This window comes from Medicago sativa, chromosome 5, assembly GCF_051527215.1.
Source record: "Medicago sativa cultivar Bolivia chromosome 5, Bolivia_mono, whole genome shotgun sequence".
NCBI lineage: Eukaryota > Viridiplantae > Streptophyta > Magnoliopsida > Fabales > Fabaceae > Medicago > Medicago sativa.
Genome location: NC_140753.1, coordinates 28,001,300 through 28,065,478, shown reverse-complemented (window position 1 = coordinate 28,065,478; position 64,179 = coordinate 28,001,300). Strand labels below are relative to the sequence as shown.

General features: G+C 33.1%; 6 protein-coding genes, 1 long non-coding RNA gene and 3 pseudogenes across 8 annotated transcripts in view; 4 read left to right on the top strand and 6 right to left on the bottom strand.

Moving 5' to 3' along the window:
* Positions 1 to 1,708: 1,708 nt before the first annotated feature.
* On the bottom strand, positions 1,709 to 3,921 carry LOC146921521 (ribonuclease 3-like). Its single transcript, XM_085714911.1, has 4 exons — positions 3,740 to 3,921; positions 3,371 to 3,526; positions 2,454 to 2,652; positions 1,709 to 2,095 (listed from the first exon to the last, which is right to left on the bottom strand). The coding sequence occupies exons 1-4, from the start codon at positions 3,842 to 3,844 to the stop codon at positions 1,872 to 1,874; spliced, it is 684 nt and encodes a 227-aa protein (XP_085571037.1). The 5' UTR covers positions 3,845 to 3,921; the 3' UTR covers positions 1,709 to 1,871.
* A 6,114-nt stretch (positions 3,922 to 10,035) lies between these two features.
* LOC146921520 (ribonuclease 1-like) lies at positions 10,036 to 12,119 on the bottom strand. Its single transcript, XM_085714910.1, has 4 exons — positions 11,934 to 12,119; positions 11,548 to 11,706; positions 10,634 to 10,832; positions 10,036 to 10,518 (listed from the first exon to the last, which is right to left on the bottom strand). The coding sequence occupies exons 1-4, from the start codon at positions 12,033 to 12,035 to the stop codon at positions 10,292 to 10,294; spliced, it is 687 nt and encodes a 228-aa protein (XP_085571036.1). The 5' UTR covers positions 12,036 to 12,119; the 3' UTR covers positions 10,036 to 10,291.
* A 7,469-nt stretch (positions 12,120 to 19,588) lies between these two features.
* LOC146921519 (uncharacterized) lies at positions 19,589 to 21,206 on the top strand. The gene is made up of 2 exons (XR_015012160.1): positions 19,589 to 19,706; positions 20,946 to 21,206. It is a non-coding gene; the product is annotated as an uncharacterized LOC146921519 (long non-coding RNA).
* A 67-nt stretch (positions 21,207 to 21,273) lies between these two features.
* Positions 21,274 to 24,434, bottom strand: LOC146921518 (ribonuclease 1-like). Its single transcript, XM_085714908.1, has 4 exons — positions 24,243 to 24,434; positions 23,894 to 24,049; positions 22,038 to 22,236; positions 21,274 to 21,607 (listed from the first exon to the last, which is right to left on the bottom strand). Exons 1-4 carry the CDS (start codon positions 24,348 to 24,350, stop codon positions 21,384 to 21,386), a joined length of 687 nt encoding a protein of 228 aa, XP_085571034.1. The 5' UTR covers positions 24,351 to 24,434; the 3' UTR covers positions 21,274 to 21,383.
* Positions 24,435 to 27,435: 3,001 nt separating this feature from the next.
* Positions 27,436 to 29,908, bottom strand: OTP85 (Pentatricopeptide repeat (PPR) superfamily protein). The gene has a single exon (XM_085714906.1). The coding sequence runs from the start codon at positions 29,762 to 29,764 to the stop codon at positions 27,959 to 27,961; it is 1,806 nt and encodes a 601-aa protein (XP_085571032.1). The 5' UTR covers positions 29,765 to 29,908; the 3' UTR covers positions 27,436 to 27,958.
* An 11,202-nt stretch (positions 29,909 to 41,110) lies between these two features.
* Positions 41,111 to 44,363, top strand: LOC146921516 (putative disease resistance protein RGA3 pseudogene; annotated as a pseudogene). The gene has a single exon (XR_015012157.1). The product of XR_015012157.1 is annotated as a putative disease resistance protein RGA3 pseudogene (transcript).
* Positions 44,364 to 53,926: 9,563 nt separating this feature from the next.
* LOC146921515 (auxin response factor 17-like) lies at positions 53,927 to 56,221 on the top strand (annotated as a pseudogene).
* Positions 56,222 to 57,229: 1,008 nt separating this feature from the next.
* LOC146921514 (uncharacterized) lies at positions 57,230 to 58,394 on the top strand (annotated as a pseudogene).
* Positions 58,395 to 58,546: 152 nt separating this feature from the next.
* LOC146921513 (putative F-box protein At3g16210) lies at positions 58,547 to 60,665 on the bottom strand. Its single transcript, XM_085711321.1, has 3 exons — positions 60,135 to 60,665; positions 58,662 to 58,682; positions 58,547 to 58,582 (listed from the first exon to the last, which is right to left on the bottom strand). The coding sequence occupies exons 1-3, from the start codon at positions 60,663 to 60,665 to the stop codon at positions 58,547 to 58,549; spliced, it is 588 nt and encodes a 195-aa protein (XP_085567447.1).
* Positions 60,666 to 63,308: 2,643 nt separating this feature from the next.
* LOC146921512 (F-box/FBD/LRR-repeat protein At1g13570-like) overlaps positions 63,309 to 64,179 on the bottom strand; it is a 1,981-nt gene continuing 1,110 nt past the window's right edge. The window contains exon 3 of the mRNA XM_085714905.1: positions 63,309 to 63,831. Coding sequence (XP_085571031.1) covers positions 63,538 to 63,831 — 294 coding nt within the window. The 3' untranslated portion in view covers positions 63,309 to 63,537. The remainder of the gene's footprint in view (positions 63,832 to 64,179) is intronic.

Genomic DNA, 64,179 nt, shown 5'->3' with positions numbered 1-64,179 from the left:
AAACCAAAACAAAACAAAAAATCGTAGTTGGTCCTAGAAGTTATGATCCTAAGGTTTGATCCTAAAAACAATTAAACTTACCATGCCTAGAAAGAACTTCAGTTCTCCAATCATGCTCATTTTGAATTTTTCTTACATCATCTTAGAAAATTCTTGGCAAAAAGTAGAATTAGTAGAACAAAAAATTATATCATATTAAAATTTCATTTTGCAATGATTTTTTGAATAATGTAGTGTCAATTTGACGTCTTATAAAATCATTTTTCAAAAGTAAGTGATTGAGTCAGCCATACCAAGCTCTTGGGACTTATTAAAGACCATCATACAATGGCTTTTTCTGTTTATAAAGATATTATGGGTGTTTTAAATCATCAGACCTAGGAGGTTGTTTTACATACATTTGTTCAAAAATGAAACCGTTTAAAGATGGATTTTAACATCCATTTGATATAGAATGATATCATTGTTTACAACATATGATAATGATTAGCCTAATTGTTTCTTGTCTAGCTATTATAGTACAAGTTTAGTGCAATCAATATCTTCTTGCTGATTATCGTCTTGAGTTACTAGTCTATATTTGTTTATTATCACTTCTCCTAGCTCATTTAGCTTGTTTCAAAAAACCCATTTTGTTTCAATGATGTTTTTACCATTTGGTTGTGGAACGAAATCTCATACTTCATTTCTATGAAATTGTTCGAGTTCTTCTTTCAAGGCATCATCAACAAAAGTTGGTTCAATCATTGATAACAATCTTATCAAAGAAGGTTCATTTCTGAATGATTGTCTGATCTTTAGAGGATCATTCTTGTTTTCAATGATTTGATCTTTCAGATAAGATGACTTGTACTTCAAGGTGCAGAAACACTAGAAGTGCCTTCTTGCTCCCAAAGGTCTATTATTATGTGGAGCATTTTCTAGATCAACAGAAGATGTGGGATGATCTATAATTTTCAAATATGCAAAATCTTCAACTAGTTCTAACTTATCATTTTCAAGTTCTTTGTCATCAAATTGTACATGTATAGATTTTTCAACTAATATAGTTTCATAATTATACACTTTGTTTGCCTTTGAGCATTTAGAATATCCTAACACGATACACTTTTGAGATTTTGCATTAAATTTCTTTAGATGAACTTTAGTGTTTAAGATATATCAGTCATGTCGAAACACGTGAATATAAGATATATCGGGCTTTCTTACTTTGAACAATTTGTATAGAGTCTTGTTCAATATATGTTTAATATAGATTATATTTTGAACATAAATGTTGTGTTTATTGCTTTTGTCTGATGACTAGATTTGTTAAGTGCACCAAACTGTTTTCAAGTTATAAAAACGGTAAAGCAGTTGCAAGTTTATTTGACAAATGCACCAAACCATTCGACCAGGAAAATAGCTAAACTTAATAAAAGAGGTTAATAAAAACAATAAAATGGAAGAGTTTGCAAGTTTGATTTGATTGTGCAAAGCAGTTGCATTTATTGCGCAGAAAAGATCCATCAACTGTACTTTCAGCTTTAATTAATTTAGTAGGGATAGGGACGAAATGATGGACTAAATTGAAGGTAGAAGCATAGTTTAGAAAACTTTAGTTGATTTTAATATTTAAAGAACGAAATTGATGAGAGAATGATATTTGGAACTAAATTGAAAGTTGATTCAAAACTAAAACAAGCATTAACTTATAGAGAATAAGACGGGGACGAAATTTTCTCATTTTCATATATGAATCAATGATCAACCTTATTGAAGATGCATTTTATTGCGTGGACATGGATTAGTTTAGAATTAGAAGTACAATATTGTGACTAGAAAATCAAAATACAAATTAAACCAAATTCTCTTTAACAAAATAAATTCTCTTAAAATTTGGGGAATTGAATTTGTTCACCACATCTACTCCTTGGAAGCAAAGGACACTCGATGAAATTTGACCCAGAAGTGTCCACACACATGTAAACTTGATAAAGCTGGCTGTTACGTGCTGAATCTCTGTTACATTCTATTCCTGGGGTAAATCCTGTAGCTTCTTTTATAGCCTCTGAGATGTTTTCTATGCTGTAAAATTCATCATTTGGTTCAATCCCTGAAATTCAATATTCCCATTAAATGATTAGAAACTTTGCAAATATATATGTTTTTTTTTTGTGTCCTACATGTATGATGTCCGACAGGACAATGATACACTATGTAGCATTGACACATACATAGACATGCCATTGACTCGTGGCACTGATAATGCTGTGAGAAAATGATATAATATGTCGGAAACAAAACTCGCCTTAGATCAGACGTGTATGTGCAACACAACTGATACAAGTGACTACATTCAATTACTTCAATTTTCTAAAATTATTATTAAGTGTCTACGTGTCGTGTGTAATGTCGATGTTTGTGTTAGCGCTTCATAGTATGTTAAATGCTTCGAAATCATGTATTGTTACCTGCATTCGTGAGGATCTGAAGGAGGTTTGCCTTCTCCTTAAGTTTAAGAGCAGTTTCAAAGTACTCATGTTGATCAAGCTCAGATTCTGCACATGTACCATGTTTCTCCCATTCATGTGACCAGAATCTAAAACCATTGCTACTTGGACAGCTCAGAGATGGCCAATTCTTCTCCATGTTCTTCATTAGGTCTGTGATCTATATAAAATTAAATATAACTTATTGATGAGTTTTTCAGTTGATAAATGCACTAATAATATTATTAAGACCAAATAAATGATATTTTCAACTATGCTGACTAATACATCTCAAGATTAAGAAACTTTCTACTTTTTTTCTTCTATTTGGTTTTTTTTTTTTTTTAAAAATTTCCATCATATACTTCAAACAATGTTTGATAAATTATGGTGAGTAATTTGTGAATTCTTTTAATTTTGTTGATGTTAGATTTATACTATACTGCAAGATCAAGATTCATTCACTAGTGTATTTAGTTTTAGTATCTCAAGAAAATTGTTGTTTGATCCATAGATTATGTGAAGTTAATTTTATTAGCCCCTAGGATTGTTCAACCCATTAAACAAGTCGATTGGAAGTTATTATCCCATTGAATTTCTGCGATCGGAAGTTATGATTTGATCAACCGAAGGGCTTTTCAGTTAACATGATGGTCCATAAAAACAATTTTTCAAACCAAATTTAAGACTTGCACGATAAAAGGAGTTATCGGTCAGCCCGATACGGGGATTACTAAAGTCCCCCAAATTCTAGGTTTATCAATTTTTTTATTATCAAAGAAAAAAAGGCTTCTCAATTTTTTATTTATTTAAGCCATGGTATAAGGTCTGAAATAAAATTAAAAAACAAAATTGACAACATCAAGAGTCAATTTATTTTCAAAAAGAATAAAGAATACCTGGGATTTATCAAAGGTACTATCAGGATCACAGTTTGAGGGCCATGATCCATCCTTGTAGTTAGGCCACAGTCCATGAATGCCAAAATCTGCCGTCGGTTTTCCGGTTTTCGGATAACAGCAGCTCTGCTTTGTGTCACAGTATGCTCCTGGCCACTACATGATTTACAAACAATGCAACAAGAAAATGAGTCTCGCGTGCGTAGCTCAGTTGGCAAAAGCTAGAAACACTAATATTAAACGTGCATGTTTGAATCTGGACTTCGTTAAATTCTTGATCCCCATTTTTTCTTTATGTAGCCATTGAGCCATAAAATTAATAGTTAGATGAAACATTCATAAATCAAACAAAATAAATGATTTAATTACCTGCTGAACAAAATAGAAGAAATCAAAATCATCAGAAAGACATTGAATTGATAGATATTGAAGTATCAAAAGCTTGAACAAAAATGAAATGCTGTTGAGTTTCATTTTCTTATGTTTTCTCTTTCTCTTTAAAGGAGTTTTTGGAATTTCACAAGCAAAAGGAGCTAATGAATGATGTTGATATTAAACTCAAAAGTGATGTTACGTATATATAGTGCAAAGATGTTGAGCTTATAAGGCATGTCAAAACGAATACGTGAAGTCGTGAACCAATCGTAAACTAGTTTACAATCTTATTTTCAAATATTAATAATGTGAAGTACTTTGCATTATTAAAAAAGTTTAGGGTTATCCACATATTTAATAAAAACCACAACTTGCTTTGAAGTTTCCATTGGATTATTAATTAAATAACAGAGATGTTTATCTATTTTTTACAATAATGTACAGATCATAAGTGTGAATTTAAGATTCCATCTAAACTATTATCTTTATCGTACCATTCTAATTAATGATTTGGTTTTCATATACTAGAAATATGTATAGCCCTAAACCCTTTGTTTCTGTTGGTATCAATAGAGATCAGGTCATGTAATATTTTGTTTCATTCAAAGCATTTCCAATTCAAAATTAAAATATTTGATACACGTTGGGAAACAATAGGCAGGCATTACTTACAACTTGTATGTATCTAAATGGTACTTCTTTTTTATTATTTTTGTTTTCGTGAAACAAAAAAAAAGTTTAATTGTTAGGTTTTTATATACGTCTAATTCATCTTTACAAAACCACAAAACCAACTTCTAACTTAAGATGGGCTTCTATTTATAAACTCATTTCAAACATACATCCACTCGCCACCAATACTATTAATGTGCATGTGGATATAAATATTGGGTGGTTCATAAATGAATATGCTCTAAAACTATACTATTATGTTACTCCCTTCATTCCTCAATAGATGACCTAGTTGACTCTGATACACATAACAATGCATATGTTTTATCTTTGATATCATCAATTCTTTACTTAAAAAAATTATAAAAATTTAATATTTGAAAAATATTCATTGAGACGAATCAAACAACATCTTATATGATATTATTTATCTTTGTGAATTAGTAGAAAAATATGGTCAAAGTATGTCAAGTCAATAATGTATATTGTCAAATATGTCATTTATTGAGGGACGGAGTGAGTATTTTATTAATTAGATCTAATTTATTTTTATAAAACTAATTTTTTTTAATAAATTATATAACTGACTGGTAAGATAAAGTACACATATCTACAAACAATTTCTTTTGGTAAAAAGATATAAACAAATTTTTTTCAAGTAGTTTAATGGCTAAAAATTTACCTCTTAAATGAATAATGAGATGTCCGGAATTCAAACCCCCAATCCTTGAATATATTATGCATAATCTCTATCAATTGAGTTAAACTCAAAGGGACGGTACAAACGTATTTAACTGTTTATGTATTTAACCATGTTATTCTAAAACTATTTGTAACAAGTTTTATTTTTTAAAAACAACTCTTTTATTTTCATAGAACAAATTTACTTCAAAAACACTTTTGAAATACACATTTTATTATAAAATTAAGAAAATTAATTGCATTTAATTAAATTTCTTATTAAATGTGAATTAAGAAATTTCTTATCGAGTTAACATAGTTCAACTAAATTAAGAAGTCATCAAAAAGTTAAATCATTTTTCAGGTCAACTTTGTAATTCACCTAATTAACGTACCAATATCGCATATTCTTTGACAAAAAAATATATGGTATATTCTTAAATTGATACTCATATTCTTGTTTTATTGGCATCAACGTGGCAAGGCTAGCAGTTTTAATTTCTTTTTTGGGAGAAGAACATGTTTGAAATCTTACCAAATCTTAACATTTAGAAAGCAACGTAAGGAGTTATATTAGGTTGGTTTAGATGCTTTGTTGTCATGTTGAAGACGTAAAGTCTAGTTTCTAATTTTGTAGTTCATCAATCCTAAACTTTATGGCAAGGAAGTTTGATGTAATTGCGTACAAGGAATAAGAAGTCCATTTCAGGGACCCTTTGGCGTGGGACGCATGTGTATACACCTTGATTTGTCTTTCTTTGGTCTGTTTATTTTGGGTACATATCTTAACATTTTATAGTATCATTACATATTAATTATGATATTTGGCCGGATGATATTGAATTGAGATCTTGGAGTGTTTCGTTCAAGTATTCAGGTTCGATCTCCCCGGTGCCTATTTCTTCGGGCTACTCCATACAAAATTTTGCTCTGACTTTAAATGAATCTCCCAAGTGAATGCGAAGATTTTATCCTTTGAATTAGTCGGTCATTGAGCCAAATACCGAATTAAAAAAGGTATTAATATAACATTAATTTTATTAATTATATCAAAATAATAATATTGAGGTCTAAAAAATTGTTTCAATTGCAACCCCTTGCACTGGCCCACCTCAATTTTGCATTTACGATAATAGTAAGCATATCAATGATTTTTTTGTTACAAAAATTTAGGGTGAGAGGTTGGTACCATGGTCCAAAGCATGAAAGATATTTGGACTCAAAAAATGTTTTTAATATTTATATTTATCTCACTCTTAAGTTATCAATTATTGGAGGATGGTCTTTTCTCTTTTTGTGACTCGAGGAAGATGATTTTCTAACTTTCCTTTGTTGCATGCTACTACTTCATTTCCGTCCTTATCACACATTTCGTGGTCACCTTTTGTTCCTTGTTGAAGCTCATTGCATGTTTCAATCATGTTTTCTCTATTCACATTACGAAGGTCCCAAGTACAGCACTCTTATTTAAAACACTTTTTTGAGGTCTTATTTAAAATAACAGGACCAAGAAAATTATGAAATATGTGGAAAACACAATTGATTATCTTTTTTGTAATTAAATAATGCACAAGGACCACAAAAATCATATATAAAAAGAAACAAGTGTACTTCTAATTGGTTGCTTCCGCAGACGTTCCTAACAACAATCACGAAGTGTTCACATGTTGAATACCCAATACATTAATTGTATGCCTCCAACGTGTTGGATAGTATTATTATTAGTATATATATGGATCCATATCTACATCTACATAAAATGACAAATGAAACTATTTTGTGATTATGTTAATGAATGGAGAAAGATATGGGTATCTCCCATGAATGAATCTTGGAGGGCTTCCTAGGAAATGAACAGGTTCATTATCTTTCTACCTATTAACTGGACTATTGAAGAAACATGAGATGTTAAAGTGTGCTGTATAAGTTTTTTTGAGGTTACTTAATTACCATGCCATAACATTTTTTTTTAAGAAGCTAAATTAGTCCATCCAAATTGGCATCGGAGAGAATCGAACCCAAGACCTTGAGAAGGAGCACACTCCCAAGTCCCCAAGTCCCAAGCCTATGCCACCAGGCCAACCCAAGTGAGTTTACCATACCATAACATTGAAATAAAAAATTGTTTCATGCAAAAAATTATGAAAATGTAGATTACATTTTGTTTTTGTTGATACATAAAAAAATGTGGATTACTTAATTTATAAAAAAGTGTGGGTTGCATAGTTCCATATATATACCATTGGAGCAATGTGCATATGTTACTGCATATATGACAGTAGCATCTTGAGACCACTTCGTAGTAGTGTATGAAACTCGGGACCGCGACTTAAGGGTAAGACTATTAAAGTCCTAACTTTATGCATGCCAAAAAAAAAAAAAATAGTCATTAGTATTTTTTTGTCTAAATATTTGACATTTGTTTTTATAAGCAAAAGGTACGAATGTAGATAAAAATGCCACATATAAATTAATATTTGTTTTAGATCTCAATAATTATTGAACATTATTGAGTCGGTCTTGATGAAACTGAAAGTGAATTTCTTAAAAAATAAGAGGGGCATATTTTTCTCCATGGACTTCAAACGTTGGATAATAATCAACATAAATGACACTGAAGTGGGTAGGCCGGGGTGTAAAAGTTCAGTTTAGATCGGTTTTCATTGTTTTTCAAAAATGAAACCGAACCAAATTAAGTGGTTTGATTCAGTTGATCGGTTTATTTAAAAACATAATTAAAAAAATATCGATATTTATAGAGACATACACGAGTTAATCCAAACATACGTTTATTTTATTAGTTTCATTTCATTCTTTAGAAACACACAAGTGATCAAACTTTTCCTCCGTGCACATAATACATATAGCCATAGTATAATATAAGAAAATTGCTGTATACACATGTTGTTTGGCTGAGAAACACATGTAAAAGACGAAAATACCCCTCGGCAGTTAACTGTCGATGCATCCTGAAGTTCAGAAATAGCAGAAGCACTTGCTTCTGGACCTATAATGTGTTTTAAACACATAACACAAACCTATTCCAATATTTTCACATCATCAACAATAATAAATTTTCAACATTTGATTCAAGTAAAAATGCACCACGATAGCAAATTACCAAGATGAAATCAAAATGCACCAACATCAGTTAAAATACATAATGTCAACCAAATACGAACAAAAGTCACCAAAGTTTGAAAATGAAACTAACAAAGCCTAAAACCAACACATCCTAAACAACAACTATAAGTAATCCTACTGTTGGTCCTGGTCCTGCTGATGCTGCTGCTGTTGCCGCCTCCTCGGCCTCTGGCCTCGCCTCCTGGCCAATATCGTCGCGATCTGCTCCCTAACATGGATCATGGCCTGAAACCATTGTTGAGGGCTCATGACCTCCGCCTTGCCCATCTGTGCATCACTGTAGGCAACAACGCCGCTAACCATGTCATAGGTATCATGCGAGCTTCTCATGGAATGATCTGCTCTTCATTTGCTGGCCTCGGAAGATCTCCTGGAAGAAGTGGCAAAATCTGAGGGTGAGACACCTTAGTGTACCATAACACATAGCCATCCGCCATGTATCCACTCTTGTCGGCTCACCCTAATCGGGCTCCTTAAGCGTGCAAGTGTTGAAGTCAAGGAATGCCTGCACAATCTGAGGCGGTCACAGCTCTACAACATCCGTTGAATGTCTAGGGACGCTTTGGACGTATCCGTACTGCTGCAAAACTCTCTCAGGCAAGTGACGGTACACCCTACGAACACCGCATATAATCCAACCTGAATACCAGAAACCCTCCTCAAATGGCTGGATCTCCTTGTGCTCTTCGTACGGCCTCCAACATACGTCATCAAACTGAATACGATCAAGCAATGAGCGATACATCACCCCCTCTCCATGCCCTTCTATAACTTCCACTTCGCTGCAACAGGATAGTTTTCAATATAGTCCGTGTTTGGATCAACACTGAAAAACTTAGGAAAATGCGCCAAAAACCATGTCTGCACAAACCAAACAAATCACATTTATAAGTTATTACGCACGAAAAATATAACAAAAAAAAATAAAAGTTAAGATTCACATTTATAAGTTTCTTACAGTGAGCAGTGTCACTGTAAGAAAATGGCTTTGGTGAGAATTTGAGAAGTTTAGAGAAGTTTTGAAACTGAAATGTTTGTGTTTCTACTTCCGTTTATGTTTAGCACGCCTCGGCAATTAACTGTCGAGGTTTTCCTCGGTAGTAATTGTCGAGGTTTTACTCGGTAGTTAACTGCAGCCGGTTTTATTTTTCCTGGGCACTTAACGATCGATGAGTATTTTCGTCTTTTACATGTGTTTCTCAGCCAAACAACATGTGTATACAGCAATTTTCATAATATAATACAATCTGAATACATGTGGGAATAGTTAAAGTTTGAGAAAACTATTAGAACAAAGTTTCATTTGATCAACCATTAAAGTTTGACAAGACTATTAGACATAGTGCTATTTTGGTTTGTGGTACATTGTAATATTTTAGTCTGTAGGCTATTAATTAAAGTGATACTAACGATTATTTACAACCATCTAAACTTTTACCGCAATGTCCTCATCCTTTGCGTGCTGTATAACTAATTTTTTTGCTGGTTAGTATATATTGTCCTTATTTCCAGTTTAAATGTGTGTTCGAATGCCAATTTTATCGTAAGGTATGAATGTCATGATCTGGTTCGCGAGTTTATATGAATTCCATGCGAGTTAGTCTGTACGAAAATGCAACAGTATCGCAAATTGGTTTGCTGTTTTCACCTTTAGCAACGAATTATGTGACTATGTTCTTGATATTCTCTTATCTGATCAGTTTCATGATGAGAAGCCTCTAACTTACATTGTGAATGTGCATATGAAATGGATTAATTCTTACATGCTGTCTAATTGGTGATCTAAATAGGAGTAGAAGATAAAATGGCCAATTATCATTAGTTCTAGCATATATGACAGTATAAAAAGCACCTATTCCCAAGGATTTCCAACTGCATTTTTTTTACTCAACTAGAAGAAAAACAATTACACACTACTGCTGATCAGAAATATATATATATGTAAACATTCAATTAAAAAAAAAATGTAGAAATTCAATTATCACTATTATTATTGAATACATGTAAAGGACAACATGTATACTAGATTTTTGTCTTAGAAAATGTAACTTAAAAAGATGGGAACTCAATGTTAGATCCACATGATTTGCTATGTGGGAACACAGGACACTCAATAAAGTCTGATCCAGAAGTATCCACACACAAGTAAACTTGATATAGTTGGCTGTTTCTAGATGAGTCCACATTGCATTCAATGTATGGAGTATACCCAATTGCATTTTGTATAGCTCCTTTGATGTTGCTCAAGCTGTATGATCCTCCATCAGGTTGTATTCCTGACACAATCAATATGATTTTTTAATATCCGCTTTTTCTACTGCGCTAATGTATTTGTATAATATTATTGGCAACTATATTTTGTCCTAAGTTAACAAAATTTTGGTTATTTACCTGCACTTGTAAGAGCTTGGAGGAGGTTGGCTTTTTGTCTCAAGTTGAGTGTTGTTTCAAAATAGTCATGTTGACTAAGCACTGATTCTGAGCAAGTACCATGTTTCTCCCATTCATGTGTCCAAAATGTTATTCCATTGCCACTTGGGCATGCTAGTGTGGGCCAACTTTTTTGTAAATTACTTGTGAGATCAGATATCTGTGACAACATACACAAACAAATTAGTGGTATTATGGTAAATTAATCATCATGGGAACTGAATTCTTTATAAGATAAAAACAAATTCTGTTTTGCCTTTTTTAGAATTCATTGTCTACGTAGAAGTTATGATGAATATTTTTTTAATTAATTTTAGTGATATTATGACATGAAAAGTTTCCAAAAAGACAAACAGAAAAGGACCTAACGTCCCGTAACGTAAAGTTGAAAATTGAGTAGAAAACGTTTGACTTGTAAATCAGATACACTGATTAAAATGTCTATATGTGATTACAAAAGCGTGTTTCACTAGTTCACTTGTTTAAACCATTAAAACTGATTTTGATTTATCAAAGTTCATTGTGGATCCAAAAAATAATTGGATAAGCTAATAAAAGCAAAGTTTAGATAAGCTGAATAAAAAATGGGAATATGGCAATGTAACAGACAAAAAATTGCAACTTCTGAATACTACAAAATTGATTGAGAAATCCGTAGAGCCTCTTCAAAAATATAATAATAATCAGTGTAGAACTATGAAGCACGGAGATTCATTGGATTAGACACGACACTGACACCTATAATTACATTCAATTATGTGATTTTCTTATAGTATTAGCGGTGTCAGCGTGTCAATGTTTATGTCGTATCTGGTGTTCATGTTTGTATACATACTTAATAGGTGTAGAAATATAATGGGTGTAGAATGAAGTACCTGAGATGGCTTAAAAGCGTTACTGGGATCACAATTAGAAGGGTATGTGCCATCCTTGTAATTAGGCCATAGACCATGAATTCCAAAATCTGCAGCAGGTTTTCCAGTTGTTGGGTAGCAACAACTACTCTTCTGTGAGTCACAGTATGATCCTGGCCACTGCAAATGCAAAAATCCCAAACAATAATTTAACACATATTCTTCATAACTAACTAAATAAATTAAAAAAAATTCCACTCAACACAAATACATGTTCAAAAGAAACATATATTTTGTGACGTTTAAAATAAACTTCTGAACAAAATATGTCGTTCGAAAGTACACTTGAGAAAACATGTGAGATTTTTCAGACCGTAAAATGACAATTGAATTAAATTTTATAGTACCTGTTGAACAAAGTAGAAGAAGTCGAAATCCTGTGAAACACAGAGAACAGATATTTGCAGTAGCAAGAGAAGCTTAATTAAAAATGACCCTTTGAACTCCATTTTTTTTAGACTAATGTAATTCTCAAAAGAGTAAGTGGGGGATTTTATGGTGTTGAGTGTATGTGATGATTATGAAAATGTATTACTTCATTGGTGTATTTATAGGAAGAGATTGAAAGTAAGAAGCCGAAAGGACAGAGGATCATAACAGGATATGCTTCACAGTTCACACTCTTATTTGCCAATTATGATGTGGTTTCCGTGTGTAACCGCTGCATAACGATTATGACAAGTCGGTGCTTCCTTTTTAACGATTATTGTTGATTATGCGCTCTATTGATAAGAATGATCATTGATGTTAAAATAGTTTTTTTAATGTTGACAATAATTGGTTTTAACAAAGATTGATATGACAATACGTATATATTTATAGACCGGTTTGACAAAAAGTAAATGTATTGAAGGATTAATACGACCGGATTAACGGATCATTTTGATGTAAGAGACTATTTTGACTAATGAAACACACTATATGTGGTTATTTTGAAATTTTTATATATTGAATGATTATTGTGTCTACTCCTTAAAAATTCAGGAACGACGATGATTATTTTCCCCTAAACTTTTTATATGCCCCTTTTACATCTCATTTTTTTATTTATCTATCTTTTTATAACATCATTTAAATAAATGATATTTGTACAACCATTTTAAGATAACTTTTAGATGAAAATGATTATACAAATATTATTACTCTCAATTTATCACATTATCATCTCATGTATCTCTATCTTCCAACATTTACATTACCTTATAAAAATATATATTCCCTCCATCCCAAAATGTAAGTACAAAAACTCACTTTTTGTCTCAAAATGTAAGCAAAAAATGCAAACTTTTATAGTATTTAATCTTGCTTTCTTTTTAAAAAAAAAAAGTCATCTTTTTCAAGAAAAACTTTTGTTTATTCTCATGAAATTAAATGCAAATTACATTCAATTTTCTCTCTCTTCCATTTTCTCCATAATCAATAGCCAATGGAAATCGTTTTTACATCTTCCAATGAAACTTATTCTAAAGAAAAAACAAAAAAGTATACTCCAAATACTTATGTTTTACTCCCTCCGTTTCAAAATGAATGTCGCTTTAGCCAAAAAAATTTGTTTCAAAATGAGTGTCGCTTTCAGTTTCCAATGCAATAATAACTTTTTCTTTTCAATTGTACCCTCCAATTAATACTTTGCACACTACTTTCAAAATATTACTTTTAAAACTAACCAATAGTTAATAAGGATAATTTAGTAAAATACCCATTCCCTTTCTCTTAATCATTGCATTTCTTAATATGTGTGTAAACACCTAAAACGATTTAGTCCTTATCTTTTTTTTGTCACGATTTAGTCCTTTATGTTATAAAATAACAACATAGTTATCTTTTTTATGAAAAAAATAATCAAAAACTCCAAAAAAAATTCATCAAACTCATAGAAAACCCAAATCATCATCATACAAGCCTAGAAAATCAAATTTCATTGAAAAAATCTCATAAAAAATGATAAGATATTGTCATTTTGTAACATAAAGGACTAAATCGTGACAAAAAAAGATAAAGGACGAAAATGTTACCTAAAATTAAGTTAAATGACTAATTGTGTAATTTTGCCCATAAACTTAATACCGAATGGAGTATACTTGTTCTTGCTAGGATATAGTGGCTACCTTGTCTGCGATTTATCGTAAAGGTCCTGAAATAGGTTTCTATCTATAGGGTAGAAAAGTGAATGAACGATAGCTTACCTTACGCATGTATTATGTTAGAGCTGTCAAAACGGGCTGGGTCTGCCGAGTCGGCCCGCAAAAGCCCGAAAAAATGTAGGGCTTGGACATAAAAATTTGGGCCCATTTAAAACCGGGCATTTTTAGCCCGAACCCGTTGAGGCCCGAGCCCGTTGCGGAGGGTAGCCCAATTATTTTTTAACATTATAATTTTCTACAACCAGCCCACCTTTATCATGTAAATTTTTTGTTCATATTAATTTTGTGCTTTTCTTTGTAAATTTTAAATGAACTATATGTCTTTGAATGTATAGAAGTCCCAGAAAAATCAGTAAATTCACAACCCAGGTAATTAACTACTAACTACACCAGAAGCTATTAACCAATCTAAAAGTATAAAACCAATCATTTAACTCCTAATAAGCCTTTTCATTTTATTTTTATTTGATTAACAAACTCAGGTGTTAATATCCTCTTATATAAGTTATAGGTCCTGGGTCATTTTAAATCTAGGCGATTAAGTTCCTAAAATATTAGAGAAATACTTTTATTCCCTCATAAGGCAATTGATGGGGAGAACCACACATAACAACACACACCCATTTAGAGAATTATTATATTAATTGCGTTGATAACTCAAACGGGTTTCAAAGAACATTGTGTCAAAAAATTTATTTGATATAAGATGGTATTATTTGAAAAGTTTAGCATTGATTGATATTTTTTATTGTATTTTCTTGATTAAAAGTTTCAAGTAACCGGGCTGGCCCGACCGAAGGCCCGTAGCCCGCAAAGGGCCGGGTTTGGGCAAATATTTTTGAGCCCGTTTATCATCCGGGTTTTTTTGGCCCTGCCCGCCAAAGCCCGAGTCCGTCATGGACCGGCCCGATGAGGGCCGGGTAGCCCGTTTTGACAACTCTAATTATGTATATAGGGGTGAGATAGGAAGTTTTTTTATATCATATTGGCCACCATTGTGGTCCAGATCTCAAAAGTCCCTAATTGTTATCCACTTTGTCCTCTCAATGATCATGGTATGTGAGGCCAAGTAGGTGAGCACATTGATGTTCGGTTACTAAATTATCGTCAAGTAGTAAATTTTATTAAAGTTCGTATCTACAGAGATTGTGAAATCCGGACTTAACTACTATGATTCTGATTAGGATATGTAGCTGCTGGGGGGGGGGGGGGGTTATAGTCGGCAATGGTTGATTCTCTAAATGAAATAAAACAGGTAAAATGAATATTAAGTCATGTTGGATTTCGTTCTCTTTTACTATCCGGTGTCAACAATTGCTTACTTAGTTTCACGACATTTGAATAAAAGAGCTTAGTCAATATCATGGTGTTATACCCTAATTTTGGACCTAAAAATACTTGCTCAAAATGTTTTTCTCTCTTTGATATGTGTCTATTACTTCACACTGATATTTTACCCTGCTTTATCTTCCAATTTTGCCTCAAAAATCTTTTCAAACTGTGAATTTGTCTATGTCTTCTTACATTTAAAACTATCCAAATGTTTTTCTTACATATCAAGTCATTTTGAAGTTGTCTCTGATCAATTGCATGTTTCTCTGCATTTTATTTCAATATTATTTGCAAAATTCATAACAAAGGAGTATTTTAGTCATTTCATGTGTCCAACTTCATTTTAATCTCTGAAATTGCCTCTGAGTCATTTCAAGTTGTTTGTATAGGTCCTTGGTTTAATTCATGTCAAAATCCATTTTAAAAATTGCATCTGAGACATTTTGAATCAGTTTAGTCCTTAAGGGCATTTTAGTCATTTCCAGTGTTAAAACTCTGTTTAATCTCTAAAAATTGTCTCTGAGTCTTTTCAATTGGTCTGAATAAACTCTTGCTTCTATTCCATGTTAAAATCCATTCCAAAGCATCTGAGTCATTTTGGGTCATTTTAGTCCCTAGGGGCATTTTGGTCATTTCACATGAAATTTTGACAGAGAGAGGTTACTTTAAAGTACCTTATTTGTGTAATTGGTTCATTTTAGTCCGTTTTGTTATTTTTATTTGTTTCACTTTACGTTTAGTCAAAATTACCAATTTTAATTCAATTTTAGTTATTTTATTTTAGTCCTTTTTTGCATTTTAGTCTCTCTAGGTTTCTAATTCTGCTTTTAGTCCTTTTTTGCAAATTGCATTTTTGTCCTTTGTTTTTTTAAAATTGCAGATTAGTCCCAAAGTTTCAAAATTTGCAGAAAGGTCCTTATGTCCAAAACAATCCAAGGTTGAGCCATTATTCAATCCAGTACAGGTGTCAAATTGTTATTGGTCCAGGGATACACATGGCAGCCTATAAAAGGCCACATCACTGTACAAGTCAGAAAATAATCATTCATTCAATGCCAACTCAATAAACACCTTTCCATTCTCTCTCCAGAATCAAACAAATCAAAACCAGAAAATCACCAAGAACACGATGAAGTTCATGAAGAACTTCATCCCCAAATCATGAACCCTAACTTCCCAGAACACAATTCCACATCAATTCCTCGCAAATCCACAACAATTTCATCACAAACAGACTCAATCCAACAACTGCGTAACCAAATCAGTTCGAATCAAAACAATTTTTTCGCAGTTCTCAGAGATTCAAAGTGAATCTTCATCATCGAACTACTTTCTCTGCAATTCTAACACCAATCCATCTCAAGGACGAATCAGTGTGATCACAGAGACGAAGAGGTGAGAAGAAGAGGAATCGAAGAAAAGAACCAGTTCGATCAATTCACAGAGAAGAAGCATAAGACGAAGAGTGAGAAGACGAAGAAACTTCGATTTATTTTCGAAGTTTGAATCACAACATTCATCAGAGACGAAAAGGAAGCATCAACATCTTTCTCACCGTTCTCTTTGTTCGAATCTCCAATTTCCAACAGGTAAAACTCATAAAACCTTCTCGTTTCTATTTCAAATCTTCATCGAAGGCTCATAAACATAAATAAACGGTGAATCGACGTAGATTAGCAAGTTCTGAGACTTGTTCATTCGAAAAAGATCGAAAAGGATTGAAAAAGATTTGATACTCAAACATTAAACGTAGATCTACAACGTTTCACCGTTTATTTTTCAAATCTAAGCTCGTATTCGAAATCAGCATGAAAAATAGAGTAGTTTAGGGTTTAGATCCATGTAGATCGGAGAAGATTAGGGTTCCGTCACCAGAATCTTCGCCGGCGGTGGTCAAACCCGCCGGAGAAGATGATCGGAGTTCTAGAGGGAAGGAAGAGAAGTCTGAAGACTTAGAGAGAGAAACGAATGGGAGAAATGAAATGAACCGGTCTTCTTTCCTTTATATAAACGTTGTTGAACCGTTCGGTTCAGTTAAACCATACTGGTTCATTCGTTTCACCCCTGGACCTTGAACCTCCACCGTTAGATCTAGGGTTAGCCTCTCTGGATCAATCCTACGTTCCACAAGCTCCCTTGTGATCCAGAATCCATATGTGTGTGGGCTTGGGCCTACTTCCTGTACTGGGTTTCGTTTTTACCTATTTTCTTGCTATTTTAACACTATAAGTTGTTGTTTACACCACTGCTGGCCTAAAAAACTTTGATAAAATTCTAGAAAAAAATTCTATGTGTTTTCAATGTGTTTCTTGATATTTTTGTGATTGTTTTACATGTTAAAAATTGATAAAAAAATATATATATAATATCACTTGTAATTTGTTTGTCTTTCTTGTTAAAATTCTTGTGAATTCTTTCTATGTTTTGATGTGATATTTTGTCAAATTGATATTGATACTTGATGTACAATTTTGTGATATGTTTGCCTCTGATTTGTGTCCCTTTTTACTGCTTGTGAATGCAATTTGTTGATTTCTTGTGTTGCAAGCTATGTGGACATTGTTTGTGAAAATAAAAGTGCCAAATATGTCTAAAAATATATCCTAATTCTTGGCTTGAGTGTGTTCTTATAATTCTCATATTATTGATGGTAATGAGACCTTTGGAAAATTGTCATGATATGAGAGTTATAGGTTATATACTTGTCCAAAAGTTATGATAAATTTTAAGCCTATTTTGCCACTTTTATGTTAAGAATTTTGTTACTTTTTGTCAAGTTTTTTAGCATTCCTTTTGTTTACAATTTCCACTTTATTATGCCTTATGATACTAACCCTCTATTTCATGTTCCATACATCTCATAAGCATCCCATCTCCATTTCACTTCTTGCCATTTAAATTCATGCAAAAATTAGAATGTAAGACCTAGGAGCTTTGTAATTTTCTTTGTTTTTTTAATTTCTTGCAAGACCATAGCATGTAAACTAGGGCATATGTAAAGAACAATGGACTCTAATGATGTACACCGACACAACACCGACACATGCACACACACATCACATGGATACTTTAGATGTATGTTTAGGGAATGTATGCTTAGATGTATGTTTAGGAGCCTTGAAACTTAGACAAAAATTCTCTTTTCAAAAAAATATTAACAATTTCACTCAAATCATTTTCCAAATAAACCTTGGGATCAAAATCCCATTGAATTTTCCTTTTTCTTTTCTTAAATAAAAATCTTAATGAATTTTAATCATACTTGGATTTCTTTTGTAAAATGACTAATTCAACCTCATATTTTCACAATCTTATGCCCTTGAGGCCTCTCTCTCTCATTCTTCAAAATTCCATTTTTTTAAACTTAAAATCAACCAACAAAAACAAAAACCTTTTTGGAAGAGAACTACGGTGGATTTGATCCCTTAAAAGGGTACGTAGGCAAGGAACCAATATTCCTTCAATTCAAATAAAATAAAAATTCAAACACATCTTTTCTCCCTCCAATTCTTGACTTAGTAAACTCTTAGGTGTAAATATCATTTTTCAAATAGCATTTAAAAATAAAGCGCGCGCGTAGAAAGTAAAGACGGTTCCTATAGGATACTATAGTCGTTATGGGTGCCTAACACCTTCCCGTAGCGAAAACAACTCCCGGACCTCGATTCTCAAGGGTTTTGCTTATTTTTCCCTTCCCAAGAAAAAATGAGATATCAAAGGTTAAAAAGGTTCAAACTTAATCAATGTTTGACACCCGAAAACCAAGATAAAACACATGGTACTTACCTCTCTTATTCGGTTACAAAGTATTTATTTTATCCGGCAATGTAACTGCCTGCTCTTGTTGCATTCTTAAGCTTGTCAAAAGATTTCGGTTCTCCAAACTTCAATCCGGTAGGTCCAAAGAATTCACCATAGAGATGCTAGTTTAAAAACGATATTTTTTTTACCTAATTACTGTACTTAATCACTAAAAAAGGGTGATCACTCAGTCGACATGCACATGTCACTTAACCATACAACTTGAAGACATTATTATTGTAGAAGAGGTCACAACTTAGCAAAATGTAACTTTAGAGGTTTCATGTTCCTAACCGGAGGGGCGGGGGTCTTTTATTACTTAACAAGGATCTCACCTTGTTAAGGATCCCCCATTGAAGGAAGAAAAATGGGTACCTATATATTAACATACAACTATATACAAACTCTCTTTCTTCAGCAGCTAACGGGTCCCACAATCAAAAGAAGTAATATTGCTATTAACATTACCTTTTGTACAATGATGCAAAGTTAGTGAGACCTATTTATGTACTTTTCATTAGAGTCCATACTAGTGTATTATCATTGAAGTCATTAGATCCTTAATAGGTACTTTTAATAAAAAAAAAATATTAAGGATCTATTAAGGATCATATCACTACCATTGTGAATACTCTAAGGCCATTATGATATGGGCACCCAAGTGCAACACTTTTGCTAATTGCTACTAACGTTTTTGGAACAAATGAAAGTTGGGGATCTAAAACACCTACTTAATTGTCTTGTAGGTGTGTTTGGATGCAACAAAGTATTTCAAATGAAAAAGTGGTACGTTGTTGAGATGATTAGTTAAGTAACACAACCAACATATAGAAGATGCACCAAGTATGGTCTATTGTTTATGGAAGATCAACTAAGTGTAAATTGTATAATGAGTTAATTAGTGAGCTTGTTTTAAATATTGTGTTATCTCTTGTGTTTTTCAACTGATCTGCTATTCGTTTAATTCTTGTTTTTGTTTTTATTTATAACATGATCTTGTTAACATATGAATATAGCTTTGATCAAATGATTCCATGATATGTATCATTTTGACATGTATGATAATTGTTTAGATTCAATATGTGTCTATTTTGAAGCATATTTTGCTGCAATGTTTGTTCAGCCCATTACGTATACAATAGCGTATTTTGTTTAAAACTTCTACTTTATTGTATACCTTAAACATGAGTTCATACCATTATGTTGATTGATTTATGATCTTATTTTGTTTCAAGTGCTATTTACCGATTAGCAATTTGATTGATTTATATTATTATTTGTATGTTATTTAAGTTTATGCTCTTATACACTTCTGACACATTCTAATATGTGAGTGTCTATCGTTGCTTGGCGTTTACTGAAGGACAGATTGCCTACCAAACTTAATCTTCAAAAGTGTGGTATTCTACAGAATGCGGATGCTATGTGTGTGTCGGGGTGCGGCACTGAAGAGTCGGCATCCCATTTGTTTCTTCATTGCCCGGTTTTTGGTTCTTTATGGCAGCATATTAGATCCTGGATTGGTGTAAATGGTGTAGACCCTCAAAATATTACACAACATTTGCATCAATTCATTCATTATACAGGTCACTCTAAAGCTCGCAGGTCGTTCCTACAGTTAATTTGACTCCTCTCTGTGTGGCTGGTTTGGAATGAACGCAACAATAGATTGTTTAATAATATTGAGACACCAATTATACAACTATTAGAAAAAGTTAAATATCATTCGCTGTGGTGGTTACAAGCTAAGAATACTACTTTTGTGTACGGTACTCAGAGATGGTGGTCGGACCCTTTACTTTGTTTGGGTATCGACTGACCTTTTGATGTAATAACTTTGATTGTTTGTTTGTTGTTCGGGGTGTTTTCTTTGGTACACCTTGTACTAAAGAGTTTACACCGCCGCCGTTAACATATACCATTTTGATTTCTTCAAAAAAATATGTGAGTGCATGTCTTAGTATCATACTTTGTTGCACAACTTATGTTTTAATGTTATCAACTTAGTTGTTTATTGTTGATCATGATGGTTTACTTATGCTTCTAACAAATGGTATTTTCTTCATTTTGATGTTGTCACAGGGGAGAAGTCCACCAAATGTAGTTTTATATCGAGCTTAATCATTCATGTATTTCCATTTTCTTCTAAATCAATGCTCAACTTAGCTAAAATGTTTTATCGAGTATTTTTAAGTATATCTCTTTTGTTGTTGAAAAATTGTGATGTGCTGGACTATTGGCCAAAAAGTACAACATTTTTTCTTTCTTCTTCTAATGTCTAGAATTTTATCCTTAAAATGAATATAAGCGAGGGATCTCGATTCGAACCCTAACCCTTAAATATTCCAATGGATTCTAAAATGCCATTAACTATGTTCCAATGTTTTTGGCCAGAATTATACGCATTCAATTAAGAAAAACACAAGTTCAAATTCAATTATCACTAAAATTGCATGCATGTAAAGGAAACAAATATCATAAATAAACTTCAAGATATATTATTGTAGTTGAATCTTGTACTTAAAAAGTTGGGAACTCAATCTCAGATCCACATTTGCCATGGGGGAAGACAGGGCAGTCAATGAAGTTTGATCCAGAAGTGTCCACACACAAGTAAACTTGATATAGTTGACTGTTGCCAGATGAGTCCACATTGCATTCAATGAATGGAGCAAACCCAACTCCATTTTGTATAGCTCCTTTGATGCTGCTCAAGCTGTAGGAATTTCCATCAGGTTGTACTCCTGTCACAAAATCAATGTTTTCTTAGTAATATGCGTAAAAGATATCACATTCTTAACACAATAGGATATTTAAAATCGAGTTCGTTCTATTTGGTTAGAGCTGACAAAATGGATTAGAGCCTGCATACGGCCTAATAAACCGCAACCTATGCAAACTAAACAAATTTCTTTTGGTCCATGTATGTTTTGGTCTACGTAAGTTGGACCATATCGACCACGGGTTGGTTTGTGACATTCATAGCAACAATTTTTCTTCTTTGATCAGTAATAATAGATTGCAAGCAGATTATACCAACATATTACAACTCATTATTGATCGCGGATGGACCAGCGCGTCATTTTAATGTGTGGGCATAGAAAGGTAAATCTACCGAGACTATATAATTAGAGAACATTATATAAGTAACATGTATGGATCTTAGATATTTACCTGCAGTTGTAAGAGCTTGGAGGAGGTTGGATTTTTGTCTCAAATTGAGAGTTGTTTCAAAATAATCATGTTGCTTAAGAACTGATTCTGAGCAAGTTCCATGTTTCTCCCATTCATGTGTCCAGAATTGTATTCCATCACCACTTGGGCATGCTAGTGTGGGCCAGTTCTGTTGTAAACTGCTTTTGAGATCAGATATCTGTAATCATGTGGACAAACAAATTAGTGATAATATGGTACATTAATCATCATGGAAACTAAATATTTTATAGGATAAAAACAAGGAAAATTCTATGGTGAAATCATGAAAATGACTTTTATGTTGAAGTTAACACTATAACATCAAAAGTGTAGTGAGTAACACCCCACCGTTTGCACAGTGGCATCAAAAGTTCAGTCCCCATAGTATCATCAATTAATCAGATTAACAAGACTACACTTAATCTAATTTTATCCTACCTTGTGTTAAGTGTAACATCCCACAAAGTGTAACACTTAAGACTATCACATAATATCATCAATTATGTATGCATGTTAAAGATGCCAACGATAAAATAGCACTTGTATGTCCAAAATGTTGCAAGCATTACTAGATGAATTACTATTGATCATTAATCAGGAATCAACAATTTAAAAATGAATCAAACATTAAGATCAAAATTAACTTTTCCAAAAAAGTCAGTTTTCTAACTGCACCGTAGAGGCTCCCTGGAAACAAATTCTGTTATCACTTTTTAAAATATCTAAATATTTATTTAGTTAATTCTCTACGTACAAGTTATGTCAAGAATATATATATATTTAAGGCAAAGTTTAAAATAAAGTTGAAAAGTTTGCATAAAGTCAGAAAAAGGGTATAAGCTAAAATGGATAAGGAAACGTTTGTTTTTGTGACGATAGACAAACACATTTTATGATTGTATAATGACTTGTAAATCAATACAATGATTAAAAGGTCTATTTATGGTTACAAAACCGTGTTCACTAGTTCCACATCCACTTGACTTGTTTTAACCATTAAAAGAATAATTTCAGTTTTGTTTGTTTGATTGTATGTTAGTGAAAACTGATTTTCGAATTTTGTATAATTGATGTTTGGATACATTTGTATAAACTCGAGTTGTACAAATAAAACTACTTGATAACATCAAAAAAAATTACTTGAGGTTAAAAAATAATTATGAAGACAAGTTTTGAGTTGAAACTTCAAATTACAACTAAGTTTAAATGCAAAATTATCTCTACTCGAAAACACTCTACATGTGCAATCATCGATAGAAAATCAATTATTATTTTTTTTCAAAATTCATTTGCTGATAGTTAGAAAAAAAGTTGGGAGAGACCTGCATTGTTATATGCAGGGTCCAGTTCGAACGCCAAACATCTCACTTATTCACCTTTAAAAAAGTGAATTATAACTACGACAAAAAAAATTATTGTTCTTAGATCTCAAAATTGGATTAGGAAACGAAAAAAACTTTTTGAAAGTACACTTCAAAAAACATGTAAGTTTTTTTTGACTAAATTCCCATAACACTTAAAAGTACCCTTTCAAACAAGTTTGAAAGTACACTTCAGAAAACATGTGAGATTTTGTAGATTGGAAAATTTATTACTACAATTATTTTCAATCAACTTAGTCAACAGTTTTAAAAAGAGTTTTTTTACTAAATTTATTACATAATCTTTTCAATCAATTTAGTCAAAATTTTGGGAAGAAACACAAATTTTGTAATGTTTGAAAGTACACTTCATATAAATGTGAGATTTTGTGAATTGGAAAACATATTCTTTTCAATCAATCTGTCAAACAAAAATATTGTTTGAAAAATTCAATTAATTTATGAATGAAATACCTGTGATGGGTCAAAAGCGTTACTGGGATCACAGTTAGAAGGGTATGTGCCATCTTTATAATTAGGCCATAGACCATGAATTCCAAAATCTGCAGCAGGCTTTCCAGTTGATGGGTAGCAACAACTCTTTTGTGAGTCACAATATGATCCTGGCCACTGCAAATGCAAGAAATTTCAATCAACACAAATTCATATATGTACACATTCAGAATAGACACAAATTTCGCACCGTTTAAAAGTACACTTCTGAACAAAATATGTCGTTCGAAAGTACACTTTAGAAAACATACGAGATTTATCTCTTACCAACTAAAATCAAGATCATACATTTAAATTTTATTTATATTACCTGTTGAACAAAGTAAAAGAAATCAAAATCCTGTGATTGTGAAGCACAGAGAATTGATGCATGCAGAAGCAAGAGAAGCTTAATCAAAACTGACCCTTTGGACTCCATTTTTGTTTTGTGACTAATGTGATTATGAAAAGAGTAAGTGAGGTGTTTTATGGTGTTGAGTGTATGTGACAATTATGAAATGGTTTTAATGCATTGATGTATTTATAGGAAAATTTGAATGTAGAAAACTAAAAGGCAAAGTATCGTAATGGGATATGCTTACCAATTATTTATGTGGTTTCCATGTGTAACCGCTACATATTTGATTGTGACAAGTCGGTGCTTCTTTTTTAACTAAGCATGTTATCATCATAAGAAGAAAAAATGTTGTTTAAGAAATAAAGAATAGAAATGTGTTTTAGAAAAGTGCATACCATAATACGTTTTTTTTTGTGAGGAAACATACCATATTATTACTTATTGAAATTTCGGAAGATTTCACCAAATTTGAAAAGTATTGTGAATATACTTTTTTTTCTTTAATTTGTACAAACAGGTTATTTTGCGATAAACTCGAGATCATATCTAAAAAACACAATCATTTTTATTTCTAAAAATTATGCTCATTATACTGATTTTTTAAATTCATTGAATAATTGATGTATTCGGTCTATATTTTATATAGGATACATCGATTATTTAATGAATTTAAAAAGTTGATTGTTACTTATAAATAAGATCGAAGGGAGTAGTATGCTAAAAAGGAGATTGAAGATTTTTTGTTAAAAAAATAATGAGATTGAAGATTTACCTAGTGAACAACTGTAATATAGAAAATATCGATTTGTTAGGAAAAACCTAAGTTCTAATTTTTTTGTGGAACAATTCTTGTTAACACTTTACATATCTTCTAATCGAACTCCTGATTACCAGAGTCGTTTTCTCCTAGAAATTAAAGGGTTAACACAAAGCATAATATCGAAATTTGTCATGGGTTTGATCTATATCTCTTGTAGGGTGAAAATTCAACTCGGATAGGAAAACTCACTTTATATGCTAATAAGTTCCACTACCCACTACCAAATGTTAGTGAAAACTTTGTATCTATAACCATGAGTTAAACTCGAAGAGACTAGAATAGTTGATACAAATACTTCTAGTCTAAACAAAAATGGAAATAATTTTTTGACCATTTTATTAAAAATACACTGCATTAAACTCAAAGAAAAACTTTCTAGACATGACATTGCTATATGTTTAAAAAAATATATAATTGTTATTATTATTATCATTATCTGATTTTGTACGAGCCTAATTAGTCAGTGCTTTCATATTGGAACAAAGATGGTCGGTTGAATGTCATGCAAATCGAAATTTGTTTATATGTAGCTCTTGGTTGAAAACCAAGAGAGGACGCAACTGTGTTTACACCAGAAGATGATTAGGCTAATGAGTATTATACAATTGATAGAATAATTAAATGTTCAATAGATTATTTTGTGCATTGTTATTGTTAATTATCTAAATCAATACTTTATGTTAACCAACAAGAAGGGGTTGGTATCTTGTGCGAGCCTAGCTTAATAAAATTTGCTGATTAAAAAAAAAACAAAAAAAAAAAAACAAGAAGGGGTTGGACTCCCACATTATGTAACTTACGGTTCCAATTTTAACCGAGAGGTACTCACATTTAACATACATGTATAGAATCAAATTAAGTTAAATGGAGAGATCCTATAGAAGAAAAAAACAAGTATGTTATTATCTTTACATAAGATGCTTGAATGATATGAGTATGACATGATTCACTTTAAATTTTAATACAGGTCTTTAGTTAGAAGAGTGAGAATGCATCATCATTATAACTCATGAGGCATAGTTTTGTTGCTTATTGTGATCCTATCTATCCATATGCATGATGCATCAATGTCAAGAAATACATTATGATCAACAAAATGTACTTTTTTTAAAAATCTGGGTATGAGAAAATATATTATACATATTGTTTTCCCTAATTCTAAAATAGCATGTTTATTTGTTTTCATTGAACTCTTTATGTTATGTGTTTTTGAAATAGTCCTAAAACTATTCTCTCAAGGTACAAAATTTCATGCCACATCATGTGATTTTTGTTGATAAATGTGTTCACATGTTAAAATAGTTATGTTCAGACTATTAGAGAAAGGAACATTAGCACCCTTTCATATTATTTTTATACTAATCTTCTATTGTTACATTAAATATGGTATTAATTTATAAAATAATTCAGATCCATTCTTTATTAATATTGGTCAAAATAAATTAACACTCAATGGATATTCTCAAATGCTTCTTGAAGGATTCCCCATCTATACATTATTCTTGAACAAAACGTATAAAATTGAGTTTAGGGAGAATTCCGATAAAAACCCCTACTTAAACCAGGAAACTCGATGATTGAATGAGCTCCGATAATGAAGAGTAAATTTAAATGTATTAGGGAGAGTTTTCATATAAAAAAAGATAAATTTTGTGAAATATGAGTTAATTCATCCATTCAAGATGATTGGCCTAGCTATATAGCTGAGGCAGTGACAAAAATGATCCCATTGGAATATTTCAGAACCCTTTCCACTCACAAATGACCCCTCACCAAAAAAATAATAATATCAAACTAAAAGTAAAATATTATTACTACCATAGTAAGTTACTGCAACATAATATGTAAAAAACATGTTGCTATCAGATCACAAAAAGAATGTAAGAATTAACATAGGTTTGGATATTTAACTGCAATTGAAAAAGGTTGATAGGTTTGATTTTTATGTTTCAAGTTAAAAGCTGCTTCAAAGTAGTCATATTGATGAAGGACAGAAACTATGGTTTTTCTTGTTCTAACGAATCACTGTAATCCATAGAATCATTTTTTTTTAAACTCTAGCTCCAATTTGAGTTTAAGAAAATTTATTGTTTCTATTTAAACTTTTCTTTACATGGTAGTTACTTACAGCACTGATATCTAAATTTTTTTTTTTTTTTTTTTCATTCAACATCATGGCATTTTATTGTGGTAGATTGGAATAAATGAACTATGAAACATGAATAATCAAATATCTATTCATGAATCTTCTGAAATAATAAAATGAAGAAGTGGTTGATGCAGAAGGGATTACACTAGTTACTGCTTAAATTCTAGGGCCTTCAGCATATACATATACAATCATCATAAGGTGAAAGATACAACTTGTATTTACATAGATAAACTTCAATGTTAAAAAATACCAGCCATACAAGTAAAGTTATATTACATGAGAATGAAACTGAATCTACAAATTTAACAATCTACACCAAGATGCATTATGTAATCTGTTCAATAATCATATGAATATATGCCAATCATGATCATGATCCCTTCCCAGGATAGCAGAAACAAACCAGATTTGGATTGCCTGCAGTCAGCAATCTCACACATTCATGAGCCAGCATATCGATATTTGTTGGATTGAGATCGGACAGTCCAAATTTCAAACTCAGTATTGTGGATTTAAAAGAAATATAATCAAAATCTGCATTAAAATTTAGACTATCCAATATCAATGTAACGGCCACCAACAAGGTGATGGCAATTCAAATCCGAACAAAGTTTTCCTTTTCTGGGCTGCATACAGTTGCTGACTGAATGTTCCTTCCAAATAAATAGAGCAATTTTTCAGATTATGTGAGATTGCATTTTGACTCAATAATCTTTACTACCAGTAATCACCACAAGAGCATTTCCCATCCTTGAAATGGTGAAATCGCTGAACATCTCGAAGAATAATTTGCCTACCAAAAATCAGTGATATAAATTTAGCAGCATTATGGCAATCTCCACATACTCTAAGGTTCTTGACAACACGAATTGTTGTTCCAGGTGGAGTATTCAGTAGTCCAAACGTAATGGCCAATTTTTCACTGTGATATCGAAGAATAATTTCTTTCTCTTCATCTTCCATGTCTGCATGAAAGACTAGTGATGTGTCAGGTACATACCCAGCAAACTTCAATTCCTTTACCAACTCGTCAAGTGCACGGTGCAACGTGGTAGAAGTCGAATGAACTCCATCCCCAGCAAAGAACTCATGCACGACATTGTTGACCTCTATAGAGCTGCAACCAGGAATTTTCATGGCTCCTTTGTCTATCATTGTTTTCCGTAGGTGGTTCACGTCATCCCATTTTCCATATTTTGCACACAAGTTCGAAAAAATAACATAATCCCCACCATGGGAATCATCCAATTCAAAGATCCTCTCAATTACTCGCTTTCCCATTTGAACATTGCCATGAGTACTACAAGCAGATAGCAACGTCCGCCAAAGAATCGGTGTCGGCTTAATCGGTAATTCATCTATGAATTTAAAGGCTTCATCCAATCGTCCAGCTCGACCAAGCAAATCTACCATACACCCATAATGTTTGATACTAGGAACAATCCCATACGCATTCGTCATACTCTGAAAATACTCAAAACCTTCTTCTACCAATCCATTGTGACTACATGCATACAATATACCTAAAAAAGTTATCTCATCAGGCTGCACTTTTTCCTTCTTCATTTCATTCAACATTGACATTGCTCGGAAACCATCTCCATGTGTTGCATAAGCAATGATCATTGCTGACCACGCCTGCGTATCTCGCTTAGGCATGTCTCTAAACACATTAACAGCATCATCCAAACTCCCACATTTAGCATACATATCTATAAGAGCTGTATTTACCTTCACATATCGATCAAACCCGTACTTCTTAACATACTCATGCATCCACCTTCCCAAATCCAACGAACCAAGCAAAGCACATGATGAAAGCGCAACAAGCATGGTAACATCAGTTGGTTTAAGACCACTCTCCTGCAACTCTCTAAACAAAGCCAATGCCTCATTAGCTTGGCTATTCCTAGCCAAACTCGTAATAATTGCATTATACGCAACCACACAAGGTTCATCAATCTTATCAAAAACCCTTCTAGAAGCATCAATGTCACCACAAGCAGTATACATATTAATAAGTGTCGGAACAACATACATATTATCACTAACCCCAAGTTTCACAGCAAAACAATGAAGCTGTTTCCCCTCCTCCAAAGCCTTAACCTTTGAACAAGCCTTAAGCAGCGACGAAAATGTGTAATCATCCGGAACAAGACCATAACACAGCACATGAGTAAACAGAATCATTGCTCGAAGCGGGTCATTTAACCGAGCATACCCGCGTGCCATGGTGTTGAAAAGAACAATATTTGGTTGAGTAATTTGATCGAACAGGTGGTGTGCATGTTCCATGGAAGCATTTGTAGGGTCTGAAGTGCAGAAATTAATGAACTTTGTAATGACATTGGTGTTGTTTTGGTGATGGGTTTTGATGGTGTAAGCTTGAATTTGTTTGAGCTCTTTGAGAGTGGTGCATTTTGGTATGAGAGAAATGAGATGAGGTAAAGGTAAAAGTGATGTTGTTTCTGTGTTGGGTTTTGTGAGAGAGAATGAAGTTAATTGGAGAATTGGTGCATCCATTGTTGTTGTTATATGAATTCGTTCATTGCCTTAAATTGTGTCATGAATAAAATGAAACAAATGGATAGAGTTCCAGCAAGATAGTATAGGGACACAAAAGGGATTGAATTGATCTCGGTTATTGAATTGAGATTGGACGATCCAAATTACACAATCAATTTTTTTTAGGCTTAAATAGGTCGTTTGTGCCATTTGAATTTTTGTCTTGAAGTTACTAATTCTTCCAATTTGCCACTGCAAAATTTAATCATTTGACTTTTGGTCCTAATTAGATTTTTTTTTTTGTTGAGGTGGGCTGTCATTAGCGACGTGGTGCTCATGTGGCAAGTGATGATTGGGCGAGGTGGTTGCCTTAAATAGGTCTTTCGTCCCTGTAACACCCCGTTTTCCCAACATAAAAATTTCACATATAAATCAGAGTCATTCAACATAAACGGAATGCTACACTTCTTAAAAATCATAAATGGAATAAATAACAATTCATCCTTCATAAATTGGTCAACATAAATATTCAAAAGCTTCGCAACGGATTTTAATTCAACAACATAATTAGTCTTGGCACGAAGGCCTCATCAAAACATCTCGTAATAATCCAAAAACTAAATCATAGTCATGTAAAATCATAAGCAGTACGTAAGGAATAGAAAATAGCCACAAAAGTTCCCATCCCGTTACGTATCAGAGCACCTAAAGACACAGTGAGAGATAGCCACTCACGACAGCAATTAACAGCTACTTATTCTCTATCACCTGCAAGTTACTCATACGAAGAGCAACATTTTCAAGCAGAAGGGGTGAGATTCACAAACAATAATGTTAAGCATATAATTCAACAATTATATTTAACAACATAAACATCATCAACATATCATAACAATGGTTATGTAGCATCATTATCATCATCATAATCAACTTCATAATCAACATCAATATTAACTTCATAAATCAACTTAACAACTTGACTCGAGAGTGTAACTTAAATCGACTATGCAACTCTATCATTTTACTCATGCATGTGGTACCATTCTAGGGCATAAGCCCTCGTCGCTTTTGAGCATAAATATACTCCTAGGGCATGAGCCCTCGTCGCTATTGAGCAAAAGCTCCTAGGGCATGAGCCCTCGTCTTTTATTGAGCATAAGCTCCAGGGCATAAGCCCTCGTCTTTAAGGGTGAATGACTAGCATTCCAGGGCATGAGCCCTCTTCTCTGACAATGATTATGCATGGACTCAACAACAATACTTTGACGACCAACGACTTCGACGACATCGACAAACAACTTACAACTTTAACGACATCGACAAACAACTTACAACTTTAACGACATTGACGACAACAGTGGTGACGACAACGACAACGACTTCGCATTATAATCTCATGTTCATCAATCATAAACAACATCATATAACATTGTATCAAATATCAACAATTCATCATGCATCATTGTAAAAACATAATAAATTATTAACAACATATTTTCATGTCAAACCAAGGCTACTGGAAAGATATCACAATTATCAACAACTTTCATGTTTACAACAAAGATCAATTTAAAACAGAAACATATGAACAAAATGCGAAAATATGAAACAGAGAATGCTGTCACTGTGCAATTTCGCTAAGACCTCTTTGGAGTATTTTCATCATAACTCAGAGACCAAACATCATTTTCACGTCAAACCAAAGCCACTGGAAAGATAACAAAATTATCTAAAACATTCATGTTTACACCTAAGACCAATTCTGTACCGATCAATACCAGTTTTCGTTTCAAATCGAAAAAGTTGTGCAGAAAGTCCATAAAATTCACTGTGACCTACGTGCAGTAATTTGACCATAAGTCAAGTTCTATAAATCCTTTTGAAGTAAAACCAGCGGCATTAGAAAGCTAACATCCATACCTACAACTTTTGTGTTTACACCTAAGACCAATTCTATACCGATCAATACCAGTTTTCGTTTCAAATTCGAAAAAGTTGTGCAGAAAGTCCATAAAATTCACTGTGACCTACGTGCAGTAATTTGACCATAACTCAAGTTCTATAAATCATTTTCACATCATACCAACGGCATTAGAAAACTAACATCCATACCTACAACTTTCGTGTTTACACCTAAGACCAATTCTGTACCGATCAATACCAGTTTGTATTTCAAAATTCAGGATAGAGATAAGAAAAAAATCAGGAAAAGCAACTATATTATTCAAACTTCACATTCATTCAAAAATCATCACAATCAACAACAACAACTCAACATAATTCATACCCAATTCATAATATGACATTAACAACAACAATCATCAACAACCACAAATCAACAACAACATAACATAAATCATCAATTATCACTCTTAACCCTAAATCTCCAATTCTCAAAAACTAAACCTACAACATGTTAAATGAAATTTTCAGAATCATAGACTCAAGATTATTGAATGATAGTCCCACCCTTACCTTAGATTGATTGATTGCAAGGATTCTACAGACTTCTCTTTTCTGGTTCTTCTCTTCTCTAGGTTTCTCCTCTTTCTCCCAAAAACAGTTTGCACGTAATCCGTATTTTTCAACTCTGACTCTGCTCTTTATATAAACCTTAACCTATTTATTTTCTCTTAATTTCAATTCTGTCCCAAAGCCTCATTATTCTAAATAATTATATTTCTCCACTAAATATAGACTTCCACTAAATATTATTTTCTCTTAATTTCAATTCTGCCCCAAAGCCTCATTATTCTAAATAATTATATTTCTCCACTAAATATAGACTTCCACTAAATATATTTCTCCACTAAATATATTCTAATAAATAAGAAAATAAAGCCACTCAATAAAATATCAACATATCACATAATTAAATAAATCATATAATTCAACTCTATCTCAAGAAAAATAATTAAATAACAAGGAGGGCGTTACAACTCTCCCCAACTTAAAAGAATTTCGTCCTCGAAATTCAGAGCACAGGAGAAAATGAATTTAATTATTGCCTAAATATCTTAAACTATATATAACAAAATAGAAACTTCAAACAATACACAAACCACATTAAAGTTAGTCAGTTAAACATGATCACATAATAAAACATAACCATTAATTAGAAAACACAACGACAATATTCAACTATCACACGACATAACGACTCTTCTACTTGGCCGGACGGACCGACCTGCTCTGATACCAATTGTAACACCCCGTATTCCCAACATAAAAATTTCACATATAAATCAGAGTCATTCAACATAAACGGAATGCTACACTTCTTAAAAATCATAAATGGAATAAATAACAATTCATCCTTCATATATTGGTCAACATAAATACTCAAAAGCTTCGCAGCGGATTTTAATTCAACAACATAATTAGTCTTGGCACGAAGGCCTCATCAAAACATCTCGTAATAATCCAAAAACTAAATCATAGTCATGTAAAATCATAAGCAGTACGTAAGGAATAGAAAATAGCCACAAAAGTTCCCATCCCGTTACGTATCAGAGCACCTAAAGACACAGTGAGAGATAGCCACTCACGACAACAATTAACATCTACTTATTCTCTATCACCTGCAAGTTACTCATACGAAGAGCAACATTTCCAAGCAGAAGGGGTGAGATTCACAAACAATAATGTTAAGCATATAATTCAACAATTATATTTAACAACATAAACATCATCAACATATCATAACAATGGTTATGTAGCATCATTATCATCATAATCTCATGTTCATCAATCATAAACAACATCATATAACATTGTATCAAATATCAACAATTCATCATGCATCTTTGTAAAAACATAATAAATTATTAACAACATATTTTCATGTCAAACCAAGGCTACTGGAAAGATATCACAATTATCAACAACTTTCATGTTTACAACAAAGATCAATTTAAAACAAAAGCATATGAACAAAACGCAAAAACATGAAACAGAGAATGTTGTCATTGTGCAATTTCGCTAAGACCTCCTTGGAGTATATTCATCATAACTCAAAGACCAAACATCATTTTCATGTCAAACCAAAACCACTAGAAATCTAACAAAATTATCTAAAACTTTCATCCAATTCCGTACCGATCAATACCAGTTTTCGTTTCAAATTTGAAAAAGTTGTGCAGAAAGTCCATAAAATTCACTGTGACCTACGTGCAGTAATTTGACCATAACTCAAGTTCTATAAATCCTTTTGAAGTCAAACCAACGACATTAGAAAGCTAACATCCATACCTACAACTTTTGTGTTTACGCCTAAGACCAATTCTGTACCGATCAATACCAGTTTTTGTTTCAAATTCGAAAAAGTTGTGCAGAAAGTCCATAAAATTCACTATGACCTACGTGCAGTAATTTGACCGACATTAGAAAACTAACATCCATACCTACAACTTTCGTGTTTACACCTAAGACCAATTCCGTATCGATCAATACCAATTTCTATTTCAAAATTCGGGACAGAGATAAGAACAAATCAGGAAAAGCAACTATATTATTCAAACTTCACATTCATTCAAAAATCATCACAAACAACAACAACAACTCAACATAATTCATACCCAATTCATAATATGACATTAACAACAACAATCATCAACAACCACAAATCAACAACAACATAACAGAAATCATCAATTATCACTCTTAACCCTAATTCTTCAATTCTCAAAAACTAAACCTACAACATGTTAAATGAAATTTTCAGAATCATAGACTCAAGATTATTGAATGATAGTCCCACCCTTACCTTAGATTGATTGATTGCAAGGATTCTACAGACTTCTCTTCTCTGGTTCTTCTTTTCTCTAGGTTTCTTCTCTTTCTCCCAAAAACAGTTTGCATGTAATCCTTATTTTCCAACTCTGACTCTCCTCTTTATATAAACATTAACCTATTTATTTTCTCTTAATTCCAATTCTGCCCAAAAGCCCATTATTCTAAATAATTATATTTCTCCACTAAATATAGACTTCCACTAAATATATTTCTCCACTAAATATATACTTCCACTAAATATATTCTTCCAATAAATATATTTCTCCACTAAATATATTCTAATAAATAATAAAATAAAGTCACTCAATAAAATATCAACATTTCACATAATTAAATAAATCATATAATTCGACTCTATCTCAAGAAAAATTATGGGCGTTACAGTCCTTGCAAATATATGCCATTTGAATTTTCGTCCCTAAAGTTACTAATCAGGTGTAATTAGGACCATTTTTCAAATGATTGATATTTACAATGGCAAAATGGAAGAATTAGTAACTTCTGGGACGAAAATTTAAATGGTCTATATTTGCAGGAACGAAAGACCTATTTAAGCTTTTTTTTTAAGGAAATTACACAATCAATTGTAAGTAGTTAAACTATTGTGTACGTTGAGTTAGAGTTTGACATTTGTATCCATGTCGCACAATCACAATAGTTAATCCATATTTTAGACAACAATTTGATCTGGATCGTTTGTGGTAGCATGGTCTCACAGTTCCTTATTTGTAGACAATCTAGATTGTTGATTTGAGTTGAGATGGGTTAATTTAGATTGCATAGTCAATGAATTAACTACGACACAACTATAATTGTTGATGGTGGTTCTCAAATGTTTTTTACTGGCCCAAGATGGTGTATCTACGAAGACACTCACACGTAAGTTAGTGAGGTTCCGTGGTGTTTAGAGAAGTCCATCTTTGAATAAGAATTGTGTACTTGATTTTGCAGCGGAGGTGCTCAATTTATAGATTCTTATGGGATGCAAAAGTTTAGACATTTGACGGTAGTATCATTATTGCACAAAGGTGAGGTATTTATTTGATTGTTTGGAGGGTTTAGAATGGCTTTGAGTGCCTTATACAATGTTTCACGTCCTTTTGTTGACGCATGTGATCTTTAGATACTTTGGGTGTCTTATTTTGCCTTAACTCCATTAATGGTCTTTGAATATGAGGATTGGACGTCTACCCAATATTAAACATAGAAGCCTGCTCTTTACCCAAATGTTTTTGCTCATTACCAAGTGAAATGACCAAAAAGCCCTTGCGTGACTTAACTCACGCTGCTTGAGTTAAGTCACGCTGCGTGCTGTGGTAAGCCTAAGCAGAACCCTTCTTTTCTCATTTCCTCATTTTCAATCTCAAATCTCTCTCAAATTACCCAAGTCCGAAATTCCTTCAACTTCAAATCAAGCAACACTCCAATAACAAGTACAAGTAAGCTTTCACTTAAATTATGTTGGTGCGATAGATTTTTTCACTTAAACTAGAATTTTTTAGGTTTAATGTTTTGTTAAAATTTTGATTTTTTTTGCAAGAAATGATAGAATGTTACATGCAAATGACTTGTAGTGCTTAATTGTTGTCATGTTTAGATGTTTGCATGTTTATGTTAGATTTTTTACACTTAGATTAGATTTTTTTTAGTTTTAGGGTTTAGTTTAAATTTTGATTTTTTTGCCAAGAAATCATACAATGTTACATGTAAATCACTTATATTGCTTAAATGCTTAGATGTTTGCATGTTTATTTTGCACTCCAAGTGTTTGATGAAATGTTTGAATGAGTTTTTCATTGATTATTTTTAATTTCTTTTTATGTAGATTTGTAACAATGGTCGGGTGGATTGACGTTCATGCACAATTCAACGGCGGAGAACCTCAGAGGTTGAAGGTTCGGTGCCTTGGTGTAACGTTAAGAGGTCTCAAGGATGAACTGAATGAATTCAACCAAGGAGTCAACCCCGTAGACACAAGGAGGGTGGAATATGTTTGGTATAAACGTCCAACGCTCGACGAGGGGAGAGTATCATTCAGTTGGGTGGAATTAGCGAACGACGAAAACGTGACGAGCATGTTTTCGGAGCACATCATGTTCCAGTGGATCGATATGCGGGTAACGTTGCTGAGATCAATTGAAGATATCATCAAAAGTTTGTATGTTCCAGTGGATCGATATGCGGGTGACGAGCATGTTTCTTGAATATTTGTATTATTCACGTGTTTTATCGCTTTAATAGAAGTAGGGCATTACAACTTGCACCATATCCAAAACATGCTTATAACTTGTCAATGGATTCAAGCAGATATTAAGGCTCTGTTTGGTAAACCCAAAAAAAGAGCTTTTAGCTCTTAGCTTTTAGCTTATAAGCTCATTTGACAAAAAAAGCTCAGTTTGGTAACACAAAAGCTCTGTTTGGTACAACGAGCTTATAGCTTATTTTAGGAGCTTATAAGCTATTTTTCAGAAGCTACTTCAAGTAGCTTTTGAGCTTATAGCTTTTAGCTTCTCATTTTTTCTTCCATATTTACCCTTATTATTCAAAGCAAAAGCTATCAGCTAATTTTACCAAACACGTCAACTAGCTTATCAGCTAAAAGCTATTAGCTAGCTTATCAGCTAAAAGCTATCAGCTAGCTTATCAGCTATCAGCTAATTTTACCAAACAGAGCCTAAGATCATTTGCAGCACCTTCATACGACTTCAAGTACCACAGTTTAAATACCTTGAAGTAGCCTCTGCAATGTTTCACCAATTTCTCAATGTCCCACAAACATAACTCACCATCATCCTTTTTTCCCAAACACATAATTCACCACGAACATATTGCAACCTCTGATACTCATCTCGCTCCAAACCACCACCGTGATGCAGGATTAGCGTGATCATGTCTTCCATCCTACGGATTTTGGCAACATTAGTCTTAATCACAAACAAAACAACATCAAAATGAAAACCCTAAAATTCAAACCCTTTTCAGAAACTGTTTTAATCCACCAGTAATTTCCTTCATTACTAAGTTAATGTTCATCAATTAACCAACCAGTAAAAACTCAAAATTTTAAGTCTTAAACTGAAAACCTTAAAATGAATAATCTAAACAACCGTCTCAAAAATACAAGACTCACAAATAAACAACAAAGCAAGCATCAAATGAAGTTTAAAGTTGAAAACGAAATGATGAAAACTGAAAACTAAAATAAAAAACGGACAAAAAATGGGTGAAGACGAACAGAGAAAAAGAAAAAGAAGTGGAACGACGTTACCTTAACCACATACGAATTCTTCCTTCAAAAATCCAAAGTTGATCGCCGGAGATGATGATGATTTTGGAGATGTGAAGATGGTGAAGGTTTTAGCAGGAAGGAGAAAGGTCAGAGACGTGTTTGATGTGTCTGAGTGAAATGTGAGGATGGAAGGTATGGGTAATAGAGGGGTAAACATGGAAAAATAGAAAAAAATAAATTGAAAAGTTAAAACTGATTTTTTTTTCTTCATTTCCATCAAATTGGTCCTTGTACACGTGGCTTCCTTGTTGACACGTGTACAAGACAACACATCATGCAGGGCGATAGATCAGTAACAGTAACAGAGCATTTGGATGGAGAAACCATTTTGATGGACGTCTGACAAAATCAGGGACTAATTTGATATGTCGCTAAATTGGGGGACGAATTTGGCCGATTCGTGCAAATTCAAGGACGAAATTGATGATTCACTCGTAATTTATCCTTACAGGTGTCATGCTTGGGAGGTTGTGTTCCCATACCCCAATCTTAAATGGGATCCACACCTTTTTAATATTAAAAAATTGATATGTAATGATATAAAGTTATTGATAGTTGATTTGTGTGTCCTATTTAAAAAATTTGTGTGAAATGCTGGGTTGGAGGGATTGAATGTTTATTAGGTCCTTAGGTGTTATTAAACAATTATAAATGAGTGATGTTTACACGTGAGACCCATTTAAGTATTAAAAAAATGATAGTCTCTATTGTGGATGCTCTTACAAGTCAAGACATAGGGTTCTAGGTCGCTTGATGCTCTAACAAGTACACGAACCTTAAATCCCAATTTCCATCAAGTTAGAAACTCAAACCTAAATTACAAACTATTTACCCCAATCGAGAAATGCTCTTCTTCACTCAGTTGATCGAATAAGACATTCGATTTCATTTGCCACCTCATCAATTTGGATCACAGTCAGCAATTCCATCGTTTTCTTTCTCATCTTTCATTTGTGTTTTTCTTTCTTCAACATGTCTAATGTAAACTATGTTATTGGGCGTGTCTATTGTTTTTATCAAGTTCCTTATTATAACCATTTTCAAATTGTAGTTGTATGGTTAAGTCAGTTGTTGTAGCGCGATTGCATGATTGATATTTTGCTGTTAATTTTTAATGGTTGTGGTGGTCCCCCATTAGTCTTCTTTTGATATTAGTTAAATACTAAAACACTCATAATTTAGATTAGTCATTGGTTTAAGGTTTGTTACCAGTTATATATGTTGATTTGTACAAGACATCTTAGACACACAAGGCCAGAATTGACGTAATCATAACTTTGATCATTACATTGGATCTTGATTGTGCTATTCGAATTTGATTAAGTCAAATTCGAATAACACAGTCAATACTCAATACGATGTTGAAACCTATGACGATTCTAAGCCTAACCTTATGTGTCTCTGATGTCATGTACAAATCAACATAAAAAATGGTCTCAAACCTTAGATCAATAGTTAATATAAATCATAAGTAGTCCATCAAAAAAAAAGTATTAAGTTAACAACAAAACAAGATTCATGGGTATATTAATTTTTTTTTTTATCGTGAGACCATTACAACCATCGACTTAATCATACAATTACATACAATTACAGTTTGAAAATGGTTGAAATGAGAAACTCAACCAAGTATTGTTCTACCGCAAAACTCATACAATTACATACAATTACAGTTTGAAAATGGTTGAAATGAGAAACTCAACCAAGTATTGTTCTACCGCAAAACCATTTACTACAATATAAAATCATGCAAGGAGGTCAACAATATGAAAAAAATGTGGGGACTTCGATTGTGTTGCAATATTATACAGTACATTTATTGGCAAGAAAAGAACAGATTTATATTTATAAGTAGTTGTCTCTCTCCAAAAAAAAAAAAGAATTAGAAATAGTTATCTCACTTATCTGTCACTGTGTGGTTGTAGAAAGTGTATAATTCTTGCTTCCATTGTTCTAGGTTGTGATTGATCAAGAAGATCATGATCCTGAAATCCATGCTAGTTTGTTGTATAATCCAAACGCATGTGAGCAAACACCTTTAATCAAACTCATAAGTGGAATGAACATAAATAAAAGAATTAAATTTAATTTCTTTCTCGATGTCATTTTTTAAATGAAGGGTACTTTTATCTTAAAATTAATAGTATATATCTAATTTTCTTTTTTACGTTAAAAGAATTTCTCTTTGGTCAGGTATAGAATCGGAAAAAACTAACTGTTACAAATCGTGTGTGAATAAAGTGAAGTAAATCAACCATAAAATGAGAGAGGAAGATGCCACATGTGAGGCAGCAAGAGTGATCAACTATAAAAAACTTCAATGAAAATGCATTGGAGGTAGGATATATTGAAAAAAATTGAAGTCCCTCATAGAAAACTTTTTCTTAGCAAAAAATAAATAAAGACTAATACTATATAAGAATTTATTAATCAAGAGTCCATTATTAAAACCTTATAGGATAGAGGAAAAAAGAATATTGAGTTCCTTGTTCCAAATGCTCCCTCCTCTTATTTTTGGCTACTGCTAACTTTACACATCTTTGCTTCTTTTATAGATGAACTAGCTCTTATCTTTTGTTGTTGAGGCTTTATGTCTCATAGCATGCTTTAGCTAGCATCGTGAACAACTTTCAACAGTTCCTATTACATGTCTAATATTTTGCTTCAATTTTTTCCATCCTAAAGCGTGTTTGTCACTTTCTCTTTGAGGATATTGTGATAGCAATGTACTCACTAGTTGATTGCAAAATAAGGAAGAAAACTAAAACCATGAAAAAGGAAAATCGGTATTATACTGAAAATGATATTTGCCTTGTTTTATGCACTGGAACTGTAGGGTAGTAACATGGTGCGAAAGTCACATGTCTATTGCAATACTTGAGCAAGGAAGAGGAAATTTAGATAATCAAGTAACCATACTACTACTTTCTCTTAATTCAGAATATTGTTTTTAAATTTTGTATTTACATTTTTTTTCTTGCTTTCAAGTTTGTCAATTTGGTTTCTAAGTTGCAATTTTTCGTGTGATTAATAAATGAGATAAAGGTGTAAATATTAAATTTTATGAGAAAATTAAGAATCATGGAGAACTTAATTAATAACAGTCGAATTATTATCACTTATTTTTGATTATTTCTTGACTTGGTCATATAAAATTAGAGCAAGTCCACAACCAATGCAGAATGTTTAATATTTTGGCATAGTGACTACTTTTATTGACCTAAATAATAATTGTGGTGCAATACCTACCACATTATTGCACAATTCTTATCTTCTACATTTCTAATCTTATCACCATTCATATTTCATCCTCAACCAATGTTCAATACACATTTCTAATCTTATCATCTAGTACATACTTTCTCATTGACAAACAGCTACTTGCTTGCTCTTCAATTTCCATTCAACTCTTGAATTTTTGAAAAATGACCGACGCCTTACTTCGTGTTGTGTTTAAGAACCTGGCGCTTCTTGCTCAAAATGAATTTGCAACTCTATCTGGAATCAAGTCAAAGGGTGAAAAACTATCAACCACCTTAGAATGTATTAATGTTGTTCTTGAAGACGCTGAAAAGAAGCAATTAACAGACCGTTCTATTCAAATATGGCTGCAGCAACTCAAAGATGCAATGTTTGTGCTTGATGATATCCTTGATGAATGTTCGATCAAATCCACTCAATTTAAGAGCTCATCCTCTTTCATCAATCCAAAGAATTTCATGTTTCGCCGTGACATAGGCACTAGGTTGAAAGAGATTGCAAGAAGACTCGATCATATTGCCGAAGGTAAGAAGAATTTTATGCTACGAGAAGGTGATACTGTTACAGAAAAATTACCAAGTGAAGTGGCTGAATGGCGCCAAACCAGCTCAGTTATTGCTGAACCGAAAGTGTTTGGACGAGAAGACGATAAAGAGAAGATTGTTGAGTTTCTTCTCACCCAAGCGAAGGACTCTGACTTCCTTTCCGTCTATCCCATTGTTGGTTTAGGTGGTGTTGGAAAAACAACTCTTGCTCAATTGGTCTACAACGATGATAGGGTGAGTGACAATTTCAAAACAAAAATTTGGGTTTGTGTTTCAGAGGTTTTCTCAGTCAAGGGGATTTTGTGTTCCATTATAGAATCCATGACAGAACAAAAATTTGATGACATGGGTTTAGATGTAATACAAAGAAAGGTGCAAGCAATGTTGCAAGGTAAAAGATGCTTGTTGGTTTTCGATGATGTGTGGAACAAAAGTGAAGAATTTGAATTCGGATTAAATCAAGAGAGGTGGAATAAGTTGAAGTCTGTGTTGTCTTGTGGATCCAAAGGTACTTCCATTTTAGTGTCTACTCGTGACATGGATGTTGCCTCAATCATGGGAACATGCCCAACTCGTCCTTTGTCAGTTCTCTCTGATAATGAATGTTGGTTGTTCAAACAATTTGCATTTGGACATGATAGAGAAGAGCCTACAGAGCTTGTGAAAATAGGCAAGGAGATGGTAAAAAAGTGTGAAGGATTGCCTCTTGCAGCACAAGCATTAGGATGTCTAATGCATTCAAGGAGTGAAGAAAAGGAATGGTTTGAAATTAAAGAGAGCGAGCTCTGGGATTTACCGCATGAGAATTCTATTTTGCCAGCTCTAAGGTTGAGATACTTTTATTTATCACCAACCTTAAAACAATGTTTCGCTTTCTGCGCTATATTTCCCAAAGATGCAGAAATCATGAAGGAAGAATTAATTCATCTTTGGATGGCTAATAAATTTATTTCATCTAGACAAAATTGGGAGGTTGAAGATGTTGGCAACATGATTTGGAAGGAATTGTACCAAAAATCTTTATTTCAAGACATCCATATTGATGATTATTCAAGTGTGATTTCTTTCAAAATGCATGATCTCGTCCATGATCTTGCTCAATCAGTAGCGGGGCATGAATGTATGGTTTTAGAGAATGCATCTGTGACTAACTTGTCAAAAAGCACACATCATATTAGTTTCAACCCTCTGTGTCCGGTATTATTAGAAGAGGATTCCTTCAAAAAAGCAGAATCGTTGCGAACATTGTATCAAAACTTTAGAGAAGATTTTCAATTAAACTCTGAAAGTGTCTTACCAATAAAGCACACTCTTCGGGTTTTGAGAACAAACACTTTAGAGTTATCAATACTCGGTAGTTTAATTCATTTAAGGTATTTGGAGCTTCACCGTTTTGGGATAAAAACCTTCCCCGACTCATTTTATTGCTTATAAAAATTGGAAATCTTGAAATTGAAATCTATTTACAAGCTGAGTTGTCTACCGAAACGGTTGTCTTGTTTACGAAATCTTAGACATTTAGTCATTGAACGTTGTTCGTTGTCTCACATGTTTCCTCACATTGGAAAATTATCATGCTTAAAAACATTAAGTGTGTATACTGTTAATCCAGAGAAAGGACATAGCTTAGTGGAGCTAAGTGATCTAAACTTAGGAGGAAAACTGGAAATCAGAGGCCTACGAAATGTCGGTAGTTTATCTGAAGTTGAAGAAGCAAATTTAATAGGTAAAAAAGACCTCAATGAAATATGCCTGTCATGGCGGCACCAAGGTTCATCTGTCAAGACCCCTATTATTAGTGATGATCGTGTATTGAAGTGCTTCAACCTTACACAAATCTTAAGGGCTTGAAAATTTATTATTACCAAGGATTATGCTTCCCAAGTTGGATCAGAACTCTTAGCAATTTAGTTACTCTTACTGTTAAGGATTGCATGCTTTGTGAACAGTTTTCATCGCTTGGTAAACTACCATCTCTGAAGAAACTCCAACTATTCTCTGTGTCTGTGAAATACCTGGATGATGATGAATTTGACAATGGTGCGGAGGTGAGAAATTTCCCATCTCTGGAGATACTCACATTAAATCATTTACCAAACTTAGAGGGACTGTTGAAAGTGGAAAGAGGAGAGATGTTTCCTTGTCTTTCTATTTTGAACATCCGAAATTGTGATAAACTTGAACTTCCATGTCTTCCATCTGTTAAAGAATTTCAACTACTTGGATGTAGTGATGAGTTATGGAATAACTTATTTCCCAAAGGAGATGTTTAGAAACCTTACTCGTCTTCAAACTTCAAAAGTAGAGGGTTTCCACAATTTGAAGGAGTTACCAAATGAACCCTTCAACCTTGCTTTGAAGCATCTGGATATCAATTTGTGCACCGAGCTTGAGTATTTACCAGAGAAAATATGGGGAGGTCTGCAATCACTTCAATCTATGGTGATTGTTGAATGTAGGAAATTAAAATGCTTGCCGGACGGTATTAGACACCTCACTGCACTTGATTCATTAACTATACGTGCATGCCCAACATTGGAGATGCGATGCAATGAGGGAACCGGAGAAGACTGGGACAAGATAGCCCATATTCCAGAACTGCACATTTAGAATGAAAAAGCACAGATGTTTGAAGCACTTGACTAGTTGACTATTTATGGTTTGATCAACTTGTTTACTCTTTTCTGCTTCCCTCACTATTGACGCTCCCTTTGTTTGTTGCTCTTAAACGGGTAAGTTCTTTATTCTCCCTCCAACCTTTTGATTGTGTTTCTTTTAGGGTTGGTTTGGTAAGACAGATATTTAAGTTTATATCTTATAGTTTATTAGTTCGTATTACTAAAAAAGACCTACTTAGTAACTATCGTTTTGCTTATAGCTTATTTTTATGAGCTTGCTGCGTTTTTTTATAAGCTAATTCAAGTAGCTTTATAGCTTTTCACTTTTTATCTCAATATTATCCTAGCAATCTTAATTTGAAAAAATAAATATTAAATAGATATACCTTTTTTATATCATTTCATATTTATAAAGTAAATGTAATTTCAAGTCTAAACAATTTCTTGAAACCTATTGTCTGTTTCTTGTACAATGTTATACCGGCTTTCTTAGATTTCAAGTCCTCAATTGACTGGTTTTCATTCCAAATTTGTAACAGATTCTCATTATGAAATGATTTTGCAGGCTTTAGCTTAGTTCTTTGGAAACCTTTCCCAAGAATGAGCTCCGGAGTAAATGAAAGATCTTTTACTGGTCATTCAAAATATCCAGAGTTTTTATAAGTGAGTTCATTATCTTTTTCAAGGATTTTGTTTCTTATTTTGAATTAATTGACTCGCATGGTATTGATAAAAATGGTTGTAATCATTAACATTTTAGTTTATTTTGAATTTTTTTCATCTCAGCAAGACATATATTTTGATTCTGAATTAATAGATGCAAGTCTTAATTTTGGATGATATGGGTATTAGGCATTAAACCTTTAATTAATTTATTTGTTTTTATAGATCGTGCTACTCTACCTGATCCTAATGATGGTGAAATCTTGATTCATTATGCGAAGCCAGAGAGGGAGAACCATGGTGACAGATCATCAGTTAATTTTTAACATGCAGCTCAAGCTTCGCCCCAACACAGGTAATAACAACCCTTCCATGCTTGATGGACAGACTTGAATGCTCTTTAAATTTGCAAAATGTTGAGTTTTCCATGAATAAAAAGATAACAGTAATTTAATGTGTAACATTCTTTTCAGCAATGTTCTTGCAACATATACTTGTTAGATGATGAATGCCCTAAAGATTTCAGTAATTATTCCGTTGAACCTTTATCTGAAGAATGTGAGAAGAGGTATGATAGTTTCTAATCGCCAAATAAGTTTCTAATTTAAATTTCTATCTGCATGAATCACTTGCTTAATATTACCAATAAAAATTATTTGTTCAAGCTATAAGCTAGGTACATAATGCTAATTTCGGACACTCATGTTATTTCATTATGCTTGTGCCGGATATGTTGTGGAATAAATGGATGTTGCTGACCTCTGCGAGAAGATCCCACTTTACGATTATGAGTCCAGAAGACGGTTGATTCATCAAGTTAAGTCCACTGTTTTCCGAGAAAGCAAGAGCCCTGAGCATTTTTCAGCTGCTATGAAAGTTTTTATGACGGCTGAACTTCCCCATGCCATGGGTTGATTGAGACACAATTCTGCTTTTAGTTGAAACTTCAATCTTCCATGTTTGGAGGTGAAGGTCCTCTTGACTCCATGTCTCAAAATATTCAGCTTTCCATGGATGACCCAAATGGTAAATCACATAAATTGTAACTTAGGCTATTCTCAGGTGTCAGTTGGGGTTGATTTTTGTAATTTTTTTCATCTATTTAAAAACAAAAAATACTGAAAATTTGGCATATGATAATTAAGAAATATTTAATTTAAATGGTTTATCATTTGTCATTATAAAGTGCATTATTTTCATTTGATCTTTCTGTGAAAAAATGATGTAATTTTATCTATATAATACAATCTAACTTATTTTGGAAAGGCTTTTGTTGTTTTGTAAACCTATAATAGTTTCAAGACACAATAAAAAATACATAACATCATTGAACCTGCATGTAACTTGATTTTTTTTTCCTAATGTTATTTGTGACATTGACTAGGACGGCAATTATCCCTTTGAGAACTCCATTCAAGAATCAAATATGTCCTATAACTGATAAATCGTTGCTGGTTAAAGTTGGTTTCAAGGTAAGCAAAGTTCAAATCTTAGTGATTTTATCTTTCACAAGTGCTTAAGCATTTGAATATTTTAACCTTTAGTAGGCTTTCTTTGTGTTGCATGCTTCAGCAAAGTAATCCTCTTTCCACCTCCTTGTGCTTGGAATTGGTTTTTAGAACTTTATAATGTTAATTAATTACCTTCACAGCTCATTTTTTCGCTAAACATATTTAAAAATCCATCCTTATAGCAAAGGAAAAATAACAGTATCTTGTAGAGGTATAGTAAGATTTGAATGTAATGTATTTTGGTTATACAGGTAAGGGAAATCATAACATGCATGACCAAGGAATCTCCAAAGAAGGCAGTGAAATGAAGGAAAGGAAACCGCAAATTGAACGATGAGGAACTATAAAAATGATATGGTTGGCATGAAAGGAGAGCATGTAGACAATGGTGCTCCAACAAACTTAATTCCAACTATAACAAATGTTGAAAGAGTTACCGATTCTCCTAAATCTCATAAGCTACTGAGCAAGAAAATACAGACTTAAGGAGTAATTAAGAGTCTGGTTGCTGCAGCCGAGGATTACGGATCCAACAATTTCAAGCTAAGTAGACAAGGAAAATCGTTTTGGAAGAAGAAAGTGAAGTTGCATGCTGACAGATCGAAAAAGTCATGATCTACCAAATTTTATTCAGTTCATGGTTCCCTAGATGTTCACAATGTAAGAAGTAAGAAACTTAGAACAGGAGAAGGTCTGTAGTACCTCCTATATCCAAAAAATCTCATACTCAAATGACTAGTATGGTTTTGTATGGCTCTTATAATATCCTATATACTTTTTCCTTTGATGACATAATGAAAAGAATAGAAAATTGTACTTTCTATACCCCTTTAAAAAATATTGGTTGAATGTCTTGGAAATACATTTTGTGATCAATGGATTATTTGGAGTCGTTATATCGATACATTAGCAAAGAAACAACCTTTTTGTTACACATTCTGCATAGTAACCAAATAAAGTGTCACATTTTATATAATGAATTGTATTAAGCACTCTGAAAATTGGAGTTGATATATTATGTTTTTTTGGATTTGAGGGTCTAATTTAATAAATGTTGGAGATTTGACAAAGCTATTACTCTAAGGGTGCCTCATAATAATGCTCGTGTGAATGTAACCAAATAAAGTGTCACATTTTATATAATGAATTGTATTTAGAAATCAAGGTGGTTTAACTTTTATATGAGGTTTAACTTGTCGTGTCCAATATTATTGTTGTGGATTGTTTCTCCTATTTTTGCTGATAGTTCTTATTTTAATGAGATTTAAGTAATTAATTATTAATTGATAATTTAAATAATATTATAAAAATGATAAAATGGTTTGAATGAAAGCTAAACATGAAAGGAAAAATTCAACCCAGAAGTGTATAGCTTTTACATAACGTTATAGATTATAGCACAAAGTTTTGTTCTTAGTGTTGGTCTTTGTAAAAAAACTACTATGCTCTAGAAGGTTCTCTAGTATGTATCTGACATTTTTTTTTTTGTGGTGACCAAGGTTTGAACTCCGGACCTTCCATATATTATGCATTATCCTTATCAACTGAGCTAAGCTCACGCGGACGTATCTGACATTTAATATTGATGATCGCGAATTCTTATATTGAATGTAGATATTTAAAGTGAAGGTAGAATAAATGGAAGTTTAAATTGTGCTGACAATTTTAAAATCGTTTTAGTTAAAAATAAATGTTTATTTTTGCAACGGTTTGTTGTTTGGTTTCTTTTTTGCATTTCGATTTCGTAGGAAGCAAAAGTTGACCCCTTCCTCACATGGGAAAAAGATTAGGGCTGACAAGTTGACAGTTCTGGAAGTGGAAGCAAAACAGTTTTGAGATCGAGTTAATGGATCCGATCTTGCCCCGCTCATTCAGACTGGGTTTTCTAGCATCAACCCTGCCCTCATCACCGCATTGTGAGAAAGGTGGCACGAGGAGACCAACAACTTCCATCTTCCTGTTGGGGAAATCACCGTCACATAGATGATGTGGCGTGTCTCCTACACATCCCCATAGAAGAGAATAACATGCAGTACGACGACTACAGTTATGAGTTGGGTGTTAATCTACTGAAGACTAATTTGGGTTTTTCGGAGGAGGAAGCTAATACGGAGACAGGCGCATGGTGAGGGTGGGAATATTAGTATTCCTAATCTGAAGAAGTTGTACGATGGACACCTTAGTAGGTGCTATCAGTTGCAAGACCCGATTGATGAGGAGGAGGAGCACCGTCTGACTAGGGAGTATTATATTTAGCCCTTTTTGTTGTTCTTGGTTGGTGTCACCATTTTCGCCAACATGGGCAACTAAGACATTAGTGTGATATGGTTGAAGGGAATGCATAATTTGTACAGGGTGCATGAGTGGTTCTGGGGTGGGATGACACTAGCTTATCTCTACACCCAACTTTCAGAGGCTACAAACCATACAAAGGTCTCCATTGTCGGATACATGTCTCTTCTTAAGGTAATAATTTAATTTTTTCTATAGCATATTATAAATGTGTTCATATGATTGTGTTTGTATTTACATGTGATGATGAAATATTTGTTTGTATATACATGTGTTGATATGATTGTTTGTTAGTATTTGTGGCATGGGTTACAGAGCACTTCACCAAGCTATATTTATGGAATGCTAATGAAAATTATTATCGTCATTCCCCATGTGCCAACCGATTTGTTCCGACAAGGGACCATGCTTCACCGAGTCACTACTGAGCCTCCTAGTTCGACTGGTGATGGAAGATGTCATATGGATAGCGTACAAAAGTCGCTGGGACGTTATGCCATTTTAGGACATTTGTTGGTACTCTGGTCGGATCATCACCAGCTCTACGACCAAATGTCGTCACTGGCTGGAGCGGGCAATCAAGCATTACATGCATGTGCAGGGCATTTCCAGTCCTCCTACGACCTTGGCATCTCTTGAGTCAGAGGAGATAATTCAGGCCTTCAGAGATTTTATGCTCCATGTCATTCCGTTGGTTGATCAGGGACGGGTGGCAAGGGATCAGTGGAAGTCTAGATCTAGGTGCGTTGCTTGGTTCTACCATGATGACCCATCAAGCGGTGCTTGTTGAGGATCCACCTCTTAGACCTCCAGGTTATACGGAACATCTCCGAAATTACCGAGGAGGCATTGCGTTATCATGATCCACACCCATATTATCACGATATGTTGATGAGTATCCAGAAGGAGATGCGCACAATGAACGAGCCGCAGGTTGTTCAGAGGAAGATTAGGAAGGATGGAAGGAGGGAGAGCCAGAGTCCAGACGAGGAGGGGTGGTGGTTGGTGGTTTTTAAGTGTATTTTTTATTGTCTATTTATACTTTTTTATGACATTTTAGCGGATCTTGATGTAATAAATGACATTTATGTGGCACTTGTGCATTTCTATATTGGTCAAATACCATTTTTGGTCCTTTTAGTTTGACATAATTGTCAAGTTAGTCCTTTAAATTTCGAAAGTTTCAAATAGATCCTTTTAGTTTGACAGAATTCCCAAGTTAGTCCTTTAAGTTTCAAAAGTTTCAAATAGATCCTTTTAGTTGATAAATTATTTCACCGTTACCCTTCCTATCAGTATCCGTTTAACTGATGCTGATGTAGCCATTAAGTTGTTGACTTGGATCAAAATGCTACCTTTTAAAAGCTTCAGGATGTCAAAATGCTACGTTTAATAGTCACAAATAATCATTTATAGTGCTAGAAAGGCAGTTATTTACAACAATAAATGTCTTTCTAACACTATTAGACGACATTCATAGCGCTAAAATGATATTTGTGACCATTAAACATAACGTTTTGACACCCTGAAGCTTTTAAAAGACAACGTTTTAATCCAAGTCAACAACTTAACGACTACATCAGCATCAATTAATTATTAACTGACAGCAGGGGTAACGGTGAAATAGTTTATAAACTAAAAAGACCTACTTGAAACTGAAAGGACTAACTTGAAAATTCTGTTAAACTAAAATGATATATTTAAAACTTTTGAAACTTAAAGGACTAACTTGGGAATTCTGTCAAACTAAAAGGATCAAACATGGTATTTGGCCTTCTATATTCCATCACAATCGAATAATTTTCCCTTTGATTTTGATTTAGCGTAATTTAAGTTTGAATTGATTTTGAAATTGGTTGAATGAATGAATGAATGAAAATGATTAATTTTGAAAATGGTTGCATGAATAGATGGAAATGATTGAATGAATGAATGAGGGCATAATTAGAACAACAATTTTGCATGTTCTGTTAATAGACCTGAAATCAACGTGAGTTAACTCATGCGGGGGTTAGCGTGAGTTAACTCACGCGAGGTCAGCGTGAGTTAACTCACACTCGGTAGCCAATGTAAGTTAAATCACGTTGGTAGCTAGCGTGTGTTAACTCAAGTTGCTTTATTATATAGCTGAGGCAATAGCTCATTTCTTCATTTCACAACTTAATCTCTAAAAACTCACTCAAGTCATCCAACCCCAAATTTCTTCAAATTCAAACCGGTCACCACTCCAATTACAAGTAAGTTTTCATAATCCATTTCCATTGACATTTTATGTTTATATGTTATATTTTACCTCTTAAATTAGAAAAGTTTGAGTTTTAGGGTTTATTTAAATTTTGATCATTTTGGTAAGAAATGATTCAATGTTTACATGTAAATGTATTATGAATCCTTGTTAGACTAGATTTAAGTTGATTAAATGTTTAGATGTTTGCATGTTTATGTTGTAGTTTTAAATTTTAGGGTTTATGTATACTTTGCACTCTAAGTGTTTGAGGAAATATTTGAATGAGTTTTTCATTGACTGTTTTTAATTTCTAAAGGTGTCGATTTGAAAAAATGGATAATTATCTAGTAGATCTGAACACGAAGTTAGCTGCAATCTGCTTCAATTGTGGAAAGCCAAATTTGTATAGGGTTTGGGTCGATGTCACGTTAGTAGATCTGATGCATCAAATGGATCAAATCAACTGACGATTCAACCACAGAGACACAAGGAGGGTGGACTGCGTTGGGTATTGATGTCCATCAATCGACTTAACCGGGAGATTGCAGTTCAGCCAGATGATGCTCGCGGATGATGACGACGTGACGAGCATGTTCTCGATATTTGGTGAGCACAACATGCTCTCGATGGATGGTTCGTTTTTAACACTAAGTATAAGACACTTCAATGCCAACATTTTCGGCAAACTTTCATCAATTTAATTTAAATTCAACATCATGATGATACCATATCTTTAGGGAGAATGTGATGTAATGTAACTCTTCGTTTATTTCCTAAAGGAGATGAAATTAAAAACTATATAACTTTTTCGTATTCTATTATTTTGGAATTGATTTTGCGTGCTTGTGTTTTTTTAGTTAAGATTTAGTTTGGAAATGAATGAATTGATCTTTTTAAGACATGCTTACCATTGAACAAATGAATGTTTTTAAAAATGTAGCGAATGATTAGGAATTAAAAAATGAACATAAGATATTGTGAACAAATGAATGCAGTAATAGCCGATGATGGATATTGTTAAAAATGCACGTGGGCTTAAAAAAACATCATATCCATCAAGAATTGCTGGTTTGGACGTTATACCCCACACCCCTACACTTATACCTTCACCCCAACAATTTTTTAAAATTCCAATTTTACCCCTTTACTATATAATCTTTTACACATAAATTTTTCACCCTCATTTTCAACATCTCCTAATTCAGCACATGATATTTTTCCAAGTACTTATTTCCTTCCTTTTTTCTCGTTATAAAACGTTTCCAAAAATATTTCGGAATATTCATATGTACGTTTCCGAAAATAATTCGGAATACTTAAATATACGTTTCCGAAAAAATCCGGAAGACTTACATATACGTTTCCGAAACAATCCGGAAGACTAGTATCCTTAGCTTTCCGGTTTATACTAGTTAATACCAAACAATTTTCTATAAAATGTAAACAAACAACCGGAAATGTTTATTGATTGTTTTCCGGTGCATTAAATTTAATAGTTTCTTATTCTTGATTCCACATAAACGTTTATGCTAATTACTACTCCCTCCATTTCAAAATATATGTCCAAGTCAACCACTTCACACATGCCAATGCACAATTTTGACTGGTAATATCTTTAATTATCTAAAGTAAAAAATTATAAAAAATTAATATTTTGAAAATATTTGTCGAGACAAATCAAACAACATCTTACATGCTAATATTTGTATTTATAGATTAGTTAAAAAATATGGTCAAAGTAAGTCAAATGAATAGTGCACATTGCAAAAAATGGACATGTATTTTGAAACGGAGGGAGTACAATACCAAATAATTGTCCTGATTCTTGTATTACTTGTTTGTATTATTTTTTCAAAATCTTCATAATATACTACAATACCAAATAATTGTCTTGATTCTTATATTACTTGTTTGTATTATTTTTTTAAAATCTTCATTTTAGCAATAGTTTCTTATTAAAAAAATTATATTATAGTTGTTCACTTTTTCTAAAGTTCTATTTTTGTATATCATTTTGTAATAGTTACAGACATACCTCAATTATGTGATAAATATCAACCATGTGTAGACACCACTACTGCATTCACAACTACACAAAGGTTTGATACAAGAGAAGCTGTTGTAAGTTGGGCTAGGGAGATAGGTATTAGAAATAAAGTGACTGTTACCATTACTAGATCAGATAAGGAGACCGGAAAGAGAGGAAGAAGTAATAAAATAATCTTGGATTGTGACAAGGGTGGAAGGTACAAGCGAGCTAAAAGTTCAACACAAAGTGCTACGAACAGACCGGAAAGAGAGGAAGAAGTAATAAAAGTGAAGGGGTAATTTTGTTTTGTTTTATATAAAGGGTAATTTTGGTAGTTTGTGTTAAATGTTGGGGTAAAGGTATAAATGTAGGGGTGTGGGGTATAACGTCCGGCTAGTTTGTTAGCTTACCTAAAACCAACACAAGTTAACTCACGTTGGTGGTCAACCTAAGTTAACTTACATTGAATATCAGCGTGAGTTAAGTCACGTCGAAGTTATTTTAGGAAGTTTGAGATGAGAATGAACAAAAACAAAAAGGAGAAAAACAATTTTTGTATCGAGGGAAATAAGACTTGGATAGAGGAAGAGCTCATATTCATTAGGGCCCAAATTTGTAAAGACACGTTATTATATCATAATTATAGTGTATTTTTCAATAAAAGAAAAAAAGGATCTTGTCAAAATAAATTCCTCAAAAAGAAAAGCATAAGATCTTGTAAAAAAATAGCTACAAACCCGCAAGGAAACAGGAACAACAAAATAATAGAGAGATAAACCCGCAATGATTCTCTCAAAAAAATAAATAAACCCGCAATGATTAGTTGGATATACAAGTCACTCTCAAAGTCGGTGTCTTACAAATCTATTGCCTATTTATATCAAAGTCTGAAAACCCTAATCATATACATTCCTTATTCGAGTTTCTCTCTTACTCTTTCCATAACAAACCCTATTTCTCTCCTCCTTGTTAATCTCTCCGCCATGTCTTCTCAGCAACCCAGCCGTGTTGAGCCAGAAATCTGGCAGTGCTGTGCAGGTAGTTCCGTTAAAATTCCAAAACTATATTCTCATGTTTACTACTTCCCATTAGGGCACTTAGAACACATATGTCCATCCCCAAACCCTAATACACTCTCTCTTCTTGACAGTTCCCGTCCATTCATTCTCTGCACAGTCTCCGCGGTTGATTTACTCGCTGACCTTCACACCGATGAAGTCTTCGTCAAACTACTCCTCACTCCTGTCACTAACAATGGTGTTCACGAACCTCAATCTCCTAAGGTTCGTGAAGACCAAGATGAAGACAAAAAGGTTGTTTCCTATACCAAGACTCTCACCCCATCAGATGCTAACAATGGCGGTGCATTCTCCGTGCCAGTGGAATGCGCGAAATTAATCTTCCCACCGCTTGACCTCAATACTGAAAAGCCGTCTCAAGAAATCTCCATCAGTGACATTCACGGTAAAGTTTGGAAGTTTCGCCACGTTTACCGTGGGACTCCCTTGCGACATCTTCTTACCACTGATTGGAGTGAGTTCGTTGACAAGAAGAAACTAGTTGGCGGCGATTCCTTAGTTTTCATGAAAGACTCAGATGGAAATATCTCAGTCGGAGTTCGCCGACAGACAAAGTTTGGTGCTGCTGCTAAGATAACGGAAAAATTGTTTATGGAGACAGTGGAATTGGCGGATAAAAACATGGCTTTTGAAGTTGTGTATTATCCGACGGCTAAAGGTTGGTGTAATTTTGTCGTTGATGCCAAAGTTGTGGAGGATGCAATGAATATTAAGTGGAATCTTGGAGGGAGAATTGAACTTTCTTTGAAGAATTACGATTCTTCAAAGAGATGCTCAAAATTTGAGGGAACAGTATCTGCTCTATCTGCTCCTAATCGTCCATGGCGGATGCTTGAGGTATAATGTTATATGTAGTATTTTTTTGTTTCATAAATGTTATTAGTTAGAAGTTGATACAAGATTCTTGCATACAGATATCAAGTTACATTTTATTTTCTTACTGTGAAAACAATTTAAGTTACTGTTTAATTAACTTTCTTTTTTAGGGCTGTTATTATTCTTAATCATCATTATTGTGCAATTAAATTAGCTTCAATGACTTTAGAAACATTATACTTATGATGCAATTCTTTAAGAAGGTGAAATAGGTCCAATAAGTTGTCTCAGTGTATGTTTACATTCGTACTATAGGCAGATTGATTTTAATGTTTTGAATATGTTGTTTATATTCTTGTCAAAAAAGAATAAGTTGTTTATATGACAATGATTTTTATATGTGCTTATCAAGTTGCTCCATTAGTGATATTTCCTAAGAAACGGTTAAGAAACTTTTAAGCAATTCCTGTTGTAAAAATATTAAGTAGGATCTTGATTCATAAGAAACCTTTGACTTGTAGATGCATACTATACCTTATCAGATATTTTAAATGATTGATACTGGACACTCATCATTTTTCATCTCAATATCATAGGTTAATTGGGATGAACCTAAAGTCTAACAGGTTCCAGAGCGAGTCAGTCCTTGGGAGGTTGAAACTATTTCCGACATATTTGCACTGTATCCACAATTCCACCCGACAAAAAAGCTTAGAAAATCTGATCAGGATTCTGCTGCATTCAGTGATAAAAAGGGAGACTCCTTCGTCCCAAATATAGAGGCTTTTTTGAAGATGGTCCCAAATATAGAGTTTAAACATTTCGTGATGACATCCTCCGATCAAACACTGTTGAACAATGACGCTTTTCTTGATGGCATGCAGGGCGCTAGGCACAGACTTTTTTCCACATCAACTTCTTCCAACTTTATGAATGATAAAAGCAATGGTTTCATTGGGAATAATTCTATGGCAGTGTCGAGTAATGTGTCAAGTGAGCCAAACAATCCTGGTCCTATATCTTTGGACTTGTCACCTCATAGCCATGATATTTCTAACTCTCTTGGGACAAAGTTTGCCGGTACTGACAACAGCAACACCAAGAAAGTTAGTCCTGGTTCATTTATGCTATTTGGTAAGATCATAAAACCTGTTGGAAGCGATTTTCAAGAAGTAGATATCATGGGAAATGATGATTGTAAAGGCTCCAATGAAATTGAAGGCATCAAACTTGCACAAAAATAGCTTAATAGATTCTGTGAAAGTAATTATGTCAATGACTAGTTTTACATGTATGCTATTTGAATTGAGTTTTTACTATAAATATGATGTATAGAATTATTAATTGTTACTGACGAATTCCCTATTTAGAAAATGGATCGTTTTATCTGTCTTTTACTACAATCAAGTTATTTTCAAATGGTACTTTTCCTGTCATGTGTTGTGTACTAAAAACCCAAGGATGCCAACATTGGCACTCTCATTCATATACGCACATATATAACGCAAGATTAGCTCAATATAAGAGAGAATATCAGAAAAAGTGGTGACAGTAAACTCTCCTCTTGTTACTGAATCTGTTTTATCAATGTCTATAATCTCTACCTTTCTATAGTAATTCATTGATATTGTAGGTCTCTAGCCTAGTTATCAAACCAGGATTAATATCAACCAAATAAGTAGACCAATGTTAGGCTCCATGTTCAGCTCATTTATATTCGGATCATTGCTATTATTTAGGAAATACTCCCTCCGGTCACATTTATAAGCAAAAAACAATTTTCTAAGTTCATTGAATAATTAATGTATTTGGTCATGTTTATAGACCAGATACATTGCTTATTCAATGAATCTAATAAGTTGCTTATAGACCAAAATACCAGCGGTTCAGTGTTTCCTGAAAAACTCAAACAGTGACAGTTGAATGATATGGTTTCATTAAGCTTCCTGAAAAACTTAAACTATAACATTTGTTAATTTTGAATATTGATATATTTTATGATTTAGATATGGCACAATCATGGTTTAATTTATGGGCTGCTAATGGTATATTTGTATTTTGCTTTATTAGCAAGTTATATTGCTGAACATTTTGCACAAAATATTAAATTATGATGGAAATGAAGTTTGCTGATGTTCCTTATGTTTATTTAGATCATCGGGTTTGACAACATTCAGTGAACTAATATTGATCATTCATATATTGTTACACGATAAAGATTAACTTCCCTTCTACTTGCTTTTGTATATTGTATTTACCAAGCCTTTTCGTTTGGTGTGGAAACATAATCACTGAGAGCTGTAAAATATATTATATGTTCATTTTTTTTTAGTCTCGTTATGAATCAAATTGTTGGAAGATGACAATTATGAAAAATGAGCAGCTTAAGCATGGTCAACAAGAAAAGATGTCTAGGAATTTTCATCAAAACTTCAATCAGAATGTAACTGCTCAAGAGGTGGAGCAAGAGTCCAATTTGCAGTGCAAATTGACAGAAAATATTACCATAGTATGGAAACCGACTAACATGAAGAATAGATACCTTAGGCAAAGAATTTTGACAGATGCGTTGATCACTTGTTGATTCCAGCACAATCTACTGAGATATTAGCAGCACAATCTGAAGATAGTGTGGCCAAGACAAAATTTGAGATTTAGATTGACTTCATATAATTGATTACTGTTATGTATTTTTTTTTTCATCAAATCAAGCTTATCTAGCAACCTAGTCGAGTAGTGAAAAGTGTGAGCTTTGTAATGAAGTAATGGGGACCCATTTTACTCAAATCCAAAAGCAAGCTAGATGTAAATATCATATATTGGGTAAAGATAAGGCTGACAATAACCAATGCAAACATTTTACGAAGAATAACAATCCACTGATTTGAATGAAATAACGAGCTATGTTTAAAATCATGAATGGTTTGTCCCCACATATTACCACCGGACCCAGAAATGATCGTGGCGAAAAGGAAGGATACTTCGACTGAGTCAGATAAAACACAAAGCTCGGTACAAAAAAATGCAATGGTGAAAGAGCGAACAGAAGAATATAACTGTGTAAAACAACATTGCAATGGATGTAGAGGTGAATAAAACTTTTGCTCACCAACATTTATATGCTTCGAATTCTTATTATATTTAGTGGTGAGACTACTTCTACAGCTAGTAAGATTGACATATTCTAGGGTATTTTAAGACACAATTTTTAGTAGACGACTAAACAATTAGTAATCAGTCATCAATTTTAATTAGTGATGCAGGACAAAGAGAATCATAAAGAATGTCAACGTGCAGCAAGGCAATTAAGGTCATTCAAGACTAAAAAGCTCAGGCAACAGTTAAGGACGGAATTTCTAAGAAATTCCGCAGAGAAAGATCTAATTACATGTCAACAAGAACTACTTGAAACTTCTGGACTTACTGAAAGTTTAGAAGAAAACTTTGGCTCAAAAAAATTAGATATCACCGAGTTGTTGCACAACAGCATAGAGCAGAGCGTATCAAAGGGAAAAGGGCATTGATATATAGCAACAAATTTCAAAGAAACCTGTACAACGTAACATATGACATAAACTGTTGAAAAAGGAAGTCTTTCCACATTTTCCATAATTCCTTTGTTCCATAGGACATAGTTATAACCAATTCTGATATTCATATAACAATTCTGACATGCCTATTTATGTAAAAGGTTGGCCATCTCAGCATACATCTGCAAATAATGTTTTCATTTTCATTAAAAAAGTTAATGGCATAAACTGTATTTTCTAATATTTGAGTTAGCTACTGACCTGAGTCATGGAATACATAAACTGCAAATCATTTTAATTATTGGTCAGATGTTCATAATAGATATATAGTAGTTGTGTTGAAATGTCACAGAAGATGCATTTGATCAATTATATAGGATAATAGGAATATGCTTCGTCCGTTGCTGCATTCAACATTTCAACTGATCGTTATATGACATACAATTATTTTTACTCCTTCCTTCCTTTTTGAATGACCACTTTGCAAAATATAGTTTCCTTGAATACTTTATGTAAGGAGTATGTGTGAGTATATGGAATCAATGCTCTATCATGCAAATAGAGGTCTATTTTACTACCTTTGATTGAACTAAATGTTACTACTTTAAACTCATGATTTGAAAGTTATAGAAATATATTGTTGATGTCAATTCTTTGAACAATTAACTTTTGTGAAAGGAGTGCTAATTACAAATAAGTTCACTTCATAATACTATGAAATTTTTTACAATTAATATAAAATTGTTATACTTTCTAGTACTATATACCTTTTTTTTTTGACAAATAGTATTATATACCTATAAATTAGCTTTAAAATCCTTTCTGACAGAAGAAATATAGGTCACAAACCATTCTGACATATCAAAGCAGTTATGAACAAGGAAAAAAAAAGGAAAGAGAACATGATAAAGATTTCCAGTTAGGGATCTTCATATTTTTGTTATCCTCTCGAGGACATGATTTCAATATGCTTAATATTGAAAATTTATTTTAAATGAATCTTGATTTATGAAACTTTGGCAAGATAATTAAAATATCAAATTATCGTCCTTGTGAGCTTACCTCAGTTGATATGGACAATGCATAATATATGCAAGGTTTGGGGTTCAAACCTCGTCCACCACAAAAAAAAAAATCAAATTATCAATTTTTTAGAATATGATATGCTTTGCTCACTCAGAAATATATGGGGTGTGAAAAGAAAAAGTCATAGATAAATAAAATATAAAGAAAAAAATTAAAAGTAAAAAAACTTGGTTGCAATGATATATCAGATCATGAATGTACCAAGGTTCAAAAGAGATATTTTATTCATTAGTTCCGTAAAAGTTTCCAAAATAAGTTTCCAATATTGTTAATCATTACAGCGTAAAATTAACAAAAAGAAAGTAGATTTGATCATCAAACCATCTAAGTATTCTTTCACAGTAAACCATCTAAATATTCAATGGAAGAGGATTGTAAATTACGAGCCAAAAATATGTTATAGCAGGTCTCAATATCAATTGAAAATATAAAAGGAGGATACGAAGATGAAAACACAACATTGAAATAGAGAGAAACATGTTAGATAGGGTCCACCAAGTGAAGATACCACATTCGTGTGTGTAACACGAAAATATTGTCGTGCCATTTAGCATTTTTTATAAGAATAACTCGTAATAGTAAACAGAAAATATAATTGAAACAATAATGGTAAAGATTCATATGATCATTAGGTATATATTGATTAACTTTAACATGACGAATGATCTTATAATCTTCATTACCGTAGTCATAACCATATCCATGAAGATTAAACCAAACATTATTAAATAGTAAAACCTTTGCAGGGCTAGGAGGAACACTCACATATTCCCTAGTAGCTGGATTCCATAATTTAACCCATTCATGATCAACATCAGAGAAACACAGAACATCATTAATACCAGAGTCCAACATATGAGTATAAATGTAATCATGTGGACATGTCGAATTGACCTTATTCTCGCCACAAAGCAAATACAAAGTGGAACGATCTTGGGGATGTGGTGGTATTTCCTTGATATTTAGGAAGATACGTGTATCATCGTACAATGATCGATGCATAGACATGAATTTTTTGCGAAACATTTTCATAAAATTGGGGTTTTCAAATAAAAGAGACCATGATTTACACGCACAAGTAAATCGTTTCAGAGATTTGAGGGGTAGTTTGGAGAGAATAATGAAGGAAACATCGTCGTGAATATAGATACTACTAACCTTGTCATTCTTTGGATCCATGGATTTATCGAAGGTGACACGAATTGTCTGTGCAAATTCAAAGCAAGTGAAGCAGTGAGGAAGAGACAGCTATGACGGCGACGTGGGAGCTGAAAAGAGTTTTTATACGTAAAAAAAGGCTAAAATACAGTTTTAACCCCTCAAGTTTCACAATTGCTCTATTTTGGCCCTCCAAGTTTCAATCACTATATTTTAGTCCTCCAAGTTTAGGCCTTTTGCATTTGATAGTCCCTTGTTGATATTTTGACTCAAAATTGCTAATGTGACATTTTATTTACAAATATTTGTTTTTAATTGGCCACGTTGGATAGTTTGTAATTAAATTAAAAAAAGCACTAAACATATCACGTGACATTGTGATTAATTTATGGCTATTATTAATATTAAATAAATAAATATTTGTGACATCAAGGTTTGGAATAAGAGGAACGATGAAACATAATGTCGATCTCCTATAATGACTGCATGTAGCTTTTTGAATAAATAAAAATAGACATGTAATGATGTAAATTCATAGTACAATAACATTGCATAAATGTGTGCGGTAAACAAAGCTATCAATGTTCCCAAGCAACACAAAATTGAATATGAAACTTCGGTTATGACATTCTCCTCCTATATTGAGTATTGATCAAAATAAAATGACGTCTTAAAACTAATTCATAGAGTTATTGTGAAGCTTATTGTATTGGTAGGGAACTTAAAAGCATTTACAAGATCATGTACAAAATCAACAAGACCTACATTCAAAAAATTAATATTTGTGCAAATTAGAGAGTCATGCAGTTCACACGTAAACGGATTTTATTTTCAGTGAAAAAACCAACACGAGAAAGTTTAGAATAAATGCTTGTTGTGTGTTTTCGTATTGAAGTGCATGGATTTTCAGGATCAAAACACTGGTTGCAGAAATGAATAGTACAGTTGTGTTATGCAACACATATTCGACATCCTGTTGGACACATATGCACCCTAATCATAAACAAGTCTAGAGACGCATCTTTATCTATTATTTTGTTGCCTTTCCGGATGAAATGACACATATAAGATCACATGATTTGCAGGAGGTTTACAATAAATAAAATATGCATTTTTACTTACAATGGTAAGATTGTAGAAGATTATAATGATAATTGTAATCATTCGCGGAACAATGGTACAATAGCCCCATATTATCTACTGTCGATCACCATATCATACTTTCTTTCTACTTGAATATATAAGCTGAAGATGAGCTACTTTTGACCAAACGCCTATATCCTGCTGACAATATCGTTTCTCTATCTGAGGGCAGCATCGAATAAACAATCTTTCTAAACTGCTAAGACAGTTGCTGGTCGCCAGAAGACGGCTCAAATAATGGACAGACTAGAATAATTGGTTTGTGAAGTAAAGAATATGGTTGTCAGACACTAGAGTGAACACACAAGTTGTCATTGTATATGATTTTAGGCATCAAAGTTGAGTTAACTTGCTAACAAACTCATATGAGTAAACTTGGGATAGCTGGCATCGAATTTTGAATTTGAGGATGATTGAAATGAGTCTACAACTTGAAGTTAGTTTTCCACATACATGTCCAAAATAGCAGTGGTTCAGTGTTTCTTGAAAAAATCAAACTGTAACAGCTGAATGATAACGTTTCATTGAGTTTCCTGAAAAACTCAAACTATAACATTTGTTAATTTTGAATTATGATATTCTATGATGTAGCTATGACACCGTCTTGGTTTATATTGGCTTCTAAGGGCATATTTACAGTTGACAATTATCCCTTAAATTGTATGAAGATGGCAAATATAAAAAATGGGCAGCTTAAGCATGGTCAACAAGAAAAGAGGTGTAGGAATTTTGATCTGAATGTAACTGCTCAATAGGTGGAGCAAGTGCCCGATTTGTAATTAAGTTCAGGAACCCGCTTCACTCAAATCCGAGAGCAAGCTAGAGGTAAATATTGGATAAAGATAGGGCCGAGGATAACCAATGCAAACATTTTACAAAGAAAAACAATCTGCCTGAGTCAAATTAAGCAACAAGCTATATGTAAAATCATGAATGGTTTGTGCACACAAACGATCACTTGATCCGGAAATGAGCGGCAATATGGAAAGATACTTTGACTGAATCAGATAAAACAGAAAGCTCTGTCCAGTAATCACTACAATGGATGTAGAGGTGAACAAACTTGCTCACCAACATTTATATGTTTCGAATTTGTGTTATACTTGGTAGCGCGACTATTAGTATAGCTAGTAAAATTGACATATTCTAGGGTATTTTAAGACAATCTTTTGTAGACTACAATTAGTAATCAACTATTTTTCTATAGTGATGCAGGACAATGAGAATCATAAGGAATGTCAACGTGCGGCAAGGCGATTAAGGTCATTCAAGACTAAAAAACTCGGGCAACAGTTAAGAAAGGAATATGAAAGAAATTCCGCAGATAAAAATCTAGTGACATGTCAATAAGAGCTACCTGAAACATATAGAAGAAACTAGTATGTAGCACTGATATAGGGAAACTAGTATGTACTCTAATTAAGAGAACACAATAGCAAAGCTATAACAGAAAATCAGTTTATTTTTTTGAATAACATCAGCGCATCAGATAATGCAATAGAAGCAACAACCCTGAACTACTCCGTAAAATAGATAATGAACATTACCTGAAGCAAAACAAATACAACAACAAATTTAAAATCATTAAGAAATACAACTCTTTATAAAATGTCTAATATTTCATAATTGGTTGAACTTGTCTTGGAACATTGGAACACAGAAAATTATAAATGGGAATCAAACTCATAAGGGAAATTGTTACAGATATTTACAAATATTTTCTTCCCTCGTTCGTTTGATATGCTCTAAATTATGATGAGTCTTTCCCATGGTAAATAACTTCAGCATGTCCTGACGCTCTCCTGAACCTGATTAGTTCTGTCATCAACTCGGGTTTGACGTTTTTAGCAGGCTTCACAGTCATCTTTTCTAGAACAGGAGAATATTGAAGTAGAAATCTAATGAAATCTAATTCAGATTTCGTACCAGAGATTTCTTCAATCACCACATATTGCACACTGAGGGGCATGGTTGGCCCTGAAAACATATCTTCCAGACAATTGGAGACAGGTGATAAAACGTCAGTCTGCTCCTCAAGACATGCCTACATGCGATTGTAACAAATTCATGGATGAGAAGGAGAGGAAAGGTTCTATGCATAAGAAGGTAATAATATTTTGATTAATAAAATATTAAAATGAGGTACACAAATCTAAATTAGGGGACTCTAATTACGTAACTAACTCCATAAAAATTGAAAATATTAATAGCTTCTGTTAGGAATCGTAACTCACATGTCGAAGTTTTAGAAACAAATTTCCAAGACTAGACAATAGACAAATACCTAAAGCAAAAATTGTTCGCAAATTCTAGAGCTTAATAACTTCACATGAAAACCAAAACAGGATGCACAAGTGTAATTGCAACCATAAATCAGAAAGAAAATCATAGT

What these genes read in the sequence shown, in the direction of transcription:
- OTP85 (XM_085714906.1), bottom strand. Translation starts at nt 29,764, where the DNA reads ATGGATGCACCAATTCTCCAATTAACTTCATTCTCTCTCACAAAACCC.
- LOC146921518 (XM_085714908.1), bottom strand. Translation starts at nt 24,350, where the DNA reads ATGGAGTCCAAAGGGTCAGTTTTGATTAAGCTTCTCTTGCTTCTGCAT. An exon ending in TCTTTTACTTTGTTCAACAG is followed by an intron (nt 24,050 to 24,242) that starts GTAATATAAATA and finishes TTGCATTTGCAG; the next exon opens with TGGCCAGGATCATATTGTGA. An exon ending in ACGCTTTTGACCCATCACAG is followed by an intron (nt 22,237 to 23,893) that starts GTATTTCATTCA and finishes ACATGATTACAG; the next exon opens with ATATCTGATCTCAAAAGCAG.
- LOC146921520 (XM_085714910.1), bottom strand. Translation starts at nt 12,035, where the DNA reads ATGGAGTTCAAAGGGTCATTTTTAATTAAGCTTCTCTTGCTACTGCAA. An exon ending in TCTTCTACTTTGTTCAACAG is followed by an intron (nt 11,707 to 11,933) that starts GTACTATAAAAT and finishes TTGCATTTGCAG; the next exon opens with TGGCCAGGATCATACTGTGA. An exon ending in ACGCTTTTAAGCCATCTCAG is followed by an intron (nt 10,833 to 11,547) that starts GTACTTCATTCT and finishes ATGTTGTCACAG; the next exon opens with ATATCTGATCTCACAAGTAA.
- LOC146921521 (XM_085714911.1), bottom strand. Translation starts at nt 3,844, where the DNA reads ATGAAACTCAACAGCATTTCATTTTTGTTCAAGCTTTTGATACTTCAA. An exon ending in TCTTCTATTTTGTTCAGCAG is followed by an intron (nt 3,527 to 3,739) that starts GTAATTAAATCA and finishes TAAATCATGTAG; the next exon opens with TGGCCAGGAGCATACTGTGA. An exon ending in GTACCTTTGATAAATCCCAG is followed by an intron (nt 2,653 to 3,370) that starts GTATTCTTTATT and finishes AATTTTATATAG; the next exon opens with ATCACAGACCTAATGAAGAA.
- LOC146921513 (XM_085711321.1), bottom strand. Translation starts at nt 60,665, where the DNA reads ATGGATCCAAAGAATGACAAGGTTAGTAGTATCTATATTCACGACGAT. An exon ending in AGATCATTCGTCATGTTAAA is followed by an intron (nt 58,683 to 60,134) that starts GTTAATCAATAT and finishes AATGATTTGCAG; the next exon opens with TTTATGTATTCCATGACTCA. An exon ending in TTATGTATTCCATGACTCAG is followed by an intron (nt 58,583 to 58,661) that starts GTCAGTAGCTAA and finishes CATTATTTGCAG; the next exon opens with ATGTATGCTGAGATGGCCAA.